At 44.5% G+C, this 72,089-nt stretch overlaps 2 protein-coding genes across 3 annotated transcripts; one reads left to right on the top strand and one right to left on the bottom strand.

The window, feature by feature from the left end:
* Positions 1-14,165: 14,165 nt before the first annotated feature.
* Positions 14,166-49,612, bottom strand: LOC124040687 (potassium channel subfamily T member 1-like). The gene is made up of 14 exons (XM_046357761.1): positions 49,518-49,612; positions 48,520-48,599; positions 48,166-48,265; positions 42,972-43,152; positions 38,283-38,419; positions 37,951-38,018; positions 34,836-34,872; positions 31,594-31,705; positions 29,820-29,921; positions 19,813-19,896; positions 19,506-19,539; positions 18,179-18,276; positions 16,360-17,104; positions 14,166-14,727 (listed from the first exon to the last, which is right to left on the bottom strand). Exons 1-13 carry the CDS (start codon positions 49,610-49,612, stop codon positions 16,850-16,852), a joined length of 1,383 nt encoding a protein of 460 aa, XP_046213717.1. The 3' UTR covers positions 14,166-14,727; positions 16,360-16,849.
* A 3,577-nt stretch (positions 49,613-53,189) lies between these two features.
* LOC124042099 (complement factor H-related protein 5-like) lies at positions 53,190-65,263 on the top strand. Of its 2 annotated transcripts, none has more exons than XM_046360430.1 (12): positions 53,190-53,337; positions 54,055-54,267; positions 54,934-55,113; positions 58,998-59,177; positions 59,302-59,337; positions 59,677-59,850; positions 63,131-63,196; positions 63,580-63,750; positions 63,866-64,039; positions 64,251-64,415; positions 64,599-64,621; positions 64,809-65,263. In XM_046360430.1, the coding sequence occupies exons 1-11, from the start codon at positions 53,277-53,279 to the stop codon at positions 64,613-64,615; spliced, it is 1,437 nt and encodes a 478-aa protein (XP_046216386.1). In that variant the 5' UTR covers positions 53,190-53,276; the 3' UTR covers positions 64,616-64,621; positions 64,809-65,263. The 2 variants fall into 2 exon arrangements, with proteins under 2 accessions (XP_046216386.1, XP_046216387.1); XM_046360431.1 differs by having other exon boundaries at positions 53,194-53,337; positions 54,076-54,267.
* The last annotated feature ends 6,826 nt before the right edge of the window (positions 65,264-72,089 follow it).

Raw genomic sequence — 72,089 nt, 5'->3', positions numbered from 1 at the left:
CTAGTTTGAGAAACAGACACCTCACAAGTCTTCAACTGGCAGCTTCATTAAATACTACCCCTCCCCCCCATCCCCCCTTACTCATGTGCCTCCCCTCGTGTATGAATCTCCCTTAGCAGCAGTCGGGGGACAAACTCCTCTCTGGACTGGCCATGCTGGTGTTGGGGATGACGTCAACTCTCAGACCACAGAGGAAGGGTGCGGCTGGAGGAGCCAGACAAGCGGACAGAAAGAGTCACCCCCTATAGGAAGGGGGAAAGGAGGGCCTGCGTGGACACCCTCTGCTCAACAACAGCCATGTTTGCAGCCAACCAACCAATGGCCAGGGCCACCCAAACAGGGGGCCCCTCAGCAACAGTGGGGTCGACAAGGGGGCCCTCGAGGCCTGGCAGTCGGGGCCGCCTGCACAGATGACCCTATGCAATCCAGGACAGGAACAGCAGAATTGACATGATGAGGGGACAGGGAAAGAACAGGGAGAATCAGAACCAGTAGAACAACCAAAGCCATACCCTTCCTCAAATTGAGGCTTACGTCAATGGTGAGTTAATAATATTTCTTGTTGACACTGGGGCTGCTATGTCTGCCATTAATTGAAAGGCTATGAAAAAGCCTCCCATGTCTAGTGAAACAGTCAAAACTGTTGAGGCTTCAGGCCTCCCATTCCGAGAACATGTAGCTATGCCTCTTCCTGTATACTTTTGTGAGGAAAAATGTCAACGCCAATTTCACTACTCCAATCACTGCCTGGTCAATCTAATGGGCAGGGACCACCTGTGCAAATTAGGCATTAATGTAATATGTGTCCCCTCACTGCTCACTGTTATACATGAGGAGGAGAGGGAGCAATTGATGTTGATGTCTGAGTTTTGTGACTGGTATTATTCATGGGTGGTTGATAATGAGGTGCCCAGTGTTGCTTGTGTTTTCTTAATGTCTTAAACCCATTGGGGCCAGTTTCATGCCTGAAGCAGACTTACATTGCACCTACCATTTTTCACCATTGACAAGAGACCTGAGATATGATAACAAATGGCTTTTTAGAAAGTGTAGCATCAGAATCAGTACAGAGTGAGCGTCTTTATTGTAGCAGTGATTTCTGTGCTCTAGGGGTTAATTTAACCCCCACACAGCAATAGCTCTACATGTTTGAGGATAGCGCACCACACGTGTCCCTGGCAAAATCAGACAGATGAGTGGGCGGATACTGGGGTTTGGATGAAGGGACTGGTGAATGCTTGTGGTTACTGCTACAGACACCAGGCGCCCCTCCAGAGCACAGTATCCAGTCAGTAAAGAAGCTATTGCTGGTATTACTCCGGTACATGCTTCATTGCTAGAGTACGGCGCGTTAGTCCTGTGTCCAGAGTCACCTTGATACCCCTGTCTTGTCAGTAAGGAAAGCCACAGGGGATTTCCGTTTAATTCAAGATTAAGGCCAGTTTAAGAATGCTGTCTTTGCCACTGTGGTTCCCAATCCAACTACGTGATCTGCAGTCCCAGCCACAGCTAATTGGTTTTCTGCTATTGATTTGGCTAATGCATTTTTTTTTAGCATTCCCGTTGCACCAGAGTCACAGTTCTGGTTTGCGTTCACATTCCTCGGAAAGAAGTACACTGAGACCCCTGCAATCTTTTCAGCTGCATTGGCACAACATTTGGAGGGTTTCGTACACATTGATATAGTACGTTGATGACTTGTTACTGTACTCTTCGGGCATGTGAAACTGATGTAACGGATGTGAAACGGCTAGCTTAGTTAGCGGTGTGCGCTAAATAGCGTTTCAATCGGTTACGTCACTTGCTCTGAGACCTTGAAGTAGTAGTTCCCCTTGCTCTGCAAGGGCCGCGGCTTTTGTGGAGCGATGGGTAACGATGCTTCGAGGGAGACTGTTGTCGATGTGTGCAGAGGGTCCCTGGTTCGCGCCCAGGTATGGGCGAGGGGACGGTTTAAAATTATACTGTTACAATTGATGCTGTTGACCCGGATTACTGGTTGTTGCGGAAAAAAGGAGGAAGGTCAAAAGGGGGGTGAGTGTAACGGATGTGAAACGGCTAGCTTAGTTAGCGATGTGCGCTAAATAGCGTTTCAATCGGTTACGTCACTTGCTCTGAGACCTTGAAGTAGTGGTTCCCCTTGCTCTGCAAGGGCCGCGGCTTTTGTGGAGCGATGGGTAACGATGCTTCGAGGGTGACTGTTGTCGATGTGTGCAGAGGCGCCCGGGTATGGGCGAGGGGACGGTTTAAAATTATACTGTTACACTGACACTCAAGCACCTTTTGATCTTTCTGGTAGGGACCACAAAGTATGAATAAAAACTGTTTAAGTATTTTAGGACATGATACCACACCAATGGCAGACAGCTGGGGTCCAGAGAGAGTACAGGCTATTATTCTGTCCCAAAGCCGTTTAGCAAACCACACATGATGTCACTGACTGGTATGATAGTGTACTGTAGGGCGTGGTTGCCTGACTAGGCCAAGGTTGTCCAGCCTCTCTCAGATCTCATTTACGGTCACAAGATGGTTATGAATCATGAAATCAAATGAATGACTGACTGCCCCGACGAAACTGAAACAACTCATGACTGCTTCTCCACGTCTCGGTCGCCCTGTGCACATTCTAGACCCTTTCCATCTGTTTGTGTGTGAGAAGAAAGCTTTTATGTCTCCTGTGTTGACTCAGGCTCAATCCAGCGACACTGTTGCTGAACATGGATGGAGGACCCCACGACTGCACACCTCTGATCGACACGGTATCAAAACCAAGGTCAGATTTCACCCTGTGGAAACAGCGTGGGTTTGCTGATAACCTTTTGAAAGCTATTCTTCTCCCTTCTAAAAATCGCTGTATGTAAATGTTTGGCTCATACTAACTCTCTTGCACCTGTCTCCAAGGGCAACACAGTGGCTGATTTGGCAGCAAAGCAGCAGATGTGTTACAGATGGTTTTACTTCCTGTTAACTTTTTCTCAACTACTTATATATCTGACTTACAATCCTCTGTAGGTCCAGCTGAATCAAGGAAGTGGAAACGACTTCGTACATACGATCAGGTGTAGAAACTCTGGCTGGGCCCTTCTGGGTTACCAGTCCTAACACGTTGTCACATGATAGAGACAGGAGACCCTCCCACCTTGGGTGAAGACTAGAGAGAAGAGGGCGATGCGGCCCATCTACTATCCCCATGACTAGGGAAGGAACTTGTTCTTCCAGATGTTGAATCAGACTGCACAGATAATTCTACAATCTGTTATGTCTGTGGGCATGTTCAGAGAGATGACTGTCCTATCTGTGGTGATGAGGCCTGTGTTTAGACACTGATTCTCCTGTAACTTAGGGAGCATTTCTTATTTCTGTATTTTCCATGATTAAACGTGTGTAAGTATGTCTTGAGGAATAAAGGTTGTAAACTCAGTTTCCCAACGGAGGAATCTTACATGGAAAGAAGGTACTCGACATTGAAGGGATTTGATTCTCTATTTTATTTTTTTATAATTCATATACTCTGCAACAAATGCTAGTAAGATATCATGTTACTGTTCTGATGTCTCCGGAAGGGACTCCGTCCCTTGAGAGGGGAATGTGGTGGAAGAATCAGAATTAGCTTGGTGACATAGATAATTAAGATGTCTTAAGATGTCTTATCTGCATAAGATGATTACATGATTGAACTGTTGAACTCGTTGTTATTAGAATGTATCCCTTCAGACTCTGGTTTTTGCAGTTGCACTTCCTCCCTCACATGGGGAGAACTCAGGCTTGTCCATCACATTTCCCTGTTGCTATGCAGAATATCAGAAAGATAAGAGGTCAGGAGAGAGAATTTTGTCTTCATATGTGAATATGTGTCTTTACCTACTGTAAACCATGTGAAGGGATGGCATGATTAACCAATTACTTGTATCCACAATGTCTGTGCCCAGTCACTCCCTAGTTCTGCCATGGGGGAGATAGGGTCTGAGACAGGATGTGTGGGGTAGTGTCTGGAACCTTTGTACGTCATCTAGAGAAGCTTAACCAAGTTAAATTATCTCTCCTTCCTCTTTCCCTCTCCTTCTCTCACTTGCTGACCTTCAACATGGGGGGTCCCACGCTGGTACGTACTTAGCCCTTACTCCATGTTCACCCATGACTGCGTGGCCACGTGTTCTTAATGTTTTGTACACTGTGTATATACTGTATTCTAGTCATGGCTCATCCTATATTATTTACTTTTGATTTTTACGCAACCAATAAACTTTGATTTGATTTGCAGGTAAAGAACTGCACTTGAGTCTCAGCTCTAAATGGTCTTTCTCTCTCACCTTCTCTCCTTCCCTATCACTCTCTCTCTCCTTCTCTCTCCCTCCCTCTCTCTCTCCCTACCTCTCTCTCCCTCCCTCTCTCTCTCATTCTCTCCTTCCCTATCACTCTCTCTCTCCTTCTCTCCTTCCCTATCACTCTCTCTCACCTTCTCTCCTTCCCTATCACTCTCTCTCTCCTTCTCTCTCCCTCCCTCTCTCTCTCCCTACCTCTCTCTCCCTCCCTCTCTCTCTCCTTCTCTCCTTCCCTATCACTCTCTCTCTCCTTCTCTCCTTCCCTATCACTCTCTCTCTCTCCCTCCCTCTCTCTCACCCTTTCAGGTAAATAAATGCCCTTGAGTCTCAGATCTAAACGTTCTCCCCCTCTTTCTCCCCCGCTCTCCCCCTCTCTCCCCCTCTCACTCCCCCTCTCTCTCCCCCTCTCTCTCCCGCTCTCCCCCTCTCTCTCCCGCTCTCTCTCGCTCTCTCCCCCTCTCTCGCTCTCTCCCCTCTCTCTCTGCTCTCTCCCCCTCTCTCTGCTCTCTCCCCTCTCTGCTCTCTCCCGCTCTCTCCCCTCTCTCTGCTCTCTCCCGCTCTCTCCCCCTCTCTCTGCTCTCTCTCCTCTCTCCCCCTCTCTCTCCTCTCTCCCCCTCTCTCTCCTCTCTCCCCCTCTCTCTCCCCCTCTCTCCCCCTCCCCTCTCTCTCCCCCTCTCTCTCTCTCAACGTGGCAGCATGTTGTCAAAGCTATACCACTTTTTGGGCAAACTAGTGCTCTCAAATCGTATCCTGATGTCAACAGCTGATGGGAGTTGTACTCATAACACTGCTAACTTAGCTAGTTAACATACATTTTGTGAAAAAAAAATGTATTATGTTGCTAGCTAGTGTTAGCAACGTTTGGTGGTGAATGAGACAGAGCTAGCCAACCAGCTGAGTTTGAAAACAATGCAACAAAAAGTATCATTTCAGATTAGAAAAATACTCCATGAACAGGCTCTGCATTTCAGAAATCACAGTAGCAAGTGCTCCTGGTACACTGTTAAATTATTTAGCCATTTAAACATACATTCTTTGAAGGAAAACGTTCAGTTTTTTTTGCCATAGCTTTCATGTGATTTAAACGTGAGGTGTCTGAGGTGTCTGACTCGACGACATTTGCAATCCATTGGAGGGCTGCAATTGGTTGCCCAAAATTCTGGACCTTAACGTAAGGTCAATTAAGTGGTTCATTTGCATATTCAAATGTTAGGCAAGTTTTTTTCTTTTTTTTTCTTTCTGATACAACAACGACTGAGACGAAGTTAAGGGATCGTTTGCTGTGGCTCTGGACACTAACACTTGAAGAGGCGTTGACACCTCAGCGGTGAACGATATCAGCAGAATACATTAGCAGCTTTTTCTTATGTAACTGTCAGCTCCCTGCTAGGCCGCTACCTTGTGTCCTTTGCTGTTTCCTGACATCTAGACATTTTAGCAGCTCTTCAATAAGGATCTGTCCTTTTATTTATTTTTTAAACAAGGCTGTTTATTTTTGAAGATGTGATAGAATGAGATGAGTGGTGGTGAGACGTGTTTTGATTAAAATTATTAATTAATTCAAGGAACATGTAAAAGGCAGTGAAGCAGAACGGATCCAAAACCAAGTACTTTCCTCAATATTTATTCACGACGAATTTTCACTGATCTTGTACCTTTGATTAAATTCAGACTAAGACGGTCTAGCAGCGATTGGATACACCATGGAGAGAGAGTTGGTAGGCGGAGTAGTGCTTCAGATCAAAGAACAGCTGTGTGTCTAGTTCTCGATACAATTCTAAATCTCCCTCGGGCAGGTTTGTAATGCATGCGAACATCATGAGACAGCATAACACAAGACAATTACGTTGTGTTCTAGATAATGAATTACACAGGATGCTATTAGGCCTAGGGAGGATGCAAAACATAAATACAAAGATTTGATTTGGCTATGAGACAAGCCAAGGAGTGCTTCTCTCTCCTAGTTTCCTGATCTGATTTGCATAAGCATTATCTCATACCATTATCTGGTTGGTCTTATAGAGGTTAGAAATCAATGATAACTATTGAAATAGCTATTCCTTCTATCAATGTAAAAAGGTAAATCGTCTATTTCATATACAGATCTTTTTCACATACAGTCAAAAGTGTTTGGGATAGGTGTCATTTTATCAAGCTGTACCTTCTGTCTAATAAATGTGAGAGTCTACTACTTAAGATAGCTCTCTCAAGGGGCAGTGTAAAGCCGTCACTCTGCCATCTCCCTTCCTCTTAACCTGAATCCTTCCTCAGGGACGTTCTGCTGTCTTCCTCTGAACTCTTAAGTATTTATCTAACACCACACACACACACACACACACACACACACACACACACACACACACACACACACACACACACACACACACACACACACACACACACACACACACACACACACACAGACATACATACATAAACACACACCTTTATCTAACACCACACACACACAGACATACATACATAAACACACACCTTTATCTAACACCACACACACACACACAGACATACATACATACATACATAAACACACACCTTTATCTAACACCACACACACTGACAAGCGTAAGGGCCCGCACAGACAAACACAACCGCACGGATATATACATATATATATACTGTATATATACATATGTATCTCTCTCTCTCTCTCTCTCTCTCTCTCTCTCTCTCTCTCTCTCTCTCTCTCTCTCTCTCTCTCTGTCTCTCTCTCTCTCTCTCTCTCTCTCTCTCTCTCTCTCTCTCTCTCTCTCTCTCTCTCTTTCTCTCTCTCTCTCTCTCTCTCTCTCTCTCTCTCTCTCTCTCTCTCTGTCTCTCTCTGTCTCTCTCTCTCTCTCTCTCTCTCTCTCTCTCTCTCTCTCTCTCTCTCTCTGTCTCTCTCTGTCTCTCTCTCTCTCTCTCTCTCTCTCTCTCTCTCTCTCTCTCTCTCTCTCTCTCTCTCTCTCTCTCTCTCTCTCTCTCTCTCTCTCTTTCTCTCTCTCTCTGTGAGCAATTTTCCTTTGCCAAAATAATCCATCCATTTGACAGGTGTGGCATATCAAGAACAGGATTAAACAGCATGATCATTACACAGGTGCACCTTGTGCTAAAGACAATAAAAGACCACTCTAAAATGTGCAATTTTGTCACCACACAATGCCACAGATGTATCAAGTTTTGAGGGAGGGTGCAATTGAAATGCTGACTGCAGGAATGTCCACCAGAGCTGTTGCCAGAGAATTTAATGTTAATTTCTCTACCATAAGCTTTGTTTTAGAAAATTTGGCAGTACGTCTACCAGTCTCACAACCGCAGACCACATGCTGTCATGTTTGTCATTTATTATCATGTCTTGTCCCTGTGCTCCCCATGCTATTCGTTTCCCTCTGCTGGTCTTATTTGGTTCTTTCCCTCCTTCTATCCCTCTCTCTCCCCCTCCCTCTCTCACTCTCTCGCTCTCTCTTCTCTCTATCGTTCCGTTCCTGCTCCCAGCTGTTCCTATTCCCCTAATCATCATTTAGTCTTCCCACACCTGTTCCCGATCCTTTCCCCTGATTAGAGTCCCTATTTATTCCTTTGTGATCCGTTCCTGTCCCGTCGGTTCCTTGTTTTGTATTCACCATGCTGTGATTGCGTTTCGCCCTGTCCTGTCGTGTTTTTTTGCCTTCATCAGATGCTGCGTGTGAGCAGGTGGCTCTATCAACTACGGCCTGCGCCTACCCGAAGCGACCTGCAGTCTGTGGCCGCTTCTCTAGTTATTCCCCTCTACAGACTAGAGGATTTTTGTTATTCCCTGTTTTGGATTTAAATAAACTCTGTTTCTGTTAAGTCGCTTTTGGGTCCTCTTTCACCTGCATGACAGAAGGAACCGACCAAGGAATGGACCCAGCGACTACAGACGCTCGTTACACTGCCGTCAGGATCCAAGGAGCCATGCTCGGCAGACACGAGCAGGAATTGTCTGCTGCTCGCCATGCCGTGGAGAACCTGGCCGCTCAGGTTTCCGACCTCTCTGGACAGTTCCAGAGTCTACGTCTCGTGCCACCTGTTACTTCCTGGCCTGCCGAGCCTCCAGAACCTAGGGTTAATAACCCACCTTGCTACTCCGGGCAGCCCACTGAGTGTCGCTCCTTTCTCACGCAGTGTGAGATTGTGTTCTCTCTCCAACCCAACACATACTCTAGAGAGAGAGCTCGGGTTGCTTACGTCATTTCCCTCCTTACTGGCCGGGCTCGAGAATGGGGCACAGCTATCTGGGAGGCAAGGGCTGATTGCTCTAACAAATTCCAGAACTTTAAAGAGGAGATGATTCGGGTTTTTGACCGTTCAGTTTTTGGTAGGGAGGCTTCTAGGGCCCTGGCTTCCTTATGCCAAGGTGAACGGTCCATAACGGATTATTCTATTGAGTTTCGCACTCTTGCTGCCTCTAGTGAGTGGAACGAGCCGGCGCTGCTCGCTCGTTTTCTGGAGGGACTCCACGCAGTGGTTAAGGATGAGATTCTCTCCCGGGAGGTTCCATCAGATGTGGATTCTTTGATTGCTCTCGCCATCCGCATAGAACGACGGGTAGATCTTCGTCACCGGGCTCGTGGAAGAGAGCTCGCATCAACGGTGTTTCCCTGCTCCGCATCGCAACCATCTCCCTCCTCTGGCTTTGAGACTGAGCCCATGCAGCTGGGAGGGATTCGCATCTCGAATAAGGAGAGGGAATGGAGGATCACCAACCGCCTGTGCCTCTATTGCGGAGTTGCTGGACATTTTGTTAATTCATGTCCAGTAAGAGGCCAGAGCCCATCAGTAAGCGGAGGGCTACTGGTGAGCGCTACTACTCAGGTCCCTTCATCTAGATCTTGTACTACTATGTCGGTCCATCTACGCTGGACCGGTTCGGGTGCTACATGCAGTGCTTTGATTGACTCTGGGGCTGAGGGTTGTTTCATGGACGAAGCATGGGCTCGGAAACATAACATTCCTTTCAGACCGTTAGACAGGCCTACGCCCATGTTTGCCTTAGATGGTAGTCATCTTCCCAGTATCAAATTTGAGACACTACCTTTAACTCTCACAGTATCTGGTAACCACAGTGAGACTATTTCTTTTTTGATTTTCCGTTCACCGTTTACACCTGTTGTTTTGGGTCATCCCTGGCTTGTATGTCATAATCCTTCTATTAATTGGTCTAGTAATTCTATCCTATCCTGGAACGTTTCTTGTCATGTGAAGTGTTTAATGTCTGCCATCCCTCCCGTTTCTTCTGTCCCTACTTCTCAGGAGGAACCTGGCGATTTGACAGGAGTGCCGGAGGAATATCATGATCTGCGCACGGTCTTCAGTCGGTCCCGAGCCAACTCCCTTCCTCCTCACCGGTCGTATGATTGTAGTATTGATCTCCTTCCGGGGACCACTCCTCCTCGAGGTAGACTATACTCTCTGTCGGCTCCCGAACGTAAGGCTCTCGAGGATTATTTGTCTGTGTCTCTTGACACCGGTACCATAGTGCCTTCTTCTTCTCCGGCCGGGCGGGGTTCTTTTTGTTAAAAAAAGGACGGTACTCTGCGCCCCTGCGTGGATTATCGAGGGCTGAATGACATAACGGTTAAGAATCGTTATCCGCTTCCCCTTATGTCATCAGCCTTCGAGATTCTGCAGGGAGCCAGGTGCTTTACTAAGTTGGACCTTCGTAACGCTTACCATCTCGTGCGCATCAGAGAGGGGGACGAGTGGAAAACGGCGTTTAACACTCCGTTAGGGCATTTTGAGTACCGGGTTCTGCCGTTCGGTCTCGCCAATGCGCCAGCTGTTTTTCAGGCATTAGTTAATGATGTTCTGAGAGACATGCTGAACATTTTTGTTTTTGTCTATCTTGACGATATCCTGATTTTTTCTCCGTCACTCGAGATTCATGTTCAGCACGTTCGACGTGTTCTACAGCGCCTTTTAGAGAATTGTCTCTACGTAAAGGCTGAGAAGTGCTCTTTTCATGTCTCCTCCGTTACTTTTCTCGGTTCCGTTATTTCCGCTGAAGGCATTCAGATGGATTCCGCTAAGGTCCAAGCTGTCAGTGATTGGCCCGTTCCAAGGTCACGTGTCGAGTTGCAGCGCTTTTTAGGTTTCGCTAATTTCTATCGGCGTTTCATTCGTAATTTCGGTCAAGTTGCTGCCCCTCTCACAGCTCTTACTTCTGTCAAGACGTGTTTTAAGTGGTCCGGTTCCGCCCAGGGAGCTTTTGATCTTCTAAAAGAACGTTTTACGTCCGCTCCTATCCTCGTTACTCCTGACGTCACTAGACAATTCATTGTCGAGGTTGACGCTTCAGAGGTAGGCGTGGGAGCCATCCTATCCCAGCGCTTCCAGTCTGACGATAAGGTTCATCCTTGCGCTTATTTTTCTCATCGCCTGTCGCCATCTGAGCGCAACTATGATGTGGGTAACCGTGAACTGCTCGCCATCCGCTTAGCCCTAGGCGAATGGCGACAGTGGTTGGAGGGGGCGACCGTTCCTTTTGTCGTTTGGACAGACCATAAGAACCTTGAGCACATCCGTTCTGCCAAACGACTTAATGCCCGTCAAGCTCGTTGGGCGTTGTTTTTCGCTCGTTTCGAGTTTGTGATTTCTTACCGTCCGGGTAGCAAGAACACCAAGCCTGATGCCTTATCCCGTCTGTTTAGTTCTTCTGTGGCTTCTACTGATCCCGAGGGGATTCTTCCTTATGGGCGTGTTGTCGGGTTAACAGTCTGGGGAATTGAAAGACAGGTTAAGCAAGCACTCACGCACACTGCGTCGCCGCGCGCTTGTCCTAGTAACCTCCTTTTCGTTCCTGTTTCCACTCGTCTGGCTGTTCTTCAGTGGGCTCACTCTGCCAAGTTAGCTGGTCATCCCGGTGTTCGAGGCACTCTTGCGTCTATTCGCCAGCGCTTTTGGTGGCCGACTCAGGAGCGTGACACGCGCCGTTTCGTGGCTGCTTGTTCGGACTGCGCGCAGACTAAGTCGGGTAACTCTCCTCCTGCCGGTCGTCTCAGACCGCTCCCCATTCCTTCTCGACCATGGTCTCACATTGCCTTAGACTTCATTACCGGTCTGCCTTTGTCTGCGGGGAAGACTGTGATTCTGACGGTTGTCGATAGGTTCTCTAAGGCGGCACATTTCATTCCCCTCGCTAAACTTCCTTCCGCTAAGGAGACGGCACAAATCATTATTGAGAATGTATTCAGAATTCATGGCCTCCCGTTAGACGCCGTTTCAGACAGAGGCCCGCAATTCACGTCACAGTTTTGGAGGGAGTTCTGTCGTTTGATTGGTGCGTCCGTCAGTCTCTCTTCCGGGTTTCATCCCCAGTCTAACGGTCAAGCAGAGAGGGCCAATCAGACGATTGGTCGCATACTACGCAGCCTTTCTTTCAGAAACCCTGCGTCTTGGGCAGAACAGCTCCCCTGGGCAGAATACGCTCACAATTCGCTTCCTTCGCCTGCTACCGGGTTATCTCCGTTTCAGAGTAGTCTGGGTTACCAGCCTCCTCTGTTCTCATCCCAGCTTGCCGAGTCCAGCGTTCCCTCCGCTCAAGCGTTTGTCCAACGTTGTGAGCGCACCTGGAGGAGGGTGAGGTCTGCACTTTGCCGTTACAGGGCACAGACGGTGAGAGCCGCCAATAAACGCAGGATTAAGAGTCCAAGGTATTGTTGCGGCCAGAGAGTGTGGCTTTCCACTCGCAACCTTCCTCTTACGACAGCTTCTCGTAAGTTGACTCCGCGGTTCATTGGTCCGTTCCGTGTCTCCCAGGTCGTCAATCCTGTCGCTGTGCGACTGCTTCTTCCGCGACATCTTCGTCGCGTCCATCCTGTCTTCCATGTCTCCTGTGTTAAGCCCTTTCTTCGCACCCCCGTTCGTCTTCCCTCCCCCCTCCCGTCCTTGTCGAGAGCGCACCTATTTACAAGGTACATAAGATCATGGACATGCGTTCTCGGGGACGGGGTCACCAATACCTAGTGGATTGGGAGGGTTACGGTCCTGAGGAGAGGAGTTGGGTTCCGTCTCGGGACGTGCTGGACCGTTCACTCATCGATGATTTCCTCCGTTGCCGCCAGGATTCCTCCTCGAGTGCGCCAGGAGGCGCTCGGTGAGTGGGGGGGTACTGTCATGTTTGTCATTTATTATCATGTCTTGTCCCTGTGCTCCCCATGCTATTCGTTTCCCTCTGCTGGTCTTATTTGGTTCTTTCCCTCCTTCTATCCCTCTCTCTCCCCCTCCCTCTCTCACTCTCTCGCTCTCTCTTCTCTCTATCGTTCCGTTCCTGCTCCCAGCTGTTCCTATTCCCCTAATCATCATTTAGTCTTCCCACACCTGTTCCCGATCCTTTCCCCTGATTAGAGTCCCTATTTATTCCTTTGTGATCCGTTCCTGTCCCGTCGGTTCCTTGTTTTGTATTCACCATGCTGTGATTGCGTTTCGCCCTGTCCTGTCGTGTTTTTTTGCCTTCATCAGATGCTGCGTGTGAGCAGGTGGCTCTATCAACTACGGCCTGCGCCTACCCGAAGCGACCTGCAGTCTGTGGCCGCTTCTCTAGTTATTCCCCTCTACAGACTAGAGGATTTTTGTTATTCCCTGTTTTGGATTTAAATAAACTCTGTTTCTGTTAAGTCGCTTTTGGGTCCTCTTTCACCTGCATGACACATGCAACCACGCCAGTCCTGAGACCAGCCACCCAGATAGCTGATGAAACTGAGGAGTATTTCTTTGGCTGTGCCCATGGCTGTGCCCCTGCTGAGTCATGTGAATCCATAGATTAGGGTCTTAGGAATTTATTTCAATTAACTTATTTTCCTTTCATGAACTGTAACTCAGTAAAATCTTAGAAATTGTTTCATGTTGCGTTTATATTTTTGTTCAGTATATTTAGGATATTATGGGATATCAAGCACAACAGGGGGCAGAACTACTTGAGAGCCTGGAGGTAGTTTATCATATTTAACATCACAATTTGACAACACTACTCACACCATAAGCATTCCAATCCATCATAGTCCCAGGGAGCTTCAAGAAACATGAACTCAGTGCTCTTAATTTGTTTCAATCTGTCTAATGCTTACATTGTTTGTTGGTAGTCTTTTATCTGCTAAACTAAAGGGTCACTTTGGTTGTGCAGCGCTATATCGTATTATTGTATATTGCTTGGATTACAGTACTCAGATTACTGTTTAACAAGTGGGAAAACAGTGGGTTAAGTACAATAAGCTCATATATGGTTCATGGGTTAGTATAAACATGACACCTCAATACCTCATGAGAATGTAGTTGTGACATCATTAAATCAAATCAAAGAGGCTCTGCAAACCGAAACAGACGGATCAATACATGCACGGTCATAAATAACTACATAGTTAAAATGATGGTGCCTCTACACTTGAAGTTTATTTCCATGTGTCGTTTTTTTTGCTATTGTTCATTTGAATGGCGTGTTTTGAATGTAAAAAGACGCGTGTCAATTCATTAATAATGTCTAAAAGGATTTTTTTTTAAATCATTATTATTCATTAATAATATTTTGATTAATGTGCACCGACACTGTCAAATATATACATAAACTAAGACCGGGATTCAATGCAAAGCGAGTTTTGCATGGTGCCCTATACAGCCGACAAGGCACTTTTTAAATGCATTTTCCCTGACGTACCATCACCATCATAGGAAACACTGGGCATGCTGGCATAATAGCAAATTACAGTGTGCTGTGCTAAACGTGCCTTACATTACATCCTTGCCTAAATATACTTAATAAAGGGGAATTGCACTCAAAACCTACAGCATCTTTTGGTATTGTTTTTATTCGTGCAATGTTGATACAGTCCCAAAATGTCTGGAGACAATTTTCTCCTTAAAATTCCAATATCTTGACAACTTGGCTACTGACATGCAAAACATTTTGGGACTGATAACAATTCATGATTGACATATTATGCTACAAATTAATAAATAGACAGTACATATGGTAATATGGAGTATACGGCATACTAAGAACAGAGGTGGACTTTGCAGAACGTTCCTAAACAGTTCAATTTCCCTCACACCCCAAACGTGAAAACAAAGACCCCATGGAGTGTCTTTAAAACCCCTAAGTTCCTACATTGAGTATATCCTCTGGAAAGGCCACATTGTGAAAGAGAGAGATAGAGTTTAAGACATCCGTATCAGTTGAACAGCAGATACAGTATGGGGTGATACGTTCTGAAATTATACTGATCGCTAACCCCAGCACAGTATAGGCAGTATAGACAGTATGGGCAGGTTGTGTGTAAGTATGGATCAGAAAGGCGTCTCTGTCTTGGTGTGCTCCCCAAGACATGTGCTGCTTCCCAGACTCTCCCTGCTGCCACCAGCCTTAGGGGCGTAGCCCAGGGGATCCGAACGGATGATATACCTGTAAGATAGGATAGAGAACTTCTTAATCAATCTATTGTTGATGTGAAATGATGAACTCTCCTCTGCGACTCTAAATGGTTTGATATTTTCAATTCCTAACAAAGATACTGTGTGCACAAACAGGGTATGAAGTCAAAAGAATATGTGAATGTATGTATGGAGTAGTACTGTGGAGTAGTACTGTGGAGTAGTAATGTGGTGTAATATGGAGTAGTACTGTGGAGTAGTACTGTGGAGTAGTAATGTGGTGTAATATGGAGTAGTACTGTGGAGTAGTAATGTGGAGTAGTAATGTGGTGTAATATGGAGTAGTACTGTGGAGTAGTAATGTGGAGTAGTAATGTGGTGTAATATGGAGTAGTACTGTGGAGTAGTAATGTGGAGTAGTAATGTGGTGTAATATGGAGTAGTACTGTGGAGTAGTAATGTGGAGTAGTACTGTGGAGTAGTAATGTGGAGTAGTAATATGGAGTAGCAATATGGAGTAGTACTGTGGAGTAGTAATGTGGAGTAATATGGAGTAGTAATGTGGAGTAATACTGTGGAATAGAAATGTGGAGTAATATGGAGTAGTACTATGGAGTAGTAATACGGAGGAGTTATATGGAGTAATATGGAGTAGTAATATGGACTAGTAATATGGAGTAATACGGGGTAGTAATATGGAGTAGTAATATGGAGTAATATGGACTAGTAATATGGAGTAGTAATGTGGAATAGAAATGTGAAGCAATATGGATTAGTAATATGGAGTAGTAATATGGAGAAATATGGAGTAATATGGAGTAGTAATATGGAGTAATATGGAGTAGTAATATGGAGTAATATGGAGGAGTAATATGGAGTAGTAATATGGAGCAATATGGAGTAGTAATATGGAGTAATATGGAGTAGTAATATGGAGTAATATGGAGTAGTAATATGGAGGAGTAATATGGAGTAGTAATATGGAGTTATATGGAGTAGGAATATGGAGTAATATGGAGTAGTAATATGGAGTAATATGGAGTAGTAATATGGAGTAATATGGAGTAATATGGAGGAGTAATATGGAGTAGTAATATGGAGGAGTAATATGGAGGAGTAATATGGAGTAATATGGAGTAATATGGAGTAATATGGAGTAGTAATATGGAAGAGTAATATGGAGTAATATGGAGGAGTAATATGGAGTAGTAATATGGAGGAGTAATATGGAGTAGTAATATGGAGTAATATGGAGTACTAATATGGAGTAATATGGAGTAGTAATATGGAGTAATATGGAGTAGTAATATGAAGTAATATGGAGTAGTAATATGAAGTAATATGGAGTAGTAATATGGAGTAATGTGGAGTAGTAATATGGAGTAGTAATATGGACTAGTAATCTGGACTAGTAATATGGAGTAATATGGAGGAGTAATATGGAGTAGTAATATAGAGTATTATGGATGAGTATTATGGAGTAGTATGGACTAGTAATATAGAGTAATAATATGGAGTAATAATATGGAGTAGTAATATGGAGTAATATGGAGTAGTAATATGGAGTAGAAATATTGAGTAATATGGAGTTTGCAACTTTTTTGATTGCATCTCATCAACCGTTTCTTCAGGCCCCTACTTTTCTATGCGCTGCCATACTTACACTATGTCATTGAGCTCCAGCCTGGTGTCAGGAGGTGGGTTGATCAACACGTATGTGTGGGAGTGAGTAGTTTCTCACTCATGTCATCTGGAATTGAAACAATTACAATCATATTGAAACGTCCAATGATTTAGGCTACGGCAATAGAAAAGATTGTGTCAGAAAATGTCTGATTGAGCAAATGGTTTTTCAATGGAAGTTATCTTTTGACAGATGATGGACATTAGAGATGATTGTCCGACAAAAGACATACTGCCTATTTGTCTATGCAACTGATCGGAAAATAGTTGACAAGAGATTGACGGACATTAACGGACATAAATGGACACTGATGAATGCGTAGCTTCAGGCTTTGGCCACATGAATACGGATAAAATTGTATACATTCACCATTGTCTGTTTTGGTCTGTCAAAAGGCTGGCATAGTAAATTACATGACAATCATCTCCGTTGTTAGTCTGTCTGTCCATCCATCCATAAAGACTAAGTGTCATGTTTCAAACACATAACGTATTTTGTTCCAGGCCTTGGAAATACAACTTGCAATCCCCCCAAAAACATCCCTCCCCCTCCGGCTCAGCTTCCGCGCCCACTGCACGCTCTTCCTCCTCAGCAGGGGAGCCTTCCCATCCGATGGGTCGCTGGAGGTGGAGCTGCGGTGGAGCCCTCCGGCCACAGGGGGGAGCTCTCGGTCTCTCTGCTCCTTGGGGTCGTCTAAGTCCTCCACGCACACTGAGAGCTGTGACTGAGTACGGTCAAAACACAATGCCATATACATGAATGAAGTCTATGGTGTGTCTATAGTCAAATAGGGTCAAATGAAACGACCCAGAACAAAGCGAGTGATCAAGAGTGAGGCCAGAGAAGGTATAAGTTGATTTGACAATGATTTCTTCCTGATATAACCACCAGTGGCAAGTCTCGACGTGGTTTATCAAGTTTAACCAAGACACATTACAGAGGAAGAAAACCTACCTCATCTGCACAAAAAGTTGATTCAGTCTGACCAAATAAATCTATTGTTTTTCGCGAATCGTGGAATCACACAAATAGGAATCATGGAATCACACAAATAGGAGTCATGGAATCACACAAATAGGAATCATGGAATCACACAAATAGGAATCATGGAATCACACAAATAGGAATCATGGAATCACACAAATAGGAATCATGGAATCACACAACTAGGAGTCATGGAATCACACAAATAGGAATCATGGAATCACACAAATAGGAATCATGGAATCACACAAATAGGAATCAAGGAATCACACAAATAGGAATCATGGAATCACACAAATAGGAGTCATGGAATCACACAAATAGGAATCATGGAATCACACAAATAGGAATCATGGAATCACACAAATAGGAGTCATGGAATCACACAAATAGGAGTCATGGAATCACACAAATAGGAATCATGGAATCACACAAATAGGAATCATGGAATCACACAAATAGGAGTCATGGAATCACACAAATAGGAATCATGGAATCACAAATAGGGCTGAACTTACTTGGGAGGATGGCTCGCATTGCTTATGATGGAGAATGAAAAGAAAAGGGATGAATGACATTAATGTTGCTTACTGTGTTGTAACATGCTTAAATAACCATGAAAGCATACAGACTAAACATTTATACGTGACAAATGAGAAAAAAAGAGAAACACACACACAACAGAATGACAGCATAATCAATGCCACTGTAATATGTAATTAACACAATAAAAAATAAAAAACGAAACTGGGATTTCACTGCCAAACAAATGAATGTCAACAATGTTAAAACAGCCTTGCGGTCTAGAGGGCACCTCCTCAGAGGAATCTGCTGTCTGGGACTCGGTCCTGTAGATGCCGATGGGAATATCTCCGACGGTGGAACACAGTTTCTGATAGAGCCTTCCATACGACACCATTCTGTATACTTCTGGCCCTTCTTTGGACACTGTGTTAACAACCCTCCAGGCAAGCTTCAATGCCATACAACTCTCCTTCCGTGGCCTCCAATTGCTCTTAAATACAAGTAAAACTAAATGCATGCTCTTCAACTGATTGCTACCTGCACCTACCCGCCTGTCCAACATCACTACTCTGGACGGCTCTGACTTAGAATACGTGGACAACTATAAATACTTAGGTGTCTGGTTAGACTGAAAACTCTCCTTCCAGACCCATATCAAACATCTCCAATCCAAAGTTAAATCTAGAATTGGCTTCCTATTTCGCAACAAAGCATCCTTCACTCATGCTGCCTAACATACCCTTGTAAAACTGACCATCCTACCAATCCTCGACTTTGGCGATGTCATTTACAAAATAGCCTCCAATACCCTACTCAACAAATTGGATGCAGTCTATCACAGTGCAATCCGTTTTGTCACCAAAGCCCCATATACTATCCACCATTGCGACCTGTACGCTCTCGTTGGCTGGCCCTCGCTTCATACTCGTCGCCAAACCCACTGGCTCCATGTCGTCTACAAGTCTCTGCTAGGTAAAGTCCCCCTTATCTCAGCTCGCTGGTCACCATAGCATCTCCCACCTGTAGCACGCGCTCCAGCAGGTATATCTCTCTGGTCACCCCCAAAACCAATTATTTCTTTGGCCGCCTCTCCTTCCAGTTCTCTGCTGCCAATGACTGGAACGAACTACAAAATTCCCTGAAACTGGAAACACTTATCCCCCTCACTAGCTTTAAGCACCAACTGTCAGAGCAGCTCACAGATTACTGCACCTGTACATAGCCCACCTATAATTTAGCCCAAACAACTACCTCTTTCCCAACTGTATTTCATTTATTCATTTATTTTGCTCCTTTGCACCCCATTATTTTTATTTCTACTTTGCACATTCTTCCATTGCAAAACTACCATTCCAGTGTTTTACTTGCTATAATTGTATTTACTTTGCCACCATGGCCTTTTTTGCCTTTACCTCCCTTCTCACCTCATTTGCTCACATCGTATATAGACTTGTTTATACTGTATTATTGACTGTATGTTTGTTTTACTTCATGTGTAACTCTGTGTCGTTGTATCTGTCAAACTGCTTTGCTTTATCTTGGCCTGGTCGCAATTGTAAATGAGAACTTGTTCTCAACTTGCCTACCTGGTTAAATAAAGGTGAAATAAATAAATGTCTGGATCCACAGGTCATCCTCAGAGATCTGCATCTAAAAGGTCATTTCAAAGTCCATTTCTATACAGGAGGAACAACTGTACAGTGATTTTAAATGACTGTGGAGTCACTTTTACCTGTCAGTGTAAGGATTTGGACAGGCAAGTAAAGGCTGCTGTGCTGTCACACATAGGACTACTGTACAATACAACGGGTGAATCTCAGTAGTCTAAAGACGCCTGCTCTGTTTGTCTTCTCTCTCCTTCTGTCTGAGACGTGGAGAGGAAACCACTTTTGACCATTGAGATGCACCCAGAGAGTAACTCACAGAGCAGAGGAATCCAGAGCCCGGGGTGGTGTCCAGGCCCAGCAGCAGCCTGGTGATGGAGATAATATAGTCTTTGACAAACGACTGGGATGGCAGACAGGGCAGACAGGACAGACAGGACAGGACAGACAGGACAGACAGGACAGACAGGACAGGACAGGACAGGACAGGACAGACAGGACAGGACAGGACAGGACAGACAGGACAGACAGGACAGGACAGGACAGGACAGACAAGACAGGACAGGACAGGACAGACAGGACAGGACAGGACAGGACAGACAGGACAGGACAGGACAGACAGGACAGGACAGACAGGACAGGACAGGGCAGACAGGACAGGACAGGACAGGACAGGACAGGACAGGACAGACAGGACAGGACAGGACAGACAGGACAGGACAGGACAGACAGGACAGGACATAGAAGGGTCATTCCTGGTCATCCAGAAATTAACACATTCCAATTCGACTAGCATTATATTATATGGACATTGGGATGCATATGAACACATTGTGACAGAAAAAAGAATGTTACACGTTATAACATACAATATCTGGGAGGTACAAAATTGTGTAATAAATAACTATAATTACTACAGTACATGCCCTTAAGCAAAGTCAGTCTGTGCCACAGAGATAACCTTGTTTAAATAAGCCTCAGTAGGATAATTAAAGAGATTAGCCTCTGTAGGCCAATTAAATAACCACTAGGATACAGTTCCCGCTCAGCCCAGTCAAAACTGTTCGCTGCTCTGGCCCCCCAATGGTGGAACAAACTCCCTTACGACGCCAGGACAGCGGAGTCAATCACCACCTTCCGGAGACACCTGAAACCCCACCTCTTTAAGGAATACCTAGGATAGGATAAAGTAATCCTTCTCACCCCCCCCCCTTAAAAGATTTAGATGCACTATTGTAAAGTGGCTGTTCCACTGGATGTCATAAGGTGAATGCACCAATTTGTAAGTCGCTCTGGATAAGAGCGTCTGCTAAATGACTTAAATGTAATGTAAATGTAAAGGTATCCTAGTGGTTAGAGTGTTCGACTGGTAACCGAAAGGTTGCAAGTTCAAATCCCCAAGCTGACAAGGTACAAATCTGTCGTTCTGCCCCTGAACAAGGCACTTAACCCTTTGTTCCTAGGCTGTCATTGAAAATAAGAATTTGTTCTTAACTGACTTGCCTAGTTAAATCAAGTTTTTAAAAAAAGGCTAATTAAAGAGATTAGCCTCAGTATGCTAATTAAATAGATTAGCCTCGGTAGGCTAATTAAATAGATTAGCCTCGGTAGGCTAATTAAACAGATTAGCCTCGGTAGGCTAATTAAAGAGATTAGCCTCGGTAGGCTAATTAAACAGATTAGCCTCGGTAGGCTAATTAAAGAGATTAGCCTCGGTAGGCTAATTAAAGAGATTAGCCTCGGTAGGCTAATTAAACAGATTAGCCTCGGTAGGCTAATTAAACAGATTAGCCTCGGTAGGTTAATTAAAGATATTACCTTCTGTATACAGTACAGAACAATCTCTACTTAAAAAGGTATCTAGTTAAGCAGTAAGTAAAAAAAAGTAAAAAAAAGTTCTGGGACACTGTGAAGTCCATGGAGAACAAGAGCACCTCCTCCCAGCTGCCCACTGCACTGAGGCTAGGTAACACGGTCACCACCGATAAATCCATGATTATCGAAAACTTCAACAAGCATTTCTCAACGGCTGGCCATGCCTTCCGCCTGGCTACTCCAACCTCGGCCAACAGCTCCGCCCCCCCCGCAGCTACTCGCCCAAGCCTCTCCAGGTTCTCCTTTACCCAAATCCAGATAGCAGATGTTCTGAAAGAGCTGCAAAACCTGGACCCGTACAAATCAGCTGGGCTTGACAATCTGGACCCTCTATTTCTGAAACTATCCGCCGCCATTGGCACAACCCCTATTACCAGCCTGTTCAACCTCTCTTTCATATCGTCTGAGATCCCCAAGGACTGGAAAGCTGCCGCAGTCATCCCCCTCTTCAAAGTGTTACAGACCTATATCCGTCCTGCCCTGCCTATCTAAGGTCTTCGAAAGCCAAGTCAACAAACAGGTCACTGACCATCTCGAATCCCACCGTACCTTCTCCGCTGTGCAATCTGGTTTCCGAGCCGGTCACGGGTGCACCTCAGCCACGCTCAAGGTACTAAACGATATCATAACCGCCATCGATAAAAGACAGTACTGTGCAGCCGTCTTCATCGACCTTGCCAAGGCTTTCGACTCGGTCAATCACCATATTCTTATCGGCAGACTCAGTAGCCTCGGTTTTTCGGATGACTGCCTTGCCTGGTTCACAAATTACTTTGGTGAACCAGGCAGTTCAGTGTGTCAAATCGGAGGGCATGCTGTCCGGTCCTCTGGAAGTCTCTATGGGGGTGCCACAGGGTTCAATCATCGAGCCGACTCTTTTTTTCTGTATATATCAATGATGTTGCTCTTGCTGCGGGCGATTCCCTGATCCACCTCTACGCAGACGACACCATTCTATATACTTCCGGCCCGTCTTTGGACACTGTGCTATCTACATTTACATTTACATTTAAGTCATTTAGCAGACGCTCTTATCCAGAGCGACTTACAAATTGGTGCATTCACCTTATGACATCCAGTGGAACAGCCACTTTACAATAGTGCATCTAAATCTTTTAGGAGGGGGGGGTGAGAAGGATTACTTTATCCTATCCTAGGTATTCCTTAAAGAGGTGGGGTTTCAGGTGTCTCCGGAAGGTGGTGATTGACTCCGCTGTCCTGGCGTCGTGAGGGAGTTTGTTCCACCATTGGGGGGCCAGAGCAGCGAACAGTTTTGACTGGGCTGAGCGGGAACTGTACTTCCTCAGTGGTAGGGAGGCGAGCAGGCCAGAGGTGGATGAACGCAGTGCCCTTGTTTGGGTGTAGGGCCTGATCAGAGCCTGGAGGTACTGAGGTGCCATTCCCCTCACAGCTCCGTAGGCAAGCACCATGGTCTTGTAGCGGATGCGAGCTTCAACTGGAAGCCAGTGGAGAGAGCGGAGGAGCGGGGTGACGTGAGAGAACTTGGGAAGGTTGAACACCAGACGGGCTGCAGCGTTCTGGATGAGTTGTAGGGGTTTAATGGCACAGGCAGGGAGCCCAGCCAACAGCGAGTTGCAGTAATCCAGACGGGAGATGACAAGTGCCTGGATTAGGACCTGCGCCGCTTCCTGTGTGAGGCAGGGTCGTACTCTGCGGATGTTGTAGAGCATGAACCTACAGGAACGGGCCACCGCCTTGATGTTAGTTGAGAACGACACGGTGTTGTCCAGGATCACGCCAAGGTTCTTAGCGCTCTGGGAGGAGGACACAAGGGAGTTGTCAACCGTGATGGCGAGATCATGGAACGGGCAGTCCTTCCCCGGGAGGAAGAGCAGCTCCGTCTTATCTAACCTCCAAACGAGCTTCAATGCCATACAACACTCCTTCCGTGGCCTCCAACTGCTCTTAAACGCTAGTAAAGCCAAATGCATGCTTTTCAACCGTTCGCTGCCTGCACCCGCTGTTATGCGGGTGAATGAGGACCCAAAAGCGACTTGGCGAAAACAGAGTCTTTATTCCAGTAAAGGAAATAGGCAATACTCCTAGATAAATCGGAGCAGAAAACAAAACATAAAAAACTAATTCCACTCGTAGTGACGAGGACAGACTGGAGACTTGACCATAAACTGTAGGTTGCCTCGGGAAGGCACCGACCGTAGCAGACTCAGACACCTGCTCACACGCAGCATCTGAGGGAAACAAGACACGACAGGGCGAGACAAAGACACAGCACGGTGAACAATATACAAGGATCCGACAGGACAGAAACGGAAAACAAGGGGAGAAATAGGGACTCTAATCAGAGGGCAAGATACGGAACAGGTGTGAAAAGATTAGATGATTGAGTAGGGGAATAGGAACAGCTGGGAGCAGGAACGGAACGATAGAGAGTAGAGAGAGAGGGAGGGAGAGAGAAAAAGGGAACGAACCTAATAAGACCAGCAGGGGGAAACGAACAGAAGGGAAAGCAAAATGACAACACAATATAAGACAAAACATGACAGTACCCCCCCACTCACCGAGCGCCTCCTGGCGCACTCGAGGAGGAACACTGGCGGCAACGGAGGAAATCATAGATCACAAACGGTCCAGCACGTCCCGAGAAAGAACCCAACTCCTCTCCTCAGGACCGTAACGAAAAACGATAAAAAGGGAAACTAGGGTACTACTCTAAAAAAAAAAAATGAGACACGGGTAGAGAACTGAAAGCTTTAGAGCAAACAGGACCAAACAGGCCAGGAGAGTAACAACTAGGGACAGACTGAGACACAGCAAGGGCAGGAACAAGAACAGGAGAGATGCGATGGCAGGGAACAGACTGAGACCCAGCAAGACCAGGAGCAGAAGCAGAAAAAAAATTACCAGACTTATTCTGCGCGCAGTCCGAACACGCAGCCACGAAACGGCGCGTGTCACGCTCCTGAGTAGGCCACCAAAACCGCTGGCGAATAGAAGCAAGCGTACCCCGAACGCCGGGGTGGCCAGCTAACTTGGCAGAGTGCGCCCACTGAAGAACAGCCAGACGAGTAGAGACAGGAACGAAAAGAAGGTTACTAGGACAAGCGCGCGGCGACGGAGTGTGAGTGAGTGCTTGCTTAACCTGTCTCTCAATTCCCCAGACAGTCAACCCGACAACACGCCCAACAGGAAGGATCCCCTCGGGAACAGTAGAAGCCACAGAAGAACTAAAGAGACGGGATAAAGCATGAGGCTTGGTGTTCTTAGTACCCGGGCAATAAGAAATAACGAACTCGAAACAAGCGAAAAACAACGGCCAACGAGCATGACGCGCATTCAGTCGTTTGGCAGAACGGATGTACTCAAGGTTCCTTTGGTCAGTCCAAACGACAAAAGGAACGGTCGCCCCCTCCAACCACTGTCGCCATTTGCCTAGGGCTAAACGGATGGCGAGCAGTTCACGGTTAGCCACATCATAGTTACGTTCCGACGGTGACAGGCGATGAGAAAAATACGCGCAAGGGTGGACCCCATCGTCAGTATCGGAGCGCTGGGACAGAATGGCTCCCACGCCCACCCCCGACGCGTCAACCTCGACAATAAACTGTTTAGTGACGTCAGGTGCAACAAGGATAGGGGCGGATGCAAAACGCTTCTTGAGGAGATCAGAACAACAATCATACGACCGGTGAGGAGGAAGGGAGTTGGTTCTGGACCGACTGAAGACCGTGCGCAGACCATGATATTCCTCCGGCACTCCTGTCAAATCACCAGGTTCCTCCTGTGAAAAGGGAGCAGAACAAACAGGAGGAATAGCAGACATTAAACACTTCACATGACAAGAAACGTTCCAGGAAAGGATAGAATTACTAGACCAATCAAAAGAAGGATTATTTATGACACACTAGCCAGGGATGACCCAAAACAACAGGTGTAAAAGGTGAACGAAAAATCAAAAAAGAAATGGTCTCACTATGGTTACCAGATACAGTGAGGGTTAAAGGTAGTGTTTCACATAATATACTGGGGAGAGGACTACCATCCAAGGCGAACATGACCGTGGGCTCCCCTAACTGTCTGAGAGGAATGTCATGTTCCAGAGCCCAGGCTTCGTCCATAAAACAGCCCTCCGCCCCAGAGTCTATTAATGCACTGCAGGAAGCTGCCGATCCGGTCCAGCGTAGATGGACCGGTAAGGTAGTACAGGTACTTGACGGAGAGGACCGTCTAGTAGCGCTTATCAGTCGCCTTCCGCCTACTGATGAGCTCTGGCCTTTAACTGGACATGAAATGACAAAATGACCAGCGGAACCGCAATAGAGACAGAGGCGGTTGGTGATTCTCCGTTCCCTCTCCTTAGTCGAAATGCGAATACCCCCCAGCTGCATGGGCTCAACGCCAGAGTCAGTGGGGAAAGATGGTAGTGTCGGAGAGAGGGGAGACACAGTTAACGCGAGCTCTCTTCTATGAGCTCGGTGACGAAGATCTACCCGTCGTTCAATGCGAATAGCGAGTTCAATCAAAGAATCCACGCTGGATGGAACCTCCCGAGAGAGAATCTCATCCTTAACCTTAGCGTGGAGTCCCTCCAGAAAACGAGCGAGCAACGCCGGCTCGTTCCAGTTACTGGAGGCAGCAAGAGTGCGAAACTCTATTGAGTAATCCGTTATGGATCGATTACCTTGACATAGGGAAGACAGGGACCAGGAAGCTTCTTTCCCAAAAACTGAACGATCAAAAACCCTTATCATCTCCTCTTTAAAGTTCAGATAATTGTTAGTACACTCAGCGCTTGCCTCCCAGATAGCTGTGCCCCACTGCCGAGCCCGACCAGTAAGGAGTGATATGACGTAGGCAATCCGAGCTCTCTCTCTTGAGTATGTGTTGGGTTGGAGAGAGAACACTATATCACACTGGGTGAGAAAGGAGCGGCACTCCGTGGGCTGCCCGGAGTAACAAGGTGGGTTATTAACCCTAGGTTCCGGAGGCTCGGCAGACCAGGAAGTAACAGGTGGCACGAGACGAAGACTCTGGAACTGTCCAGAGAGGTCGGAAACCTGAGCGGCCAGGTTCTCCACGGCATGACGAGCAGCAGACAATTCCTGCTCGTGTCTGCCGAGCATGGCTCCCTGGAACTTGACGGCAGTGTTACGAGCGTCTGTAGTCGCTGGGTCCATTCTTTGGTCGGATCCTTCTGTTATGCGGGTGAATGAGGACCCAAAAGCGACTTGGCAAAAACAGAGTCTTTATTCCAGTAAAGGAAATAGGCAATACTCCTAGATAAATCGGAGCAGAAAACAAAACATAAAAAACTAATTCCACTCGTAGTGACGAGGACAGACTGGAGACTTGACCATAAACTGTAGGTTGCCTCGGGAAGGCACCGACCGTAGCAGACTCAGACACCTGCTCACACGCAGCATCTGAGGGAAACAAGACACGACAGGGCGAGACAAAGACACAGCACGGTGAACAATATACAAGGATCCGACAGGACAGAAACGGAAAACAAGGGGAGAAATAGGGACTCTAATCAGAGGGCAAGATACGGAACAGGTGTGAAAAGTTTAGATGATTGAGTAGGGGAATAGGAACAGCTGGGAGCAGGAACGGAACGATAGAGAGAAGAGAGAGAGGGAGGGAGAGAGAAAAAGGGAACGAACCTAATAAGACCAGCAGGGGGAAACGAACAGAAGGGAAAGCAAAATGACAACACAATATAAGACAAAACATGACACCCGCACGCCTGACCAGCATCACCACCCTGGATGGTTCCAACCTTGAATATGTGGACATCTATAAGTACCTAGGTGTCTGGCTAGACTGTAAACTCTCCTTCCAGACTCATATCAAACATCTCCAATCGAAAATCAAATCAAGAGTCGGCTTTCTATTCCGCAACAAAGCCTCCTTCACTCACGCCGCCAAACTTACCCTAGTAAAACTGACTATCCTACCGATCCTCGACTTCGGCGATGTCATCTACAAAATTGCCTCCAACACTCTACTCAGCAAACTGGATGCAGTTTATCACTGTTCCATCCGTTTTGTCACTAAAGCACCTTATACCACCCACCACTGCGACTTGTACGCTCTAGTCGGCTGGCCCTCGCTACATATTCGTCGCCAGACCCACTGGCTCCAGGTCATCTACAAGTCCATGCTAGATAAAGCACCGCCTTATCTCAGTTCACTGGTCACGATGGCAACACCCATCCGTAGCACGCGCTCCAGCAGGTGTATCTCACTGATCATCCCTAAAGCCAACACCTCATTTGGCCGCCTTTCGTTCCAGTTCTCTGCTGCCTGTGACTGGAACGAATTGCAAAAATCGCTGAAGTTGGAGACTTTTATCTCCCTCACCAACTTCAAACATCTGCTATCTGAGCCGCTAACCAATCGCTGCAGCTGTACATAGTCTATCGGCAAATAGCCCACCCATTTTTACCTACCTCATCCCCATACTGTTTTTATTTATTTACTTTTCTGCTCTTTTGCACACCAATATCTCTACCTGTACATGACCATCTGATCATTTATCACTCCAGTGTTAATCTGCAAAATTGTAATTATTCGCCTACCTCATGCCTTTTGCACACAATGTATATAGACTCCACTTTTTTTTTCCTAATTGTGTTATTGACTTGTTAATTGTTTACTCCATGTGTAACTGTGTTGTCTGCTCACACTGCTATGCTTTATCTTGGCCAGGTCGCAGTTGCAAATGAGAACTTGTTCTCAACTAGCCTACCTGGTTAAATAAAGGTTAAATAAAATAAAAAATAAAAAAGCAGTAAGTAACATTCTTATCTTCTCTGCTGCTGTAAAGACCAGGTGGATCCTGCTGTACAGAACAGGTGGGTCCTGCTGTATAGAACAGGTGGGTCCTGCTATATAGAACAGGTGGGTCCTGCTGTACAGAACAGGTGGGTCCTGCTGTATAGAACAGGTGGGTCCTGCTATATAGAACAGGTGGGTCCTGCTGTACAGAACAGGTGGGTCCTGCTGTATAGAACAGGTGGGTCCTGCTGTATAGAACAGGTGGGTCCTGCTGTATAGAACAGGTGGGTCCAGCTGTATAGAACAGGTGGGTCCAGCTGTATAGAACAGGTGGGTCCTGCTGTACAGAACAGGTGGGTCCTGCTGTACAGAACAGGTGGGTCCTGCTGTACAAAACAGGTGGATCCTGCTGTACAGAACAGGTGGGCCCTGCTGTACAGAACAGGTGGGTCCTGCTGTACAAAACAGGTGGGTCCTGCTGTACAGAACAGGTGGGTCCTGCTGTATAGAACAGGTGGGTCCTGCCTGGTTACCTGGTAGAGGAGAGTGTCCAGCTGTACAGAACAGGTGGGTCCTGCCTGGTTACCTGGTAGAGGAGAGTGTCCAGCTGTACAGAACAGGTGGGTCCTGCCTGGTACCTGGTAGAGGAGAGTGTCCAGCTGTACAGAACAGGTGGGTCCTGCCTGTTACCTGGTAGAGGAGAGTGTCCAGCTGTACAGAACAGGTGGGTCCTGCCTGGTTACCTGGTAGAGGAGAGTGTCCAGCTGTACAGAACAGGTGGGTCCTGCCTGGTTACCTGGTAGAGGAGAGTGTCCAGCTGTACAGAACAGGTGGGTCCTGCCTGGTTACCTGGTAGAGGAGAGTGTCCAGCTGTACAGAACAGGTGGGTCCTGCCTGGTACCTGGTAGAGGAGAGTGTCCAGCTGTACAGAACAGGTGGGTCCTGCCTGGTTACCTGGTAGAGGAGAGTGTCCAGCTGTACAGAACAGGTGGGTTCTGCCTGGTACCTGGTAGAGGAGAGTGTCCAGCTGTACAGAACAGGTGGGTCCTGCCTGGTTACCTGGTAGAGGAGAGTGTCCAGCTGTACAGAACAGGTGGGTCCTGCCTGGTACCTGGTAGAGGAGAGTGTCCAGCTGTACAGAACAGGTGGGTCCTGCCTGGTTACCTGGTAGAGGAGAGTGTCCAGCTGTACAGAACAGGTGGGTCCTGCCTGGTACCTGGTAGAGGAGAGTGTCCAGCTGTACAGAACAGGTGGGTCCTGCCTGGTTACCTGGTAGAGGAGAGTGTCCAGCTGTACAGAACAGGTGGGTCCTGCCTGGTTACCTGGTAGAGGAGAGTGTCCAGCTGTACAGAACAGGTGGGTCCTGCCTGGTTACCTGGTAGAGGAGAGTGTCCAGCTGTACAGAACAGGTGGGTCCTGCCTGGTTACCTGGTAGAGGAGAGTGTCCAGCTGTACAGAACAGGTGGGTCCTGCCTGGTACCTGGTAGAGGAGAGTGTCCAGCTGTACAGAACAGGTGGGTCCTGCCTGGTTACCTGGTAGAGGAGAGTGTCCAGCTGTACAGAACAGGTGGGTCCTGCCTGGTTACCTGGTAGAGGAGAGTGTCCAGCTGTACAGAACAGGTGGGTCCTGCCTGGTTACCTGGTAGAGGAGAGTGTCCAGCTGTACAGAACAGGTGGGTCCTGCCTGGTTACCTGGTAGAGGAGAGTGTCCAGCATGCTGATACTGAAGACCCTCCCTGCAGCAAACGGCAGGCGAAACATGAAGGCCAGGTTGGAGCCTTTCTCCCGCTCTTTCTAATAAATAACAATACATTTTATTTGTAGAGCTCTTTTCAACACATGCAAGAATCACAAAGCTCTTTTAGCTCCCATAGACATGTAACAGGGGGACAGAAACACAAACATACTTATCCCACTCGGCACACAGTCAGTTCAACATCTAGTTCTGATTTACTTTTGGTTGAGTTGTCATCTAACGTGAATTCAACACAAAAAAATCACCGTCATTGAATTTAGGTTCAAAGTTGGGTAAAATCCAATCAGTATTCCACGTTGATTCAATGTCATCACATTGAATTATTTGGATGAGATAATGTGGAATACATTTTATTCAACCAGTTTTTGCCCAGTGGGATGTTAGGGCAGTGTTCTGCAAACCTTTCCTTGAATAAACCAGTCTATTGCATTACAGTATAACCGGATTCAACTGGTCACCTAATCATCAAGTCCTTCGGGTGTTACAACTGGAACGGATCAAATAGGGGTGCTCAAGAAGAGGTTAGGATATTTGAAAGAGAGAGATCGCCACCTGGTGGTCGATACTGATACGAGGTGGAAGATGCACCGCAACAGGATATTTGAAAGAGATAGACCGCCACCTGGTGGTCGATACTGATACGAGGTGGAAGATGCACCGCAACGGGAACGATATTGATATCTTATTAAGGAAAGGATGCCTACGCATAACATAAAACCCCTCATATTACCCCTGAAAATGTTACATAATATATATGTGTCTATGAATGGGAATAATAATTTCTCTTAGAAAAAAAGATCCAAGGTCTGGTGTTGTTTGAGAGGCTGTGGAAAAATACTATGCTTGTACTGTATGTACTGTCCAGTCTTCACATAATGATTGTTTAACCTTCTCTTCCTTTGCTTAGAAGACGACTCAATGTATATTTAGTACCAGGGTTGGGGTCAATTACATTTCAATTCCAGTCAATTCAGAAAGTAACCCAAATTCCAATTATACATGTTTACATTTACATTTACATTTAAGTCATTTAGCAGACGCTCTTATCCAGAGCGACTTACAAATTGGTGCATTCACCTTATGACATCCAGTGGAACAGTCACTTTACAATAGTGCATCTAAATCTTAAAAGGGGGGGGGGGTGAGAGGGATTACTTATCCTATCCTAGGTATTCCTTAAAGAGGTGGGGTTTCAGGTGTCTCCGGAAGGTGGTGATTGACTCTGCTGTCCTGGCGTCGTGAGGGAGTTTGTTCCACCATTGGGGGGCCAGAGCAGCGAACAGTTTTGACTGGGCTGAGCGGGAACTGTACTTCCTCAGTGGTAGGGAGGCGAGCTCCCACCACTCCCTACCACTGTTCTGTTTCTAATTGAAAAGCATTGAAGATCATTTGAGTTTCAGTCTACTTTCTCAATTGACTGGAATTGACTCCAACCCTGGTCCATGGCCTTTGCTACTGCAGACAAGAATAACTAGTTGTTAACTTTGCATTTATAGAGCTAGACACATCTACATAGTTTGGGCTGGGAAGACGTATTAAAGAGCAGCATACTGAACAGTCGACAACACGCCTTTTCATTTACGCTTGAGTTGACATCTTCCGGGGACATTGCTTTAAAAATGCTAATTGTCAGCTGTCTTTCTCTATAACGCGCCTTGGACTGAAACTCGGCCTTGAAGTACAGATGGTGTACATTCAGTGACGGCTTACCTTCTCCAGTTTAGAGAGAGCCAGAGAGTACCGGTCCTGAGCTCTGAACTGCATAAACCTCATGTTGGCGGGGTGGGTCAGCTCGGTGATGATACTGAGACTGGAGAACAACCTGGATGAGAAGAAACACAATATAGCGGAGGTTAACTGAACAAAATTAAACAGAACATCACGCGGGCAGGACAAAATGTCAACGTTGTAATCAACTGTGAAAATACACTGAGTAGACCAAACATTAGAAACACCTTCCTAATATCTACAAGGTGTCGAAAGCGTTCCACAGGGATGCTGGCCCATGTTGACGCCAATGCTTCCCACAGATGTGTCCAGTTGGCTGGATGTCTTTTGGGTGGTGGACCATCTTGATACAGTCTTTTGGGTGGTGGACCATCTTGATACAGTCTTTTGGATGGTGGACCATCTTGATACACACGGGAAACTGTTGAGGGTGGAAAAAAACGTGCATTCGGAAAGTATTCAGACCCCTTCCCTTTTTCTACATTTAGTTACTTTCAGCCTCATTCTAAAATGGATTAAATAAAAAAATGTCCTCATCAATCTACAGACAATACAACATAATGACAAAGATAAAACAGGTTTTTAGAATATTTCTTCTAATTTATTAAAAATAATAAACAGAAATACCTTATTTATATGTGTATTCAGACCCTTTGCTATGAGACTCGAAATTGAGCTCAGGTGCATCCTGTTTCCATTGATCTTCCTTGAGATGTTTCTACAACCTGATTGGAGTCCACCTGTGGTAAATTCAATTGATTGGACATGATTTGGAATGGCACACACCTGTCTATATAAGGTCCCATAGTTGAAAGTCGAAGGATTGTCCGTAGAGCTCCGAGACAGGATTGTGTCGAGGCACAGATCTGGGGAAGGGTACCGAACAATTTCTCCAGCATTGAAGGTCCCCAAGAACACAGTGGCCTCCATCATTCTTAAATGGAAGATGTTTGGAACCATCAAGACTCTTCTTAGAGCTGGCCGCCTGGCCAAACTAAGCAATCGAGGGAGAAAGGTGTAACAGTATAATTTTAAACTGTCCCCTCGCCCATACCCAGGCGCGAACCAGGGACCTTCTGCACACAACGACAACAGTCACCCTCGAAGCATCGTTACCCATCGCTCCACAAAAGCTGCGGCCCTTGCAGAGCAAGGGGAACTACTACTTCAAGGTCTCAGAGCAAGTGATGTAACCGATTGAAACGCTATTTAGCGCACACCGCTAACTAAGCTAGCCGTTTCACATCCGTTACAAAGGCATTGGTCAGGGAGGTGACCAAGAACCCGATGGTCACTCTGACAGAGCTCCAGAGTTCCTCTGTGGAGATGGGAGAACCTTCCGGAAGGACAATCATCTGCAGCACGGAATGGACTGGGAGACTAGTCAGGATTTAGGGAAAGATGAACAGAGCAAAGTAGAGAGAGATCCTTGATGAAAACCTGCTCCAGAGTTCTCAAGACATCTGACTGGGGCGAAAGTTCACTTAAACAGGACAACAACCCTAAGCACACAGCCAGCACAATGCAGAGTTGCTTTGGGACAATGCTCTGAATGTCCTTGAGTGGCCCAGCCAGAGCCTGTACATGAACCCAATCGAACATCTCTGGAGATACCTGAAAATAGCTGTGCAGCAACACTCCCCATCCAACCTGACAGAGCTTGAGAGGATCTGCAGAGAAGAATGGGAGAAACTCCCCAAATACAGGTGTGCCAAGCTTGTAGCGTCATACCCAAGAAGACTTGAGGCTATAATTGCTGCCAAAGGTGCTTCAACAAAGTACTGAGTAAAGGGTCTGAAAACGTTTTATTTCTAAAAACCTGTTTTGCTTTGTCATTATGGGGTATTGTGTGTAGATTGATGAGGGGGAAAAAACGATTTAATCAAATTTAGAATAAGTCTGTAACGTAACAAAATGTTGAAAAAGTCAACAGGCCTGAATACTTGCAGAATGCACAGTACTAACGTACTCCGTTCAAAGGAACTTCAATATTTTGTCTTGCCCGTTCACCCTCTGAATGGCACACAATCCATGGCTCAATTGTCTCAATGATTATTATTATTTTGTTAACCTGTCTCTTCCCCTTCATCTACACTGATTGAAGTGGATTTAACAAGTGACATCAATAAGGGATCATAGGTTTCACCTGGATTCACCTGGATTCACCTGGTCAGTCTATGTCATGGAAGGAGCAGGTGTCCTTAATGTTTTGTATACTCACTTAAATTAATGACTGGATGAGATAAATAACTATGACTTAATAGCCTAGCTAATAAATGCCAATCCAGGATTAGCACTATTTAGTGAACAACTGATACTACCGTATATACTAGCTACCCAATTAAACAATAAGGCACGAGGTGGTGTGGTATATGGCCAATTTACCACGGCTAAGGTTGCGTTTGGCCTGGATATAGCCCTTAGCCGTGGTATATTGGCCATATACCACAAACCCCAGAGGTGCCTTATTGCTATTACAAACTGGTTACCAACGTAATTAGAGCAGTACAAATAAATGTTTTGTCATACCCGTGGTATGCGGTCTGATATACCACCCAGTTTAAAATATAGCTTATATAATAACAGTGGGAGCAATTCATGAAACATTAACCCCATATCAAAGTGTTTCAATGTTTGTGCAAGCTTCTACGTTGTCTGGTGAAAATTAGAAAGTGAGTTGACATTTTTGATTAATTGTCTGACAACAAGAAAGCAATCAGAAAACAAATGGATTCCCTGATGCAGTGTGGCAAGGTTGCCAAGGAAACTAGCTCTGAAGTGTGTACATTAATCTACATGTTTGAAAAAAATCACTGTCATATAATTAATCTTTGAAACCCACCTATAAAATGTTAATCTGTGTTTAAAGATTTAGTAAAATATTAGCCTGTATGACACTTTTGATATCATAGAAATGCCTGCATAAAATGTGTGAAAATGTGGTCCAGTATATTGGATTATACAATAGTTTGACCGAAGGTGAAAACCATGACAGTGACTTTGGTACCCATGTCTGTACATTGATAGGGGTTGAGGTACCTGAACAGTGTCTGCACATTGATAGAGGTTGAGGTACCTGAACAGTGTCTGTACATTGATAGGGGTTGAGGTACCTGAACAGTGCCTGTACATTGATAGGGGTTGAGGTACCTGAACAGTGTCTGCACATTGATAGGGGTTGAGGTACCTGAACAGTGTCTGTACATTGATAGGGGTTGAGGTACCTGAACAGTGTCTGCACATTGATAGAGGTTGAGGTACCTGAACAGTGTCTGCACATTGATAGAGGTTGAGGTACCTGAACAGTGTCTGTACATTGATAGGGGTTGAGGTACCTGAACAGTGTCTGCACATTGATAGGGGTTGAGGTACCTGAACAGTGTCTGTACATTGATAGGGGTTGAAAACTCTAGTCATTGGCGACTCCATTACCCGCAGTATTAGACTTACAACGAATCATACAGCGATCATACACTGTTTACCAGGGGGCAGGGCTACCGACGTTAAGGCTAATCTGAAGATGGAGCTGGCTAAAGCTAAAACTGGCGAGTGTAGAGAGTATAGAAATATTGTTATCCACGTCGGCACCAACGATGTTAGGATGAAACAGTCAGAGATCACCAAGCGCAACATAGCTTCTGCGTGCATATCAGCTAGAAAGATGTGTCGGCATCGAGTAATTGTCTCTGGCCCCCTCCCAGTTAGGGGGAGTGATGAGCTCTACAGCAGAGTCTCACAACTCAATCGCTGGTTGAAAACTGTTTTCTGCCCCTCCCAAAAGATAGAATTTGTAGATAATTGGCCCTCTTTCTGGGACTCACCCACAAACAGGACCAAGCCTGACCTGCTGAGGAGTGACGGACTCCATCCTAGCTGAAGGGGTGCTCTCATCTTATCTACCAACATAGACAGGGCTCTAACTCCTCTACCTCCACAATGAAATAGGGTGCAGGCCAGGCAGCAGGCTGTTAGCCAGCATAGTGGAGTCTGCCACTAGCACAGTCAGTGTAGTCAGCTCAGCTATCACCATTGAGACCGTGTCTGTGCCTCGACCTAGGTTGGGCAAAACTAAACATGGCGGTGTTCGCCTTAGCAATCTCACTAGGATAAAGACCACCTCCATTCCTGTCATTACTGAAAGAGATCATGATACCTCACATCTCAAAATAGGGCTACTTAATGTTTAGGTCCCTTACTTCAAAGGCAATTATAGTCAATGAACTAATCACTGATCATAATCTTGATGTGATTGGCCTGACTGAAACATGGCTTAAGCCTGATGAATTTACTGTTTTAAATGAGGCCTCACCTCCTGGCTACACTAGTGACCATATCCCCCGTGCATCCCGCAAAGGTGGAGGTGTTGCTAACATTTACGATAGCAAATTTCAATTTACAAAAAAAGACGTTTTCGTCTTTTGAGCTTCTAGTCATGAAATCTATGCAGCCTACTCAATCACTTTTTATAGCTACTGTTTACAGGCCTCCTGGGCCATATACAGCGTTTCTCACTGAGTTCCCTGAATTCCTATCGGACCTTGTAGTCATAGCAGATAATATTCTAATCTTTGGTGACTTTAATATTCACATGGAAAAGTCCACAGACCCACTCCAAAAGGCTTTCGGAGCCATCATCGACTCAGTGGGTTTTGTCCAACATGTCTCTGGACTCACTCACTGTCACAGTCATACGCTGGACCTAGTTTTGTCCCATGGAATAAATGTTGTGGATCTTAATGTTTTTCCTCATAATCCTGGACTATCGGACCACCATTTTATTACGTTTTGCAATTGCAACAAATAATCTGCTCAGACCCCAACCAAGGACCATCAAAAGTCGTGCTATAAATTCACAGACAACACAAAGATTCCTTGATGCCCTTCCAGACTCCCTCTGCCTACCCAAGGACGCCAGAGGACAAAAATCAGTTAACCACCTAACTGAGGATGTCAATTTAACCTTGCGTAATACCCTAGATGCAGTTGCACCCCTAAAAACTAAAAAAATGTCTCATAAGAAACTAGCTCCCTGGTACACAGAAAATACCCGAGCTCTGAAGCAAGCTTCCAGAAAATTGGAACGGAAATGGCGCCACACCAAACTGAAAGTCTTCCGACTAGCTTGGAAAGACAGTACCGTGCAGTACCGAAGAGCCCTTACTGCTGCTCGATCATCCTATTTTTCTAACTTAATTGAGGAAAATAAGAACAATCCGAAATTCCTTTTTGATACTGTCGCAAAGCTAACTAAAAAGCAGCATTCCCCAAGAGAGGATGACTTTCACTTTAGCAGTGATAAATTCATGAACTTCTTTGAGGAAAAGATTATGATTATTAGAAAGCAAATTACGGACTCCTCTTTAAATCTGCGTATTCCTCCAAACCTCAGTTGTCCTGAGTCTGCACAACTCTGCCAGGACCTAGGATCAAGAGAGACGCTCAAGTGTTTTAGTACTATATCTCTTGACACAATGATGAAAATAATCATGGCCTCTAAACCTTCAAGCTGCATACTGGACCCTATTCCAACTAAACTACTGAAAGAGCTGCTTCCTGTGCTTGGCCCTCCTATGTTGAACATAATAAACGGCTCTCTATCCACTGGATGTGTGCCAAACTCACTAAAAGTGGCAGTAATAAAGCCTCTCTTGAAAAAGCCAAACCTTGACCCAGAAAATGTAAAAAACTATCGGCCTATATCGAATCTTCCATTCCTCTCAAAAATTTTAGAGAAGGCTGTTGCGCAGCAACTCACTGCCTTCCTGAAGACAAACAATGTATACGAAATGCTTCAGTCTGGTTTTAGACCCCATCATAGCACTGAGACGGCACTTTTGAAGGTGGTAAATGACATTTTAATGCCAGAGAGAACAACAGACAAACAGACAGGCAGATGGAGGTCTACTGGTGTGGGTGATTCAGTAGAGGCTGCTGAGGGGAGGACGGCTCATAATAATGGCCGGAACGGAGCAAATGGAATGGCATCAGACACCTTGACACCATGTCTTTGATATATTTGATACCATTCTACTGATTCCACTAAAGTCATTACCACGAGCCCATTCTCTCCAAATAAGGTTCCACTAACGTCCTGTGGGCTGAATAGAAGAGGAAAAAGCTGTACCTTTAATAATATGACTGGCTAAAATGCCTTTGGTATTAGCAAGTTAATGAATATTAATTTAGTCTCAATCAAACAAAGAAACGGACAGGCCACAGGTCAGTTCAGCCAAATGCCTGGTAGGCTGGACCCTCTTTAGGCCAGTGGGCTGGTTTCTTGGTCCCAGTCTGCCCCTGATTTAACTAACAAAACTGTAGTGGTAATAGTAACAAATGTACGTACTGCGGCGGTGCGGACCACCTCACAGCGACTGCTTAGGATGAAACAAGCCTCTGCATTGTCCATTCTGGAAAAGAAGGACAACCACTGTACTGAGTGGGTACATCTCAATACTCCACAGTGGCTTCCTCTCCTTATCTCCTCTTCAACTGTATAACTACCCACATTGATCTGAAAACAGAAGAGGTTGATGCCTATTTCCTATCCAGTATTGGCTTTCACCAGTTCAGCTCTTCCACATAAGTGCAGTTGAAGGAAAGGTGACTAAAGACCAAAAGAGAGGAAACTGTTTCAGCGGATTGAGACGCAGCCCTTGGTGTTGGTGACTCACTTGGCTCGTATGAGGTCCTGGTCCTTGAGGGCCGATCCCTGGAGGTAGATGACCCGCTGGGACCACAGGGGGATCTGGAGCACCCGGCGCACCTGGGCGTCCATCTCTGTTGGACACAGGATGATGACATAGTAGTCCTGGATAGACAGGAAGGCAGAGGAACAGTCTGGGTCGTGTTCATTCGGCACCAAATGGAGCAAAAAGGACAGAAACAGCAAGGGACTACCTGGGCTTGTTCAATAACAAATGCAAAATGATGTTGCAAAGTGTTTTAAAACCTTTCTTGCGTTCCCCAAATTATCAAGAACAGAGGAAACACACACAGCTGCTCAAACTGACCAATAACGCCCAGCAGAGGAACACATTACCAGTATGTAATGAATGCGCTAAACCATTCTCAAATCAATCTGAGGCTTTAATATATGACCAAATGCATACAGTTCACCCAATCCAACACATTTATGACTATTGATCTTTTATCACTGCATTCTTACATCCTGGTCCTATAGAATCAAATCAAATCAAATTTTATTTGTCACATACACATGGTTAGCAGATGTTAATGCGAGTGTAGCGAAATGCTACTGAATGTTAAAGTGGCTAGTGATATATTTACATCATTTCCCATCAATTCCCATTATTAAAGTGGCTGGAGTTGAGTCAGTGTCAGTGTCAGTGTGTTGGCAGCAGCCACTCAATGTTAGTGGTGGCTGTTTAACAGTCTGATGGCCTTGAGATAGAAGCTGTTTTTCAGTCTCTCGGTCCCAGCTTTGATGCACCTGTACTGACCTCGCCTTCTGGATGATAGCAGGGTGAACAGGCAGTGGCTCGGGTGGTTGATGTCCTTGATGATCTTTATGGCCTTCCTGTAACATCGGGTGGTGTAGGTGTCCTGGAGGGCAGGTAGTTTGCCCCCGGTGATGCGTTGTGCAGACCTCACTACCCTCTGGAGAGCCTTACGGTTGAGGGCGGAGCAGTTGCCGTACCAGGCGGTGATACAGCCCGCCAGGATGCTCTCGATTGTGCATCTGTAGAAGTTTGTGAGTGCGTTTGGTGACAAGCCGAATTTCTTCAGCCTCCTGAGGTTGAAGAGGCGCTGCTGCGCCTTCTTCACGATGCTGTCTGTGTGAGTGGACCAATTCAGTTTGTCTGTGATGTGTATGCCGAGGAACTTAAAACTTGCTACCCTCTCCACTACTGTTCCATCGATGTGGATAGGGGGGTGTTCCCTCTGCTGTTTCCTGAAGTCCACAATCATCTCCTTAGTTTTGTTGACATTGAGTGTGAGGTTATTTTCCTGACACCACAATCCGAGGGCCCTCACCTCCTCCCTGTAGGCCGTCTCGTCGTTGTTGGTAATCAAGCCTACCACTGTTGTGTCGTCCGCAAACTTGATGATTGAGTTGGAGGCGTGCGTGGCCACGCAGTCGTGGGTGAACAGGGAGTACAGGAGAGGGCTCAGAACGCACCCTTGTGGGGCCCCAGTGTTGAGGATCAGCGGGGAGGAGATGTTGTTGCCTACCCTCACCACCTGGGGGCGGCCCGTCAGGAAGTCCAGTACCCAGTTGCACAGGGCGGGGTCGAGACCCAGGGTCTCGAGCTTGATGACGAGCTTGGAGGGTACTGTGGTGTTGAATGCCGAGCTGTAGTCGATGAACATCATTCTCACATAGGTGTTGTCCAGATGGGTTAGGGCAGTGTGCAGTGTGGTTGAGATTGCATCGTCTGTGGGCGGTAAGCAAATTGGAGTGGGTCTAGGGTGTCAGGTAGGGTGGAGGTGATATGGTCCTTGACTAGTCTCTCAAAGCACTTCATGATGACGGAAGTGAGTGCTACAGGGCGGTAAGTCGTTTAGCTCAGTTACCTTAGCTTTCTTGGGAACAGGAACAATGGTGGCCCTCTTGAAGCATGTGGGAACAGCAGACTGGTATAGGGATTGATTGAATATGTCCGTAAACACACCGGCCAGCTGGTCTGCGCATGCTCTGAGGGCGTGGCTGGGGATGCCGTCTGGGCCTGCAGCCTTGCGAGGGTTAACACGTTTAAATGTCTTACTCACCTCGGCTGCAGTGAAGGAGAGACCGCATGTTTTCGTTGCAGGCCGTGTCAGTGGCACTGTATTGTCCTCAAAGCGGGCAAAAAAGTTATTTAGTCTGCCTGGGAGCAAGACATCCTGGTCCGTGACTGGGCTGGATTTCTTCCTGTAGTCCGTGATTGACTGTAGACCCTGCCACGTGCCTCATGTGTCTGAGCCGTTGAATTGAGATTCTACTTTGTCTCTGTACTGACGCTTAGCTTGTTTGATAGCCTTGTGGAGGGAATAGCTGCACTGTTTGTATTCGGTCATGTTACCAGACACCTTGCCCTGATTAAAAGCAGTGGTTCGCGCTTTCAGTTTCACGTGAATGCTACCATCAATCCACGGTTTCTGTTTAGGGAATGTTTTAATCGTTGCTATGGGAACGACATCTTCAACGCACGTTCTAATGAACTCGCACACCGAATCAGCGTATTCGTCAATATTGTTATCTGATGCAATACGAAACATATTCCAGTCCACGTGATGGAAGCAGTCTTGGAGTGTGGAGTCAGCTTGGTCGGACCAGCGTTGGACAGACCTCAGCGTGGGAGCCTCTTGTTTTAGTTTCTGTCTGTAGGCAAGGATCAACAAAATGGAGTCGTGGTCAGCTTTTCCAAAAGGGGGGCGGGGCAGGGCCTTATATGCGTTGCGGAAGTTAGAATAACAATGATCCAAGGTTTTTCCACCCCTGGTTGCGCAATCGATATGCTGATAAAATTTAGGGAGTCTTGTTTTCAGATTAGCCTTGTTAAAATCCCCAGCTACAATGAATGCAGCCTCCGGATAAATGGTTTCCAGTTTGCAAAGAGTTAAATAAAGTTCGTTCAGAGCCATCGATGTGTCTGCTTGGGGGGGATATATACGGCTGTGATTATAATCGAAGAGAATTCTCTTGGTAGATAATGCGGTCTACATTTGATTGTGAGGAATTCTAAATCAGGTGAACAGAAGGATTTGAGTTCCTGTATGTTTCTTTCATCACACCATGTCTCGTTAGCCATAGGGCATACGCCCCGCCCCTCTTCTTACCAGAAAGATGTTTGTTTCTGTCGGTGCGATGCGTGGAGAAACCCGTTGGCTGCACCGCCTCGGATAGCGTCTCTCCAGTGAGCCATGTTTCCGTGAAGCAAAGAACGTTACAGTCTCTGATGTCCCTCTGGAATGCTACCCTTGCTCGGATTTCATCAACCTTGTTGTCAAGAGACTGGACATTGGCAAGAAGAATGCTAGGGAGTGGTGCACGGTGTGCCCGTCTCCGGAGTCTGACCAGAAGACCGCCTCGTTTCCCTCTTTTTCGGAGTCGTTTTTTTGGGTGGCAGCATGGGATCCATTCCGTTGTCCTGCTTGTAAGGCAGAACACAGGATCCGCGTCGCGAAAACCATATTCTTGGTCGTACTGATGGTGAGTTGACGCTGATCTTATATTCAGTAGTTCTTCTCGACTGTATGTAATGAAACCTAAGATGACCTGGGGTACTAATGTAAGAAATAACACGTAAAAAAACAAAAAACTGCATAGTTTCCTAGGAACGCGAAGCGAGGCGGCCATCTCTGTCGGTGCCGGAAGTAAACAGCTACAGTGTGTGCATTTTCCCCATCCCAGTACGGGCACACCTGATTCAGATGATCAACTAATCATCAAGCCCTGATTAGTTGAGTCAGGTGTGTTAGTACTGCTAGCTGGGACAGAGCTGTGGGTCTCCAGGACTGTACTAGCAAAAACGCTGCTTCAACAGAACATTGAAAATGTGTCCATACAAAAGGCCACGGTAAATTTCAGCTATTGTCTTCAGTAAGGCAATCTGTTTACAAGGAGAATAGCAAAACAGCAGCAGAATGTATACTGTTGGCCTACCAAGACCATGGGTCAGCAGAATGGATACTGTTGGCCTTCCAAGGCCATGGGTCAGCAGAATGGATACTGTTGGTCTACCAAGACCATGGGTCAGCAGAATGGATACTGTTGGCCTTCCAAGACCATGGGTCAGCAGAATGGATACTGTTGGTCTACCAAGACTACCAAGACTATGGGTCTACTATATTATACTTGTCTAGTTCAGCTGATTCCCTACTCACAAAAATATGATGGGTTATGCATTCTATCGATTTGGCATTTCCTATAGTAGATGTCCTAACATTAGTCCAGTTGATTTCCCTTTCGAAAACATATGGGAGTGTGGTAATAGTGTGTGTGTGTGTGTGTGTGTGTGTGTGTGTGTGTGTGTGTGTGTGTGTGTGTGTGTGTGTGTGTGTGTGTGTGTGTGTGTGTGTGTGTGTGTGTGTGTGTGTGTGCTTGCGTGCTTGCGTACTTGCACTTGTGTGTGTGTGTGTGTGTGTGTGTGTGTGTGTGTGTGTGTGTGTGTGTGTGTGTGTGTGTGTGTGTGTGTGTGTGTGTGTGTGTGTGTGTGTGTGTGTGTGTGTGTGTGTGTGTGTGTGTTGCGTGCTTGCGTGCTTGCACTTGTGTGTGTGTGTGTGTGTGTGTGTGTGTGTGTGTGTGTGTGTGTGTGTGTGTGTGTGTGTGTGTGTGTGTGTGTGTGTGTGTGTGTGTGTGTGTGTGTGTGTGTGTGTGTGTGTGTGTGTGTGTGTGTGTGTGTGGCCATCACTCTCACCTGTATGGGCAGCACCACCAGGGCTACAGAGATCATGATGATCACCAGCAGCTTGGAGGGCCACACGTTGGGCGTGACGTCGCCGTAGCCCACTGTGGAGAAGGTGACGACGCAGAAGTACCAGGAGTCGAACACCGTCAGCTTCTTGCCCGCCCGCTCCAGGTGCTGGAAGCCACAGATGCTACCAGGATACAGGAAGCATTAACACAGGGGCTAGGAAGGGAGTGGTGTCACTGGAAAATTTGGAGCCGGTTTCCCAGATACAGAATAAGCTAAGTCTTGGACTTAATTTTTCGTTGGAGATTCCCCAAGACTAGACTTACTCTGTGTCCGGGAAATGGTCTACTGGTGTCTACATTGAAACATACTGTATGAAGTGGGTCAAGATAAACTCCCGTCGCTACACACAGGGTCGGTTTCCTGGAGAGAGATTAAGTGGACTAAAAAGCCCTTCCAATGGAAATTCTCCATTGAGATATTTATACCAGGACTAGGCTTAATCTGTGACCCAGAAAACCGCCCCATAAGGTTTTTTAATCGAGAAGAAACATGAATCTACAAGCTTTGCAACTGAACACCCTATACAGTAAATAGTCACTGGTATCTTCTCAAATGCCTCTGCAACATACATCATGGTTAATAACGGTATGCTGCATGGGATATATCTGAGGACGTACTTATTGACAAAAATCCTCTGCTGTGTTTTTCAGTTTGAATGTCAGTCATGTATTGACATAGGAAGTAGCAACACATGACCTTTGATCCCACTGGTCCGGGAAATGTATTAGTAAGACTTGGCCTCTCTACTGTGGACATGATGGATTTTTGGGGGGAGGGAATGAAGCAATGTTGTCATTCCTGTAAACCTGTATTTACCAGCCAGAACAAACATACCTTTACAGGAATATTCTGTCCACACAGACAGAAGTGTCTCAACCTGACACACTTCAATGTTGCTACTTAATTTAATCTGTTTTTGTTTTGTTTGCATCATATACAGCACATCTTAATATATCTATAACAGATACGTTGTGTTGAGAAACTGATGGATTACCAGGTGTGTGTGTGTGTGTGTGTGTGTGTGTGTGTGTGTGTGTGTGTGTGTGTGTGTGTGTGTGTGTGTGTGTGTGTGTGTGTGTGTGTGTGTGTGTGTGTGTGTGTGTGTGTGTGTGTGTGTGTGTGTGTGTGTGTGTGTGTGTGTGTGTGTGTGTCACCATGAGCATTGCTTTATTACCATACAGGGACAGAGACAAACATTACAATCACACACACACACACACACATTGTGTGCAGGGCAGCAAATGGCACCACTGAGATCACTTAGAGGTCATTATCCCCAGGGAAATCAGCTCAGATGAGATAGTCAGACCACAGCACACTCAGAAGAGCTTTTAGCATTGCTTTCACTATCAGCCACTGCGAACCAGCATCTCTTATACTGTGCAAATACTAGAATGACTTTATAGGATTAATAGAAAACAGTGTCTTAGATAACATGACTAATTGCCACCCTTTCATTTCACTACCATCTGGCCTATTGACTGACTGTCTACAGGAAGGATGACAGGCAGACAGGAATGAAGGCAGACAGGAAGGACAGACAGACAGAAGGACAGACAGATACATAGACTGACAGAAGGACAGACAGACACACAGACAGACAGAAGGACAGACAGACAGACTTCCACAGGTGTCAGGCACTACAGTAGACCTCAAAGAGTAACAAGACACTATTACCACACTGAAAAGCAACAGCAACAGCAACATTGTTCTAGCATTATACCTTAGAAAAGTCTCTTCATTCAAAGACTCAATCATGGACACTCTTACTGACAGTTGTGGCTGCTTTGTGTGATGTATTGTTGTCTTTGCCTTCTTGCCCTTTGTGCTGTTGTCTGTGACCAACAATGTTTGTACCCTGTTTTATGCTGCTACCATGTTGTGTTGCTACCATGTTGTGCTGCTACCATGTTGTGCTGCTACCATGTTGTGCTGCTACCATGTTGTGCTGCTGCCATGTTGTGTTGTTACCATGTTGAAGTCATGTGTTGCTGCCATGCTATGTAATTGTCTTAGGTCTCTCTTTATGTAGTAGTGTGGTGTCTCTCTGGTCATGATGTGTGTTTTGTCCTATATTTGTATTTGTAATCCCAGCTCCAATCTTACATATGGGTGGTCCTGGGAATCATACCCACTTTTGTGGCATTGCAAGCACCTTGCACTACCAACTGAGTTTACAGAGGACCTTCTCTTTAGCTTTTATTTAACAATCGATTAGATGAGGGTAGATTAAACACTAACCAGTCAATCTTTAAAAATATGTACGTTTGATTGGGGCATCCCCAGCTATAAGGAAAACAAAAAGATGGCCAATTAATGAACAACAATGTCTAACTGTGCAGAATACTATTGAATAAAAATACATTCACAGTCATGTTTTTATTGTCACATGCACAAGTACAGTGAAATGCCTTTCTTGCTTTCCAAACAATGCAGTAATCAATATCAGTAGTACTATAAAAAATAAATTTAGCGTAGCCTAGTGGTTAGAGCGTTGGACTAGTAACCGGAAGGTTGCAAGTTCAAACCCCCGAGCTGACAAGGTACAAATCTGTCGTTCTGCCCCTGAACAGGCAGTTAAACCACTGTTCCCAGGCCGTCATTGAAAATAAGAATGTGTTCTTAACTGACTTGCCTGGTTAAATAAAGGTTAAAAAATAATAATAATAATAAAAAAAAGTAGAACAGTAACACACAAGAAATAGAAGACTGGTGGACGACTGCGAGTAAACTGACAGTATATACAAATATTATCCTTTTATCACAACTTACTAAAGTACACAACAACCCGACTCTTATTCGCTTATGTTTCCAGATGAGATGACTTTATTGCACGAGAGTTTTTACAAAGCTTAAATAAGTAACCCAACTAAAGCGACACTGACTAAAAGTCAAGAGCACACCCATAGTCAGCCACTAGATGCAACAGGTTTTCTTTCCCACATCACCACAAATCAAATCAAATCAAATCAAATGTTATTTGTCACATACACATGGTTAGCAGATGTTAATGCGAGTGTAGTGAAATGCTTGTGCTTCTAGTTCCGACAATGCAGTGATAACCAACAAGTAATCTAACTAACAATTCCAAAACTACTGTCTTATACACAGTGTAAGGGGATAAGGAATATGTACATAAGGATATATGAATGAGTGATGGTACAGAGCAGCATACAGTAGATGGTATCGAGTACAGTATATACATATGAGATGAGTGTGTAGACAAAGTAAACAAAGTGGCATAGTTAAAGTGGCTAGTGATACATGTATTACATAAGGATGCAGTCGATGATGTAGAGTACAGTATATACATATGCATATGAGATGAATAATGTAGGGTAAGTAACATTATATAAGGTAGCATTGTTTAAAGTGGCTAGTGATATATTTACATCATTTCCCATCAATTCCCATTATTAAAGTGGCTGGAGTTGGGTCAGTGTCAATGACAGTGTGTTGGCAGCAGCCACTCAATGTTAGTGGTGGCTGTTTAACAGTCTGATGGCCTTGAGATAGAAGCTGTTTTTCAGTCTCTCGGTCCCAGCTTTGATGCACCTGTACTGACCTCTCCTTCTGGATGATAGCTGGGTGAACAGGCAGTGGATCGGGTGGTTGATGTCCTTGATGATCTTTATGGCCTTCCTGTAACATTGGGTGGTGTAGATGTCCTGGAGGGCAGGTAGTTTGCCCCCGGTGATGCGTTGTGCAGTCCTCACTACCCTCTGGAGAGCCTTACGGTTGAGGGCGGAGCAGTTGCCGTACCAGGCGGTGATACAGCCCGCCAGGATGCTCTCGATTGTGCATCTGTAGAAGTTTGTCAGTGCTTTTGGTGACAAGCCAAATTTCTTCAGCCTCCTGAGGTTGAAGAGGCACTGCTGCGCCTTCTTCACGACGCTGTCAGTGTGAGTGGACCAATTCAGTTTGTCTGTGATGTGTATGCCGAGGAACTTAAAACTTGCTACCCTCTCCACTACTGTTCCATCGATGTGGATAGGGGGGTGTTCCCTCTGCTGTTTCCTGAAGTCCACAATCATCTCCTTAGTTTTGTTGACGTTGAGTGTGAGGTTATTTTCCTGACACCACAATCCGAGGGCCCTCACCTCCTCCCTGTAGGCCGTCTCGTCGTTGTTGGTAATCAAGCCTACCACTGTTGTGTCGTCCGCAAACTTGATGATTGAGTTGGAGGCGTGCGTGGCCACGCAGTCGTGGGTGAACAGGGAGTACAGGAGAGGACTCAGAACGCACCCTTGTGGGGCCCCCGTGTTGAGGATCAGCGGGGAGGAGATGTTGTTGCCTACCCTCACCACCTGGGGGCGGCCCGTCAGGAAGTCCAGTACCCAGTTGCACAGGGCGGGGTCGAGACCCAGGGTCTCGAGCTTGATGACGAGCTTGGAGGGTACTATGGTGTTGAATGCCGAGCTGTAGTCGATGAACAGCATTCTCACATAGGTATTCCTCTTGTCCAGGTGGGTTAGGGCAGTGTGCAGTGTGGTTGAGATTGCATCGTCTGTGGACCTATTTGGGCGGTAAGCAAATTGGAGTGGGTCTAGGGTGTCAGGTAGGGTGGAGGTGATATGGTCCTTGACTAGTCTCTCAAAGCACTTCATGATGACGGAAGTGAGTGCTACGGGGCGGTAGTCGTTTAGCTCGGTTACCTTAGCTTTCTTGGGAACAGGAACAATGGTGGCCCTCTTGAAGCATGTGGGAACAGCAGACTGGTATAGGGATTGATTGAATATGTCCGTAAACACACCGGCCAGCTGGTCTGCGCATGCTCTGAGGGCGCGGCTGGGGATGCCGTCTGGGCCTGCAGCCTTGCGAGGGTTAACACGTTTGGTTAACACAGACATGGTTATGATGTCCTTGATTGACAGTGGATTCTAACATTTTCAACATGTTCTGTGCATTCACTTTCTCTGTTTCCAGGCATAGAAATAAAAGTGTTAGAATCATTGTCTTTGAGAATTGATGTGGCATGGTTTAGTACTGCTAATGACTGATACTTCTACATTCTCTTCGAGTTATCCCTTTTTTTCTTCTATTGGAGTTATAAAAAGCTACATTTCCGTGACAATTCATTGAACTCCACGTGGTATGTAAATGCACCTACGACACATGGAATGAATGTCCTTACCAGCCATGTCCTTCGGATGGGTCGTCTGTCAACACACGACACATGTATAGGGCACAGCTCAGGACCTTTATGGAGAAGTCGAACACTCGTCTTCTCAGGCCTGGGAGACAGAGAGACAGAGAGGTTATAATGTCGTACTTAGGGTCAGGAGTACTTCCTCACCATGTGACTTGACCAGGAGAACATCTGGGTCCCTTAGTTATAACAGGTTCAACAGTTATAACCAATGCTATTTGTTACTGATGCAAAAGGTGTATTTTGCCCTCTTTAAAAAAGTACAAATAATATTTAGGCACAGAATATAGTGTAGTTCGACTGTGACTAACGTTAGACGTTTAAAAAAAGATGACTTACTTGATCTTTGGTTTTTGATGAAGAACAGTTTACGTCTCTCTTTGAAAGTACTTTCATTGGCGTAAAATTCTACTTGCACCCTTGGGGAAACAATAGATATAAATTGTTTCTGTAAATAAAATGAATAATGTCATATTTACAATTTTTGGAGCATGGCTAATGCTGGGTATTAACATTTTACTGCAGTATTAACATTTTACTGCAGTATTAATATTTTACTGCAGTATTAACATTTTACTGCAGTATTAACATTTTACTGCAGTATTAATATTTTACTGCAGTATTAACATTTTACTGCAGTAGGCTAAATCAGGGTCACACAGAATGATTCTTGGTGGTCTTAAACAAATCTACCTTGGAAAAAAAAGTATACACCTCACACACATAGTCATGGGCTTACAAAAAACAAGACACATGTACCATGTCAGATATAGAGTTTAAATGTATTCAGTTTTGAGTTTGCATCCCAATATTACACTTTATATAGATCACAAAAGAATGAAATATAACAAAACCATTTGATATAGAAACACCAGTTTTCAGCGGTTTAAAACAAATCATGTTTATTAATGATTCAATTATGAATAACATTCCACACATGAAAAGAAAGGGCTACACAAGTGCAAAGATTCCACAGGTACAAACTCTAAATAAACTTTGACCCTGGACTATCAACTACTGCTGTATGCCGATCATAGTCTCATTCCCTTCTTATGCCAGCACCATGACACTCTAGGTCTTTATACAAATGTAACCCCCACAGATACATTTGTTCTAAGGGGTGCACCACTAGCTTAGTCATTCTCTTCCCCTCTCCAACTGCACTTTGAAAAACACAGAATCACAACACAAAATCTACTATTGTATTGAAAAAGTAAAAATGTTTTTTTATTTTTTTATTCCACGAACCTTACATTTTCTACTAGCTACAACAATGTTTAACCACGTCATTTAAAAAATAATTGTAGTTAACATGATGTCAAATAAACGGAACCTACCTGTCATCATTTAGTAAATTCTGGTCCCCGAGGAGTAAGTCTCTGAATCTATACTTCGGGGGAAGAGGGGGTACTTCGCTCTCCAAATCAACCATAGTTCTCCTCTGCTGTAGCTACATCAGCCAAAAGAAAAATCCAAATCTGAAATGTACACTTTTATGACTGTATTTTAGAACAATTGTTGTTGTGCACAAAAGGTGTGTCTTCTCACTCCCAGCGCTCGAAAAGACTGCATACATCACACAAATGATGTTACATTATTTGGAAAACAAGGAAGCAGCTATAGGCTAATTATTCAAAATCGTCCCATTTGTGAGCATCCTTGGCCGTGCATGTGCGACTACACCCAAAGTCCAATTGCATCATTCTATAACGTCTTGAGACGCTTTGCGTGGGTATCAGTGTCCGCAACATCTGAAGCGCACATTGCAGTCACTGGAGTCGTCGGTTTAGTGGTGATGATGATTAAGGATGATTTAAATATATACAGAGCCTTCAGAAAGTATTCACACCCCTCGACTTTTCCCACATTTTGGTGTGTTTAAGCCTGCATTTAAAATGGATTTAATTGGATACATTTCTTTTGACAAATTAATAAAAAAAGGAAAAGCTGAAATTTCTTGAGTCAACAAGTATTCAACCCCTTTTTTTCTGGCTAAATAAGACCAGGAGTAATAATTAGCTTAAAAAGTCACATAATAAATTGCATGGACTCACTCTGTCTGCAATAATTGTCTTTTACAAGATTTTGAATGACTACCTCATCTCTGTACTCCACACATACAATTATCTGTAAGGTCCCTCAGTTGAGCAGTGAATTTCAAACACAGATTCAACCACAAAGACCAGGAAGGTTTTCCAGTGCCTCACAAAGAAGGACACCTAGAGGGGTAAAAAAAAGCAAACATTGAATATCCCTTTGAGCGTGATGAAGTTATTAATTACACTTTGGATGGTGTATCAATACACCCAGTCCTACCTAACTTAGTTGCCGGAGAGGAAGGAAACCAGTTAAAACAGTTACAGAGTTTAATGGCTGTGAATGTAGAAAGTTGAGGATGGATTAATAACATTGTAGTTACTCCACAATACTAATCTAATTGACAGAGTAAAAAGAAGGAATCTTGTAGAGAATACAAATATTCCAAAACATGCACCCTGTTTGCAACAAGGCACTAAAGTAATATTGAGAATAATGTGACAAAGCAATTCACTTTCTGTCCTGAATACAAAGTGTTATGTTTGGGGCAAATCCAATACAACACATGGAAGAATTTTGAAATGAATAATGGGCAAATGTTACACAATCCAGGTCTATAATGCCTTTAGAGGCTTCCCCAGAAAGACTCGCAGCTGTAATCGCTGCCAAAGGTGATTCTAACGTGTATTGACTCAGGGGGGTGAATACTTATCTAATCACGATACAGTATATTAGTGTTCTATTTTTCAGAAATGTTTTACAATTGCTCAAATTTTACTTCCACTTTGACATTACAAAGTATTTTGCGTAGATCGTTGACACACACAAAAAAAAGACAATTAAATCCATTTGAATCAAAATGTGGAAAAAGTCAAGGGGTGTGAATACTTTCTGAAGGCTCTGTATCTACCTACATTATTATTTGGTTGATTTGGATCAGTGGAGGCTGCTGAGGGGAGGGACGGTTCATAATAATGTCCAGGAATGGACTGAGTAGAATGGTATCGAAAACATGTGGTTGATGCCATTCCATTCACTCCATTCCAGCCTTTATTAAGAGCCATCCTCCCCCCCAGCATCCTCCACTTGGATAAATACAAACAAACACACTAACACATGGAACAAACAGTCGTTTCTAGCACATAGTCATTTTCAACACCCGTCCCCTTGGGTTCTAATTGACACAAAAGGAAATAAATAAATACATAATCAATGACAAATCACATTAAATCACAGATCGGTACATTATCACAATTATATGCACACAATCAAATCTCATACATACTGTATGTATCCCTAATATTTACAACATAGAGTTACACGCAGCAGTTCATGATTGTGATTGCTATAGCAACCGGTTTTTGGTGTTTCTTCTGAATGTATTAACCTGTTTCAACAGTTAATGTTCTTCTGATAAAGTGTTCCATGCATGTGCTCCTCTGTATGAGAAGGAGCTCCTATAGAGGTTTTTCATAGAGGGACCCTGCAGTTTCCTCTGGTGTCCCATGAAATGTGGATTTAGTGTTATTGATGACCACACATTGTCCACGGTTTATTCACATCTCTGAGTTCTAAACAGTCATCTTTACTCACATCTCTGAGTTCTAAACAGTCATCTTCATTCACATCTCTGAGTTCTAAACAGTCATCTTCATTCACATCTCTGAGTTCTAAACAGTCATCTTCATTCACATCTCTGAGTTCTAAACAGTCATCTTCATTCACATCTCTGAGTTCTAAACAGTCATCTTTATTCACATCTCTGAGTTCTAAACAGTCATCTTCATTCACATCTCTGAGTTCTAAACAGTCATCTTCATTCACATCTCTGAGTTCTAAACAGTCATCTTTACTCACATCTCTGAGTTCTAAACAGTCATCTTCATTCACATCTCTGAGTTCTAAACAGTCATCTTCATTCACATCTCTGAGTTCTAAACAGTCATCTTCATTCACATCTCTGAGTTCTAAACAGTCATCTTCATTCACATCTCTGAGTTCTAAACAGTCATCTTTATTCACATCTCTGAGTTCTAAACAGTCATCTTCATTCACATCTCTGAGTTCTAAACAGTCATCTTCATTCACATCTCTGAGTTCTAAACAGTCATCTTTACTCACATCTCTGAGTTCTAAACAGTCATCTTCATTCACATCTCTGAGTTCTAAACAGTCATCTTCATTCACATCTCTGAGTTCTAAACAGTCATCTTCATTCACATCTCTGAGTTCTAAACAGTCATCTTTATTCACATCTCTGAGTTCTAAACAGTCATCTTTACTCACATCTCTGAGTTCTAAACAGTCATCTTTATTCACATCTCTGAGTTCTAAACAGTCATCTTTATTCACATCTCTGAGTTCTAAACAGTCATCTTCATTCACATCTCTGAGTTCTAAACAGTCATCTTTATTCACATCTCTGAGTTCTAAACAGTCATCTTTATTCACATCTCTGAGTTCTAAACAGTCATCTTTACTCACATCTCTGAGTTCTAAACAGTCATCTTTATTCACATCTCTGAGTTCTAAACAGTCATCTTTATTCACATCTCTGAGTTCTAAACAGTTATCTTTATTCACATCTCTGAGTTCTAAACAGTCATCTTTATTGACATCTCTGAGTTCTAAACAGTCATCTTCATTCACATCTCTGAGTTCTAAACAGTCATCTTTACTCACATCTCTGAGTTCTAAACAGTCATCTTCATTCACATCTCTGAGTTCTAAACAGTCATCTTTATTGACATCTCTGAGTTCTAAACAGTCATCTTTATTGACATCTCTGAGTTCTAAACAGTCATCTTTATTCACACATAATGAAGCATTATTCATAAGACAGTTCAATTGAAGTCAGTTACACCCCTTACTGTTCAAAACAAACACAGTCAGATGCACCAAAAAGTGCATAGCCTATTTGGAAACTTGAGAGTTTGGAACTGCCCTAGGCAATGATTAACTTGCACACAGCTGACCTAAACTATTTGTGAAATCCATTTGACTTTATTCGGCAGTAAGCATTTGTCAGAGTCGCATGGGTTTATCTATTTTGTAGGGAAATGGGTGGACCAAAATGTTTGTTTTTTGTTCTATTGATTTGGTGTCTCGGCACAGTACACGGTAAGAGCTTCTGTTACGTGGCATCATTCACTTCTCATTTTACAAAAAGTTTATTTCATTTTGTTGGCAATTTTGATTAAAATAACCAAGTGGACCTTATGCTCCCACGTTGTCTATGGGCTTTTACATTTACATTACATTTACATTTAAGTCATTTAGCAGACGCTCTTATCCAGAGCGACTTACAAATTGGTGCATTCACAGATGTGAGCCTCACATTTCATACATTTCTAAGTGGATGGCATCTTTACTGCCATTCTGTTACATGTGATCATTACAGGGTAAAGGCCTTTCATTGGTGATGATGAATTTTCAGGGTCATTCACAAGCATTGGAATTGTTAAAGGGATGTGTTTCATTCAAAATGCAACTGAACATAAGCTTTTCTCGCACCTTGGTTGTGGTCGAATCCCCAAGACAGATTTTGGATATGTGTTTTGCTTACTTGGGTATTTGATTGTCATGTTGTGTTTGGTCACTATCACCATAGGGCACAGTTCACAGTTCTGAAATTATGTCTAAAACACCTTACAAACACTGAAATACAATTCACAATACAAAAGTGTCCCTTTCTGATGAACTCGTCTGCATTAGGTTTTTGAAAAGTCATACACTTTTGGATTGTGATGTATTTATGCATCACAACACCACAATTCAAACTGCGATAAAGTCATCTGAAATGGTTGTTGTCTGCTTTACTGTTCCTGTGATAATTAGGCCAAGGTTACTCCATTTCAGCACAAGATTCCCAACAAAGCTGCCCAAAACCCCAACTGAAACAAGGTTATTTTGGCTCGGATGAAGAAATCTACCGACATGGCACGGAACTTTACTATGCCTGCGATAAAGGTTGGAAACCTGCGGTTGAGGGGTGGTGGGCGATGGTTAAGTGTGAGAACAGAAAATGGTCCCACACACCTCAGTGCATAGGTAAGTGATTTGAGCATTCTTTTTTAAAAAATGTATCATGAATGAATTATGAGAACATTTGGTGTTAGAGATTTAGGTAGACTTTTAGAGTTCCTGCTGCCCTCACAGAGTACGGTGTGTACTGCTCATTATTAATACCTGCATGTTGTACTGGGAAGTCACCAACAATCTTGTATTGCTTATTAACACGTTTTCTGTTCAGGTGAAGATGGAAACACTGTTGGTGACTTTATTTAAGCTTTCTTTTCATCATGTGTAGGGAACTTCTTGTACAACAGCCTAATTGCACTAGGTCACTAGTACTATCAAGAACTCTCCTGAAAGGGACTCTCCCAACTACATCACATGCTATCACAATACGTATCCAAAACCTGCCCCAAGTCCCCAGTTGTCCTCTGACAGCCCTGATGTAGTGTATATGTCCTTCTGGGCCGCCCTTAGGCTTCAGCTTTGTAAACACTAAATCCGGAGACTTTGGGTCAAGCACCGGGGTAAAACCTGACAGTGGAAAAGGTCTATACATCTTTATGGCACAGATAATAGACAAGTCCATCTACTTTGTCTACCTTAAGATAAATAGAGACATGCTGTTTGGTTCAAAACTCACTCTAGCTTTTCTCCCTCATTCAATAAGATGTTTATAGTTTTTTTGTTTTTGTTATTCAGATGAGAACAACTGCATTGCTCCAGATAACCCTAATGCTAAAGTGACAACCCCTGGGGTGAATGGATGGTATCCCAATGGAAAACTAGTTAGGTTTGAATGTGATGGAACATATGAAATTAAGGGCCCTATCACAGCTACGTGTGAGAATGGGACTTGGACAACATTACCACTGTGTGAAGGTGAGTATGTTCTCAGAGTTGTCTCTGTATAAACCCTTGTTTAGCTCTACCATGTGATAGGATAACGATGGCATAACGATGACTTTTTGATGACATATAATTAAACATTACATTCTGTATTTTTCCACATCTTTCACCACAGAGGGTGGCATTTAGTCACTGTATTGTCCTGCATGTTGTTAAACATTCAGTGACTGTCAGTCAAAGCAGCACGTGTCAGTGTTCCGCATGGGAAAGACTCTGTACATAGCAGCATGTATTAGTGTTCCGCATGGGAAAGACTCTGTACATAGCAGCATGTATCAGTGTTCCGCATGGGAAAGACTCTGTACATAGCAGCATGTATCAGTGTTCCGCATGGGAAAGACTCTGTACATAGCAGCATGTATCAGTGTTCCGCATGGGAAAGACTCTGTACATAGCAGCATGTATTAGTGTTCCGCATGGGAAAGACTCTGTACATAGCAGCATGTATTAGTGTTCCGCATGGGAAAGACTCTGTACATAGCAGCATGTATCAGTGTTCCGCATGGGAAAGACTCTGTACATAGCAGCATGTATCAGTGTTACGCATGGGAAAGACTCTGTACATAGCAGCATGTATTAGTGTTCCGCATGGGAAAGACTCTGTACATAGCAGCATGTATTATTGTTCCGCATGGGAAAGACTCTGTACATAGCAGCATGTATTAGTGTTCCGCATGGGAAAGACTCTGTACATAGCAGCATGTATCAGTGTTCCGCATGGGAAAGACTCTGTACATAGCAGCATGTATTAGTGTTCCGCATGGGAAAGACTCTGTACATAGCAGCATGTATTAGTGTTCCGCATGGGAAAGACTCTGTACATAGCAGCATGTATTAGTGTTCCGCATGGGAAAGACTCTGTACATAGCAGCATGTATCAGTGTTCCGCATGGGAAAGACTCTGTACATAGCAGCATGTATTAGTGTTCCGCATGGGAAAGACTCTGTACATAGCAGCATGTATTAGTGTTCCGCATGGGAAAGACTCTGTACATAGCAGCATGTATTAGTGTTCCGCATGGGAAAGACTCTGTACATAGCAGCATGTGTTAGTGTTCCGCATGGGAAAGACTCTGTACATAGCAGCATGTATTAGTGTTCCGCATGGGAAAGACTCTGTACATAGCAGCATGTATTAGTGTTCCGCATGGGAAAGACTCTGTACATAGCAGCATGTATTAGTGTTCCGCATGGGAAAGACTCTGTACATTGCAGCATGTATTAGTGTTCCGCATGGGAAAGACTCTGTACATAGCAGCATATATTAGTGTTCCGCATGGGAAAGACTCTGTACATAGCATGTTCCGCATGGGAAAGACTCTGCACATAGCAGCATGTATTAGTGTTCCGCATGGGAAAGACTCTGCACATAGCAGCATGTATTAGTGTTCCACATGGGAAAGACTCTGTACATAGCAGCATGTATTAGTGTTCCGCATGGGAAAGACTCTGTACATAGCAGAATGTATTAGTGTTCTGCATGGGAAAGACTCTGTACATAGCAGCATGTATTAGTGTTCCGCATGGGAAAGACTCTGTACATAGCAGCATGTATTAGTGTTCCGCATGGGAAAGACTCTGTACATAGCAGCATGTATTAGTGTTCCGCATGGGAAAGACTCTGTACATAGCAGCATGTATTAGTGTTCCGCATGGGAAAGACTCTGTACATAGCAGCATGTATTAGTGTTCCGCATGGGAAAGACTCTGTACATAGCAGCATGTATTAGTGTTCCGCATGGGAAAGACTCTGTACATAGCAGCATGTATTAGTGTTCCGCATGGGAAAGACTCTGTACATAGCAGCATGTATTAGTGTTCCGCATGGGAAAGACTCTGTACATAGCAGCATGTATTAGTGTTCCGCATGGGAAAGACTCTGTACATAGCAGAATGTATTAGTGTTCCGCATGGGAAAGACTCTGTACATAGCAGCATGTATTAGTGTTCCGCATGGGAAAGACTCTGTACATAGCAGCATGTATTAGTGTTCCGCATGGGAAAGACTCTGTACATTGCAGCATGTATTAGTGTTCCGCATGGGAAAGACTCTGTACATAGCAGCATGTATTAGTGTTCCGCATGGGAAAGACTCTGTACATAGCAGCATGTATTAGTGTTCCGCATGGGAAAGACTCTGTACATAGCAGCATGTATTAGTGATCCGCATGGGAAAGACTCTGTACATAGCAGCATGTATTAGTGTTCCGCATGGGAAAGACTCTGTACATAGCAGCATGTATTAGTGTTCCGCATGGGAAAGACTCTGTACATAGCAGCATATATTAGTGTTCCGCATGGGAAAGACTCTGTACATAGCAGCATGTATTAGTGTTCCGCATGGGAAAGACTCTACATAGCAGCATGTATTAGTGTTCCGCATGGGAAAGACTCTGTACATAGCATGTTCCGCATGGGAAAGACTCTGTACATTGCAGCATGTATTAGTGTTCCGCATGGGAAAGACTCTGTACATAGCAGCATGTATTAGTGTTCCGCATGGGAAAGACTCTGTACATAGCAGCATGTATTAGTGTTCCGCATGGGAAAGACTCTGTACATAGCAGCGTGTATTAGTGTTCAGCATGGGAAAGACTCTGTACATAGCAGCATGTATTAGTGTTCCGCATGGGAAAGACTCTGTACATAGCAGCATGTATTAGTGTTCCGCATGGGAAAGACTCTGTACATAGCAGCATGTATTAGTGTTCCGCATGGGAAAGACTCTGTACATAGCAGCATGTACTAGTGTTCCGCATGGGAAAGACTCTGTACATTGCAGCATGTATTAGTGTTCCACATGGGAAAGACTCTGTACATAGCAGCGTGTATTAGTGTTCCGCATGGGAAAGACTCTGTACATAGCAGTGTGTATTAGTGTTCCGCATGGGAAAGACTCTGTACATAGCAGCATGTATTAGTGTTCCGCATGGGAAAGACTCTGTACATAGCAGAATGTATTAGTGTTCCGCATGGGAAAGACTCTGTACATAGCAGCATGTATTAGTGTTCAGCATGGGAAAGACTCTGTACATAGCAGCATGTATTAGTGTTCCGCATGGGAAAGACTCTGTACATAGCAGCATGTATTAGTGTTCCGCATGGGAAAGACTCTGTACATAGCAGCATGTATTAGTGTTCCGCATGGGAAAGACTCTGTACATAGCAGCATGTATTAGTGTTCCGCATGGGAAAGACTCTGTACATAGCAGCATGTATTAGTGTTCCACATGGGAAAGACTCTGTACATAGCAGCGTGTATTAGTGTTCCGCATGGGAAAGACTCTGTACATAGCAGTGTGTATTAGTGTTCCGCATGGGAAAGACTCTGTACATAGCAGCATGTATTAGTGTTCCGCATGAGAAAGACTCTGTACATAGCAGCATGTATTAGTGTTCCGCATGGGAAAGACTCTGTACATAGCAGCATGTATTAGTGTTCCGCATGGGAAAGACTCTGTACATAGCAGCATGTGTTAGTGTTCCGCATGGGAAAGACTCTGTACATAGCAGCATGTGTTAGTGTTCCGCATGGGAAAGACTCTGTACATAGCAGCATGTATTAGTGTTCCGCATGGGAAAGACTCTGTACATAGCAGCACGTGTTAGTGTTCCGCATGGGAAAGACTCTGTACATAGCAGCATGTATTAGTGTTCCGCATGGGAAAGACTCTGTACATAGCAGCATGTATTAGTGTTCCGTATGGGAAAGACTCTGTACATAGCAGCATGTATTAGTGTTCCGCATGGGAAAGACTCTGTACATAGCAGCATGTATTAGTGTTCCGCATGGGAAAGACTCTGTACATAGCAGCATGTATTAGTGTCTGTGTTTCCACTGTCTTGGTTCTTTACAGAAGAAAAGGTCTTGTGTGGACAACCTCCTCCTGTGACCAATGCAGTTATCACTCGTGAATATCAGGAGAAGTTTCAAGAAGGCTCTAAGATAAATTATAAATGTCGGGATTCATATACTTATGAAGGAACTGACTCTAGCGTTTGCCAATCTGGAGATTGGACCACAAGTCCCAAATGCAGTAAGTGAAGTCCTGGCATTAGAGACATCATTTTATAGTGTGACTCCTGTTTCCTTGGTTGTTTTATCTTCTGAACTCTTCTGAATAAATCATTGATATTTGTTTCCTGCCTCCCTCTCAATAGTTCAAACTCCATTCTCCACAGAGAGGGCCAGCACAGGTAAAAGTGACCAGTCATTTTGTATCTTAGGCAAGAACAGCTTTGTTTACCCAAATGGCAATAAACTGGCAATAGCAATATTGAACAATGTAACTGGCCAAACGAGATAAAGAAACCTGCAGGTTTCTTGTTTTGTGAGTGACATTTCTATAAGATGTTTTACATTGCACAAATTGTGCCCCATAATATTTCTAAAACATCCCAGACTGATGAATCTATGAACATTGGGTCATTGACATCAGTTGAGGCCAGAACTGTATAGTTTGTAGGAACAGCCTTCAAGCTAATGTTATTAATCATGTAATGTTATTGTTATTAATCATGTCATGTGTGGAACAGGTGAAGGAGGCAGCAGTACTTCGAGTGACAGAGGAAATGGTGGCACATCTAGCGGAGGGGGCCACAGCACATCTAGCGGAGGGGGCCACAGCACATCTAGCGCAGGGGGCCACAGCACATCTAGCGCAGGGGGCCACAGCACATCTAGCAGAGGGGGCCACAGAACATCTAGCGGTAATCTTATCCGAATGAGAAATTCCATTAAAAAATATCCTAATTCCTTCCTCAGTTTAGTTCAGCCATTCATAAATATTGTAACAAACCTGGCATTTATTAGACCTTTTGCCGTAATGATCTGTTCGAGGCCAGCTGCAGCTTAACTAGGTTGCACGTTACAAATTTAAAGGTAATTCCGATTGATGTAATGAACTTCTTCTGCTGTTTGAAGAGAGTCAGACCGAAAAGCAGTGTGTAGGTTACTCATGACTTTTAATGAAGCTAATGCAGTACATGAAATAACTGAAAATATGAAAACAACAAACGAGTGAAACTAAATACAGCCTATCTGGTGACTAACACAGAGACAGGTACAATCGCCCACGAAAACAACGCGCACTCAGGCTGCCTAAATACGGTTCCCAATCCGAGACACCGAGAATCAGCTGACTCCAATTAGGAATCGCCTCAGGCAGCCAAGCCTAACTAGACACACCCCTACTAATACACACTCCTAATTAATACAAACCCCAATACGAAATACAACATAAACCCATGTCACACCCTGGCCTACCCAAACATATAACAAAAACACAAGATACAATGACCAAGGCGTGACAGAACCCCCCCCCCTAAGGTGCGGACTCCGGGACGCACCTCAAGAGCATAGGGAGGGTCCGGGTGGGAGTCTGTCCATGGTGGCGGTTCTGGCTCGGGACGTGGACCCCACTCCATAAATGTCCTAGTTCCTCCCCTTCGCATCCTAGGATAATCCACCTTCTCCGCCGACCATGGCCTAATAGTCCTCACCCTGACCCCCACATAACTGAGGGGCAGCTCGGGACAGAGGGGCAGCTCGGGACAGAGGGGCAGCTCGGGACAGAGGGGCAGCTCGGGACAGAGGGGCAGCTCGGGACAGAGGGGCAGCTCGGGACAGAGGGCAGCTCGGGACAGAGGGGCAGCTCGGGATAGAGGGGCAGCTCGGGATAGAGGGGCAACTCGGGATAGAGGGGCAACTCGGGATAGAGGGGCAGCCCGGGACAGAGGGGCAGCCCGGGACAGAGGGGCAGCCCGGGACAGAGGGGCAGCCCGGTACTGAGGGGCAGCCCGGTACTGAGGGGAAGCCCGGTACTGAGGGGAAGCCCGGTACTGAGGGGAAGCCCGGTACAGAGAGGAAGCTCGGTACAGAGAGGGAGCCTAGTACTGAGAGGAAGCTCAGGCAGGTAGTAGGCTCCGGTAAATCCTGGCTGGCTGGTGGACCTGGATGATTAAGGTTGTCTGGCCGATCTAGAAGATCTTGGTAGACTGGCACTTCTGGCGGATCCTGGCAGACTGGTGACGCTGGGCCGACAGGAGACTCCGGCAGCACAGGAGAGGAGAAAGGCTCTGGCTGAGCTGAACAGGCGGGAGACTCCAACAGTGCAGGAGAGGAGAAAAGCTCTGGCTGCTCTGAACAGGCGAGGCGCACTGGACGCGCTGGGCCGACTGGTAGCACTGGTGGCGCTGGACAGACAGGAGACTCCGGCAACGCCGGAGAGGAGAAAGGCTCTGGCTGCAAACAGGCTGGAGACTCCGATAGCACAGGAGGGGAGAAAAGCACTGGCTGTGCTGAACAGGCGATGCGCACCGGACGCGCTGGGCCGACTGGGAGCACTGGTGGCGCTGGACAGACAGGAGACTCCGGCAGCGCAGGAGAGGAGAAATGCTCTGGCTTCGCTAAACAGGCGAGGCGCACTGGAGGCCTGGTGCGTGTTGCTGGAACTGGTGGTACTGGCGCGAGGACACGCACAGGAAGCCTGGTGCGGGGAGCTGCTACCGGAGGACTGGTGTGTAGAGGTGGATCTGGATAGACCGGACCGTGCAGGCGCACTGGAGCTCTAGAGCACCGAGCCTGCCCAAGCTTACCTGGCTCGATGCCCACTCTAGCCCGGCCAATAGGAAGGGCTGGTATGTGTCGCAGCTGGCTCTGCATCCGCACTGGAAACACCGTGCGCTCCATAGCATAACACGGTGCCTGCCCGGTCTCTCTAGCCCAACGGTGAGCACAGGGTGTATGCGCAGGTTTCCTACCTGGCATAACTATTCTCCCTTTTAGCCCCCCCCAATATTTTTTGGGGGGTGACTTTCCGGTTTCCAACCGCGTCGCCGTGCGCCTCCTCATACATACGCCTCTCCGCTTTAGCTGCCTCTATTTCCTCCTTGGGACGGCGATATTCTCCCGGCTGCTCCCAGGGTCCTTGACCGTCTAATTCCTCCTCCCATGTCCAAATCTCCAAATGATGCATTCTCTCCCATTGCAACTGCTCTTCACGATTAACAGGGAGAGTAGGCTCAGGTCTGTTTCCTGACTCAGCCACTCTCTCTCTGCGCTTTCCCCTGTTACCTTCAGTTTTCGCTCTGTATAGCAATGCTTTCCTTCTCGATTCCATCCGTGTATAGCCCTCTTCGCATTGCTGTAGGGAATCCCAGGCGGGATCTTGCACTCGCTCTGGGTCGGCTGCCCACCTGTCGATTTCTTCCCACTTCGTATAATCCCTTCTTCTGCCATCCATAGCGTCCTCCTTTAGCTCCTGCCAGTTCACACGCTGCTCGGTCTGTGAATCGTGGTGGGCGATTCTGTAATGAACTTCGTCTGCTGTTTGAAGAGAGTCAGACCGAAAAGCAGCGTGTAGGTTACTCATGACTTTTAATGAAGCTAATGCAGTACATGAAATAACTGAAAATATGAAAACAACAAAAGAGTGAAACTAAATACAGCCTATCTGGTGACTAACACAGAGACAGGTAACAATCGCCCACGAAAACAACGCGCACTCAGGCTGCCTAAATACGTTCCCAATCCGAGACACCGAGAATCAGCTGACTCCAATTAGGAATCGCCTCAGGCAGCCAAGCCTAACTAGACACACCCCTAATAATACACACTCCTAATTAATACAAACCCCAATACGAAATACAACATAAACCCATGTCACACCCTGGCCTACCCAAACATATAACAAAAACACAAGATACAATGACCAAGGCGTGACAATTGAGAGTTACCGTGAATGTAGTCTTCGCTAAAGCATGAACATTGCCTTTAAATTTCATCAGGCTGTAATGCTGCATTTCCACGATACAGATTGATCAGACTCCTAAGTTTCATGGCCTCACTTCAAAAACTAATGCAGAAAAAGTAAATGACAGAAAAAACAGCTATAGAATCAATATATTTATAATGTCTTGTGGTTTCCAATGTCTAATGTCTCATAGCAGCTTCATGTTTACAGATATCTGCTGTAACTGTCTCCAACAGGTGATGAGGCCTCACCCAATGTCAGACCCTCTGCCAGACCACAACCTGGTGGTCCATTTTTACCTGGTAATTCAAGCTTTCTGTTTTCCGCTTTTCAGCATTCGACTTAGTATTATAAAAAAAAGCAAAAATGGGCTTTTTATTTATCTGACTTTCATTTATCTGCATGTCCAGCCCTTATATTTCACCTCACAATGAAGTGTTTTACCATTTTCTTTTTAGAACAACCAGGGTTACAAGTAAAACACAAAATCCAGGGGGTCGAATATGCTAATGACACATCTTATAATGCATTATAGCTGCATCATTATGCATTATACATGGATGCTTAAAGTACATTTTTACCACAATTCCTTTCACCTGGAAGTGGGCTGGATTATGACCTGAAATGTCTCAGAACAATATGAGCATTATTTTTGTAATCCTGAAGAGCTGTATGTGTTGTTCAGTTGATAGGTGTGGAGAGAAGCCAATAGTTGATAATGGGGATTTTATCAGTGACTCAAAACGAAATCGAATGGCACTGACCTTCACATGCATTAACTATTATAAACTTGTGGGCCCAGAGCAAGTGATGTGTCATAATGATCAAACGTGGTCAGAGCTCCCCATTTGTAAAGGTAAGTCAATTAATCACTTGCTAAAATTAGCAAGATAACATCACACATCTAATTGTCTTGTCTCATAATATATCAACCTTCATTAACACTCTTATATCAACTCTTTATATACCAGCTCCCTGTACCATTGACAAAAGGACTTTTGACATGCTGGATCTTCCAAAAGACATGTTTGTGAAGGAAGGAGAGAGTCAGACATTTCTCTGCAAAAAAAAAGGTTCTTCGGGACGACCTTTTGTTGCTGATGTTCAATGTCAGAATGGACGAGGGGCAATTGGCAAATGTACATGTATGTATGATGAACTACACACAACACAAAGAAACAGATTATACAGTACTTAATTAACACAATGTTTTCTTTGTTTATCAATTGTTTATAATTTAGTTTAGTTTATTATGTTTAAAGTCTACTGTAAATGAGTCCTTATAAAATATATTATCACAAACTCAATGTATAAACCTTCATTAACCACTTTTATATTCATTCTCTTTTTACAAAGTGGGCTGCAAACTGGACACATGGCATCATCATTGGCTGGATCTTACACAGGATATGTTTGTAAAGGAAGGACGTCAGACATGGAACTGTAAACAAACGGATTACAAGGGTCGTCGTCTTGTTGCAGATGTTGAATGTCAGAGAGGAAGTGTGGACGTAGGCGGTTGTAAGTCTAATGCAACAGTAGGATAGAGAATATAATCAACTGAAACACATTCTACACAGGTTTTTTGTCAAGTGTGAACACATATTGTCTTTAAGTTACAATAGTTGTACATGTCAGTTACTGAATATGCTACTGTAAGCCTCGTAAGAGACTAAATATTAACTACAATGTCATCCCATTTAGGTTACCAGCTAAACTAATATTTGGTAAGTGTTTATGGATCTCTGCACAGGTATTAAACTCAAGCAAACTTCAATGGAGGTTTTGTCAGTGTCAGATATACATGAATAGAATCGAGAAATGGTGAGGCCAGTCCCATAAATACTGATATTAGTTGTAGTGAGTCTCTCTCCTCTTATGTAACTTCAACAAGGTTGTGTATTTTCTTCACAGGCCTGGTGAATCAATGCAACAAACCCAAAGCTGCAGCAAATCCCCTGGAAGAGAGGACTTCCCACGTTGGCCACCAATCAAGATCATGATGTGTTTGATAAAGTTGCTTTTACATTTGGTTCATGATATGGAATCTGTCTCATAACACAGGGGGTTAGTAGGGGAGCAGAGAGGAAAGGAGGCCCACCATCTTAGGATAGGAGGCTGTCTGACAAGATTCAGACAGTCATTCTGAATGATTCAAAAGAAATTAAAAATACATGTGGAACATAATAATGGGAAGGTTGATGAAACAGTTGATCAGCAAAACATTTGATATTGATCCTCTATTCATTTAAAGCAGCAAACTACTGGTAGTCAATGGGAGTCAAATCAATAGAATGTACAGTATACAATGGACATGGATGCATGTAGAAAATGTCATGGCTTGGATCTATAAAAGAGATATAATTAGACGTGTGTGTGCTTTTATATGCCTTCATTGGTTTACACCAAATCAATTCACTAACAAATGTGTCAAACACAACACACATCAACAGTTGACACTAACCAACAACTAACTATCCAGAAGCATATTCAGTAGAACAAAAGACAGAAATGACTATTAAACATGTTTTAATAGTTTGAATAGTATAATGAAGACAGTCTGACAATATGGAATCCATATAAGAAGGTTTACGCTGCTTCTACTCTCTGTTTATCATGTATACACAGTCACGTTAACCACACCTACATGTACATAATACCTCAATTAGCCCCAATAACCGTTGCCTTTATATAGCCTCTCTACTGTATGTAGCCTCTCTACTGTATGTAGCCTCTCTACTGTATATAACCTCTCTACTGTATGTAGCCTCTCTAATGTATATAACCTCTCTACTGTATGGAGCCTCTCTACTGTATATAGCCTCTCTACTGTATATAACCTCTCTACTGTATGGAGCCTCTCTAATGTATATAGCCTCTCTACTGTATATAACCTCTCTACTGTATGGAGCCTCTCTACTGTATATAACCTCTCTACTGTATGTAGCCTCTCTAATGTATATAACCTCTCTACTGTATGTAGCCTCTCTAATGTATATAGCCTCTCTACTGTATATAACCTCTCTACTGTATGTAGCCTCTCTAATGTATATAACCTCTCTACTGTATGGAGCCTCTCTACTGTATATAGCCTCTCTACTGTATATAACCTCTCTACTGTATGGAGCCTCTCTACTGTATATAGCCTCTCTACTGTATATAACCTCTCTACTGTATGTAGCCTCTCTAATGTATATAACCTCTATACTGTATATAGCCTCTCTAATGTATATAACCTCTCTACTGTATGTAGCCTCTCTAATGTATATAACCTCTCTACTGTATATAACCTCTCTACTGTATGGAGCCTCTCTACTGTATATAGCCTCTCTACTGTATATAACCTCTCTACTGTATGGAGCCTCTCTACTGTATATAGCCTCTCTACTGTATATAACCTCTCTACTGTATGTAGCCTCTCTAATGTATATAACCTCTATACTGTATATAGCCTCTCTACTGTATGGAGCCTCTCTACTGTATATAGCCTCTCTACTGTATATAACCTCTCTACTGTATGTAGCCTCTCTAATGTATATAACCTCTCTACTGTATATAACCTCTCTACTGTATGTAGCCTCTCTAATGTATATAACCTCTCTACTGTATATAACCTCTCTACTGTATGTAGCCTCTATGCTGTATATAGCCTCTCTACTGTATATAGCCTCTCTACTGTATGGAGCCTCTCTACTGTATATAGCCTCTCTACTGTATATAACCTCACTACTGTATATAGCCTCTCTACTGTATATAGCCTCACTACTGTATATAGCCTTTCTACTGTATATAGCCTCTCTACTGTATATAGCCTCTCTACTGTATATAACCTCACTACTGTATATAGCCTCTCTACTGTATATAGCCTCACTACTGTATATAGCCTCTCTACTGTATATAGCCTCTCTACTGTACATAGCCTCACTACTGTATATAGCCTCTCTACTGTATATAGCCTCACTACTGTATATAGCCTCTCTACTGTATATAGCCTCGCTACTGTATATAGCCTCTCTACTGTACATAGCCTCACTACTGTATATAGCCTCTCTACTGTACATAGCCTCGCTACTGTATATAACCTCTCTACTGTATGTAGCCTCTATGCTGTATATAGCCTTTCTACTGTATATAGCCTCACTACTGTATATAACCTCTCTACTGTATGTAGCCTCTATGCTGTATATAGCCTTTCTACTGTACATAGCCTCACTACTGTATATAACCTCTCTACTGTATGTAGCCTCTATGCTGTATATAGCCTTTCTACTGTATATAGCCTCTCTACTGTATGCAGCCTCTCTACTGTATGTAGCCTCTCTACTGTATATAACCTCTCTACTGTATGTATCCTCTCTACTGTATATAACCTCTCTACTGTATATAACCTCTCTACTGTATGTAGCCTCTCTAATGTATATAACCTCTCTACTGTATATAACCTCTCTACTGTATGTAGCCTCTATGCTGTATATAGCCTTTCTACTGTATATAGCCTCTCTACTGTATGGAGCCTCTCTACTGTATATAACCTCTCTACTGTATATAACCTCTCTACTGTATGTAGCCTCTCTAATGTATATAACCTCTCTACTGTATATAACCTCTCTACTGTATGTAGCCTCTATGCTGTATATAGCCTTTCTACTGTATATAGCCTCTCTACTGTATATAGCCTCTCTACTGTATATAGCCTCTCTACTGTATGGAGCCTCTCTACTGTATATAGCCTCTCTACTGTATATAACCTCACTACTGTATATAGCCTCACTACTGTATATAGTCTCACTACTGTATATAGCCTCTCTACTGTATATAGCCTCTCTACTGTATATAACCTCACTACTGTATATAGCCTCTCTACTGTATATAGTCTCACTACTGTATATAGCCTCTCTACTGTATATAGCCTCTCTACTGTACATAGCCTCACTACTGTATATAGCCTCTCTACTGTATATAGCCTCACTACTGTATATAGCCTCTCTACTGTATATAGCCTCGCTACTGTATATAGCCTCTCTACTGTACATAGCCTCACTACTGTATATAGCCTCTCTACTGTACATAGCCTCGCTACTGTATATAACCTCTCTACTGTATGTAGCCTCTATGCTGTATATAGCCTTTCTACTGTATATAGCCTCACTACTGTATATAACCTCTCTACTGTATGTAGCCTCTATGCTGTATATAGCCTTTCTACTGTACATAGCCTCACTACTGTATATAACCTCTCTACTGTATGTAGCCTCTATGCTGTATATAGCCTTTCTACTGTATATAGCCTCTCTACTGTATGGAGCCTCTCTACTGTATATAACCTCTCTACTGTATATAACCTCTCTACTGTATGTAGCCTCTCTAATGTATATAACCTCTCTACTGTATATAACCTCTCTACTGTATGTAGCCTCTATGCTGTATATAGCCTTTCTACTGTATATAGCCTCTCTACTGTATGTAGCCTCTCTACTGTATGGAGCCTCTCTACTGTATATAACCTCTCTACTGTATATATCCTCTCTACTGTATGTAGCCTCTCTACTGTATATAGCCTCTCTACTGTATATAGCCTCTCTACTGTACATAGCCTCACTACTGTATATAGCCTCTCTACTGTATATAGCCTCACTACTGTATATAGCCTCTCTACTGTATATAGCCTCGCTACTGTATATAGCCTCTCTACTATACATAGCCTCACTACTGTATATAGCCTCTCTACTGTACATAGCCTCGCTACTGTATATAGCCTCTCTACTGTACATAGCCTCACTACTGTATATAGCCTCTCTACTTTATGTAGCCTCTCTACTGTATATAGCCTCTCTACTGTATGTAGACTCTCTACTGTATATAGCCTCTCTACTGTATATAACCTCTCTACTTTATGTAGCCTCACTACTGTATGTAGCCTCTCTACTGTATATAACCTCTCTACTATATATAACCTCTCTACTGTATATAGCCTCTGCTGTATAAAGCCTCTCTACTGTATAAAGCCTCTCTACTGTATATAGCCTCTGCTGTATAAAGCCTCTCTACTGTATATACGGACAAAACAGAGATGCTTGTTCTAGGTCCCAAGAAACAAAGAGATCTTCTGTTGAATCTGACAATTAATCTTAATGGTTGTACAGTCGTCTCAAATAAAACTGTGAAGGACCTCGGCGTTACTCTGGACCCTGATCTCTCTTTTGAAGAACATATCAAGACCATTTCGAGGACAGCTTTTTTCCATCTACGTAATATTGCAAAAATCAGAAACTTTCTGTCCAAAAATGATGCAGAAAAATTAATCCATGCTTTTGTCACTTCTAGGTTAGACTACTGCAATGATCTACTTTGCGGCTAGCCGGATAAAGCACTAAATAAACTTCAGTTAGTGCTAAATATGGCTGCTAGAATCCTGACGAGAACCAAAAAATTTGATCATATTACTCCAGTGCTAGCCTCTCTACACTGGCTTCCTGTCAAAGCAAGGGCTGATTTCAAGGTTTTACTGCTAACCTACAAAGCATTACATGGGCTTGCTCCTACCTATCTCTCTGATTTGGTCCTGCCGTACATACCTACACGTACGCTATGGTCACAAGACGCAGGCCTCCTAATTGTCCCTAGAATTTCTAAGCAAACAGCTGGAGGCAGGGCTTTCTCCTATAGAGCTCCATTTTTATGGAACGGTCTGCCTACCCATGTCAGAGACGCAAACTCGGTCTCAACCTTTAAGTCTTTACTGAAGACTCATCTCTTCAGTGGGTCATATGATTGAGTGTAGTCTGGCCCAGGAGCGGGAAGGTGAACGGAAAGGCTCTGGAGCAACGAACCGCCCTTGCTGTCTCTGCCTGGCCAGTTCCCCTCTTTCCACTGGGATTCTCTGCCATATTACAGGGGCTGAGTCACTGGCTTACTGGGGCTCTCTCATGCCGTCCCTGCAGGGGGTGCGTCACCTGAGTGGGTTGATTCACTGTTGTGGTCATCCTGTCTGGGTTTCCGCCCCCCCCCCTTGGGTTGTGCCGTGGCGGAGATCTTTGTGGGCTATACTCAGCCTTGTCTTAGGATGGTAAGTTGGTGGTTGAAGATATCCCTCTAGTGGTGTGGGGGCTGTGCTTTGGCAAAATGGGTGGGGTTATATCCTTCCTGTTTGGCCCTGTCCGGGGGTGTCCTCGGATGGGGCCACAGTGTCTCCTGACCCCTCCTGTCTCAGCCTTCAGTATTTATGCTGCAGTAGTTTGTGTCGGGGGGCTAGGGTCAGTTTGTTATATCTTCTCCTGTCCTATTCGGTGTCCTGTGTGAATCTAACTGTGCGTTCTCTAATTCTCTCCTTCTTTCTTTCTCTCTCTCGGAGGACCTGAGCCCTAGGACCATGCCCCAGGACTACCTGACATGATGACTCCTTGCTGTCCCCAGTCCACCTGACTGTGCTGCTGCTCCAGTTTCAACTGTTCTGCCTTGTTATTATTCGACCATGCTGGTCATTTATGAACATTTGAACATCTTGGCCATGTTCTGTTATAATCTCCACCCGGCACAGCCAGAAGAGGACTGGCCACCCCACATAGCCTGGTTCCTCTCTAGGTTTCTTCCTAGGTTTTGGCCTTTCTAGGGAGTTTTTCCAAGCCACCGTGCTTCTACACCTGCATTGCTTGCTGTTTGGGGTTTTAGGCTGGGTTTCTGTACAGCACTTTGAGATATCAGCTGATGTATGAAGGGCTATATAAATAAAATTTGATTTGATTTGATTTGATTTATATAGCCTCTCTGCTGTATAAAGCCTCTCTACTGTATATAGCCTCTCTGCTGTATAAAGCCTCTCTACTGTATAAAGCCTCTCTACTGTATAAAGCCTCTCTACTATATATAGCCTCTCTACTGTAGCTCAGTTGGTAGAGCATGGCGCTTGTAACGCCAGGGTACTCTTAATCCTAAATGGCGAGCTCTCACGGTTACAGACATCACCCTCCTTGCGAAGGCGATGAGAAAAATTGAGTACCCAGACTACTCAGAGAGATAACCGACAATGAAGCAGTGACGAAGTAACGAGGAGTGAGGTTCGATCCCCGGGACCACCCATACGTAGAATGTATGCACACATGACTGTAAGTCGCTTTGGATAAAAGCGTCTGCTAAATGGCATATATTTTATTATTATTATTACTGTATAAAGCCTCTCTACTGTATAAAGCCTCTCTACTATATATAGCCTCTCTACTGTATAAAGCCTCTCTACTGTATAAAGCCTCTCTACTGTATAAAGCCTCTCTACTGTATATAGCCTCTCTACTGTATAAAGCCTCTCTACTGTATATAGCATCTCTACTATATATAGCCTCTCTACTGTATAAAGCCTCTCTACTGTATATAGCCTCTCTACTGTATATAGCCTCTCTACTATATATATCCTCTCTACTGTATATAGCCTCTCTACTGTATATAGCCTCGCTACAGTTATTTTTCAGTGTCTTTTTACTGTTGTTTTTATTTCTTTAGATATCCATTGTTCACCTAATACCTATTTTTTACTTTAAAATTGCTCTGTTCATTAGGGTCTGTAAGTAAGCATTTCACAGTAAGAACTACACCTGTTCTATTCAGCGCACGTGACAAATAAACTTTGATTGGATTTGACACAGACATGTCATATTTGGCAATTTGCACCATATCAATTCAATGCATCAGCATATTTTTGGTTTACACTTTTGGTCAAAAGCCAACAATCACGCTAGTCAAGTCTCAGACTTTCCGTGGTTGAATTGGACAACAAAGTGTTAAGAAATTGGTGCAGTTCATAAAGAAACTGCAAATACTTGTTTGACCATTGACATGTGTCTAAATAAATATGATTTGGTCTATGTATCCCTTAACATCTGCTTCTTGACTTCAATAGATCACAAAGCCGTCTGGAATTTTCAGTTTTTCACTGATTTGGCACATTGAAGGGAACAAAGGTCCATGCTCTTCAAACACTTCATCCAGACATCGAAACATACTTCTAATTTTTCTACATGGCCCGTAGTAATTGCAAAATCCAATATTGCTGGGACCGACTGAAGACCGTGGCAGATCATGATATTCCTCCGGCACTCCTGTCAAATAGGTTCCTCCTGAGAAGTAGGGACAGAAGAAATGGGAGGAATGGCAGACATTCAATTTCAATATATCTCTTTAAATCAAATTTCTCCATCAAAACTA

Source organism: Oncorhynchus gorbuscha, linkage group LG08, assembly GCF_021184085.1.
Source record: "Oncorhynchus gorbuscha isolate QuinsamMale2020 ecotype Even-year linkage group LG08, OgorEven_v1.0, whole genome shotgun sequence".
In the NCBI taxonomy this organism is placed as follows: domain Eukaryota; kingdom Metazoa; phylum Chordata; class Actinopteri; order Salmoniformes; family Salmonidae; genus Oncorhynchus; species Oncorhynchus gorbuscha.
Note: the sequence above shows the minus strand (reverse complement) of the source record. Positions and strands in the feature narration are given on the sequence as shown.

What these genes read in the sequence shown, in the direction of transcription:
- LOC124040687 (XM_046357761.1), bottom strand. Translation starts at nt 49,612, where the DNA reads ATGGTTGATTTGGAGAGCGAAGTACCCCCTCTTCCCCCGAAGTATAGA. An exon ending in CCATCCGAAGGACATGGCTG is followed by an intron (nt 43,153 to 48,165) that starts GTAAGGACATTC and finishes GTATCCTGGTAG; the next exon opens with CATCTGTGGCTTCCAGCACC. An exon ending in GGTCCGCACCGCCGCAGTAC is followed by an intron (nt 34,873 to 37,950) that starts GTACATTTGTTA and finishes GACACTGTTCAG; the next exon opens with GTACCTCAACCTCTATCAAT.
- LOC124042099 (XM_046360430.1), top strand. Translation starts at nt 53,277, where the DNA reads ATGGGTGGACCAAAATGTTTGTTTTTTGTTCTATTGATTTGGTGTCTC. An exon ending in CACAGAGAGGGCCAGCACAG is followed by an intron (nt 59,338 to 59,676) that starts GTAAAAGTGACC and finishes TGTGTGGAACAG; the next exon opens with GTGAAGGAGGCAGCAGTACT. An exon ending in AGAGCTCCCCATTTGTAAAG is followed by an intron (nt 63,751 to 63,865) that starts GTAAGTCAATTA and finishes TTTATATACCAG; the next exon opens with CTCCCTGTACCATTGACAAA.